At 35.9% G+C, this 72,089-nt stretch overlaps 3 protein-coding genes and 1 pseudogene across 3 annotated transcripts; 2 read left to right on the top strand and 2 right to left on the bottom strand.

Moving 5' to 3' along the window:
* Positions 1-6,976: 6,976 nt before the first annotated feature.
* LOC107786513 (uncharacterized) lies at positions 6,977-12,364 on the top strand. Its single transcript, XM_016608002.2, has 6 exons — positions 6,977-7,330; positions 7,420-7,515; positions 10,327-10,367; positions 10,473-10,590; positions 11,090-11,170; positions 11,961-12,364. The coding sequence occupies exons 1-6, from the start codon at positions 7,124-7,126 to the stop codon at positions 12,015-12,017; spliced, it is 600 nt and encodes a 199-aa protein (XP_016463488.1). The 5' UTR covers positions 6,977-7,123; the 3' UTR covers positions 12,018-12,364.
* Positions 12,365-14,240: 1,876 nt separating this feature from the next.
* LOC107786514 (uncharacterized) lies at positions 14,241-24,915 on the top strand. Its single transcript, XM_016608003.2, has 4 exons — positions 14,241-14,409; positions 22,790-22,961; positions 24,164-24,280; positions 24,386-24,915. The coding sequence occupies exons 1-4, from the start codon at positions 14,300-14,302 to the stop codon at positions 24,554-24,556; spliced, it is 570 nt and encodes a 189-aa protein (XP_016463489.1). The 5' UTR covers positions 14,241-14,299; the 3' UTR covers positions 24,557-24,915.
* A 135-nt stretch (positions 24,916-25,050) lies between these two features.
* Positions 25,051-28,151, bottom strand: LOC107786512 (terpineol synthase, chloroplastic-like). Its single transcript, XM_016608001.2, has 7 exons — positions 27,897-28,151; positions 27,535-27,793; positions 26,582-26,939; positions 26,280-26,498; positions 26,043-26,181; positions 25,691-25,939; positions 25,051-25,493 (listed from the first exon to the last, which is right to left on the bottom strand). Exons 1-7 carry the CDS (start codon positions 28,074-28,076, stop codon positions 25,194-25,196), a joined length of 1,704 nt encoding a protein of 567 aa, XP_016463487.1. The 5' UTR covers positions 28,077-28,151; the 3' UTR covers positions 25,051-25,193.
* A 4,809-nt stretch (positions 28,152-32,960) lies between these two features.
* LOC107786516 (terpineol synthase, chloroplastic-like) lies at positions 32,961-37,491 on the bottom strand (annotated as a pseudogene).
* Between the last annotated feature and the right edge of the window lie 34,598 nt (positions 37,492-72,089).

The following is a 72,089-nucleotide window of genomic DNA, read 5'->3' on the forward strand; positions in this document are numbered from 1 at the left end:
GAGAGGCTCATGCGAGCCTTGAGGTTGAGAGGGTTGGCGGCTGGTTGTGAGTTGTGACTTGTTGTTGCTCATGAGAATTGAGATCCGACTTCTGGGTGTTAGGGTTTCTATAGTTTAATAGAGTAGTTGTTATAGTAATACTATACTGGGCCAGACGTCATTAGTGATTATTAGAAGTGGAAGTGTGGAAGGGATTTTTATTATTTAATATATATATATATATATATATATATATATATATTTATTTATTTATTTATTTTTTACCTTTGTGGATTAACGGATTGTCCGCCCCCAAACCGATAAGCCGTTAATAAAAAAATTTCAATCAGTTCCCCATCCGTTAAACCGATAACCCGATACCAATAAGCCATTAAGTCACTTTTGTTGTTCGGTTTTCGGTTATGATTTGGTTTTGAACACCCCTAATAAGAACCTAAGAGCCCTAAAATGTTAACTTTCCACAAATAAGCCAGAGCACGTACTCATCACCTCGCGTACACTGACTTCACATGACACAATTAGAACCAAAGACTCAATACTTAAGGGTAGTTTTGTCACGACCCGAAATCTCACCCGTCGTGATGGCACCTATCTCAATACTAGGAAAGCCGACAACATCAATAACTCACAATTTCCTTTAAATACGGAAAACATAATAATTAAGTTTAAGAGAAAATCCCATAAATACTAGATATAAATACACTCCCAAAAGCCGGTGTCACTGAGTACATGAGCTTCTATAAATTACAAGTCTGGACAATACAATCTATGATAGTCTGAGACCAAATACAGTAAACAAGGAAATAGGGAAAGAGAGACAAGTTCTGCGAAATACGGCACCTACCTCTGAATCTCCAAAAAATCAACTGTGCGAAATCAACGCCCACTGTGTCCGGGATTACCTGGATCTGCACACGAAGTGCAGGGTGTAGTATGAGTACAACCAACTCAGTAAGTAACAATAATAAATAAGAACTGAGAGTAATGACGAGCTTCACAGGTAAGTCCAAATACAGTAATTTTCAACATAAAAGGGTAGGCATGTTCTCAAGTTCAACATTTAAAATTTCACAGTAATTTCATATCAACTTTGAACTTAAACAAAAGATAAGGTCTTTCAGAAATTTCCAAAACAGTGATATATGACAGCTGAAAATGCAGCAATAATGAAATCAACGCATCCTCTCAAAGTAACAGTCACTCAGTCCTCCCATTCACTCCAACCTCACAATCACTCTTTCCTCACAGTCACTCATTCCTCTCCATCACTCAACACTCGGCACTCCGCACTCACACTCAGTAGGTACCTGCACTCACTGGGGGTGTGTACAGACTCTGGAGGGACTCCTTCAGCCCAAGCGCTATAACAAGCCAATCATGGCATAAATCAATAAAACATGCTGCGGCATGCAGCTCGATCCCATAAATATCCTCATAATTAGGCCCTCGGCCTCACTCAGTCATCAATCTCTCCAGTCTCTCGGGCTCTCAGAAATCATGATAAGCAACCCAACAACAATGATATGATGCATCAATCATAAACAAGAGAGATTGCGATGTAATATGCAACTAAACCCGTGACTGAGTACAAAATAGTAATTCAACAGATAATTCAACATGTACACGACCTCTCTGGGTCCTAACAGTGTCAACACATGATTTAAACATGATTTACAGTTCAATTTCCCTAATACGTGAAAAAATGTACGAGTAACAACAATTTATTCAACTACAAAGATCCATGGAATTGACCAAGTCACAATTCCTATGGTGCATGCCCACACGCCCGTCACCTAGCATGTGTGTCACCTCAAAACCAACCACATAACATATAATCCGGGGTTTCATACCCTTATGACCAGATTTAGAACTGTTACTTACCTTAAAATCGCATAATTTCTTACTCCGCTATGCCCTTGCCTCGTGAATTAGTCTCCAAACGTCCCGAATCTAGCCACAAGCAGTACAGTACAATCAATATAGGCTAAAGGAATCAATTCCACAAGAAAATACAAAATTATAGCCAAAAATCCGAAATCGGCTCAAACCCGCTGCCCCAGGCCCATGTCTCGAAATCCGACAAAAGTCACAAAACCCGAAAGCTCATTCACTCATGAGTCTAACCATACCAAATTTACTCAAATACGACAATAAAATCCCATTCAAAACCTCAAAATTCTAGTCCAAGAACTCTTCCTCACTTCCCCCAAATTTCCATCTCAGAACACTAATTAAACGATGAAAACAATGATATATTCGTGTATATTGACCAAATTTGAGTTAGAATCACTTACCCCGATGTTTTTACTTGAAAATCTCCCAAAACTCGCCTCTCCCCAATCTCCAATTTGTCAAAAATGGAAAATGTACGAAACCCCCATTTTATAACTTAAAGTTTCTGTCCAGGCGCTGCCCTCAATTTCTAGCCTTCAATTTCCAGCCTCGATTTTTTTCTAGCCTCGATTTTCCAGCAGAAATTTCCTACAGAAAAATTGCAGCAGTTGTTTAAGTCCAAATTTTGATCCGTTAACCATCCAAAACTCACTTGAGGCCCTCGGGACCTCAACCAAATACACCAGCAAGTCCTAAAACATCATACAGACTTAGTTGAAACCTCAAATCACATAAAACAACGCTAAAACCACGAATCATACCCCAATTCAAGCTTAAGGAACTTAAGAATTTCCAACTTTTATATTCGATGCCGAAACCTATCAAATCAATTCCATTTGACCTCAAATTTTGCACACAAGTCATAAATGACATAACGGTCTATGAAACTTTTCAGAACTGAATTCTGACTCCGATCCGGTCAAACTTCCAAACTTAAATTCCCCTTTTAGCCATTTCAAGCCTAATTTAACTACGGACTTCCAAATAAAATTTCGGACACGCTCCTAAATCCAAAATTACCATACGGAGCTGTTGGGATCATCAAAGCTCTATTACGGGGTCGTTTACTCAAAAGTCAAACTCCGATCAACTCTTTCCAACTTAAATTTTCAATTATTAGACTAAGTATCTCAATTCACTCTGAAATCCTTCCGGACCCGAACCAACTAACCTGATAAGTCATAAAACGACTGTAAAGCATAAATTGAGCAGTAAATGGGGAAATAGGTTTATAATACTCAAAATGACCGGCCGAGTCATTACAAGTTCGCCCCTCCCCCCCCCAAACAAAGTTAGGCAAGATACTTACCTCAAACCACGCTCAATCAATCAATTAGAAGGCTTTATCCCTCAATTTCCAACTCCGAACGGCTCGAATCTAACCAAAATAATTTCATACTATAAATATAACTATAGGAAACTAATTTAAATAATGAAATAATGATCTTAGCTAAGAATTGAAAAATCGCCCCAAAAAGTCGATCCAGGCCCGAGTCTCTGAACCTGACCAAAATTACAAAAACCGAACACCCATTCGATATCGAGTTCAACCCTACCAAAATTATCAATTTTCGACCTCAATTCGTCCTTCAAATTATCATTTTACATTTTGAAAGATTTTGCAAATTTTTCCCAAATTTCCAACTTAATTCTCTAATTAAATGATGAAAATAGCAATGGATTCATAAAATATAACAAGATTCGGGTAGAGAACACTTACCCCAAGGAGTTGCTTGAACAGCCCACGAAAAATCTCCCAAAACCGAGGTCTACAACTCCAAAAATGAATAAAACCTCAAACCCCTTCGAAATATATGTTCTGCCCAGCGCCTTCCGCTTTTGCGGACAGGATTTGCGCACCTGTGCACTCGCATTTGCGAGCAAATTTCTGCATCTATGGATTCCACTCAATAGCCAACCCCTCACACCTGCGGACTTTCTTCCGCTTCAGCGCAACCGCATGTGCGACACCCCAAGTCGCTTCTGCGCATCAAGTCGCTTATGCGACCAATATATCACTTCTGCGAAGCCGCTGGAGCGTGCCTATATCCCGCACCTGCGAAGCCTCCCAAGCCCAACCTTTTCTCGTTTCTGCGCCTCCATCAACGCACTTGCGACTATCGCACCTACGCCCAGTGGCCCACAGGTGTGACCACACCAGAACTCAGCCCAACCAGCCTCACCCAAAAATGTTAGAATTGATCTGAAGCTCGTTTGAAACTCACCCAAACCCCTCGGGACCCCATCCGAATATACCAACAAGTCCTATAACATAACATGTATCTGCTCAAGGTCTCAAATCACATCAAACAACGTCGAAACTACAAATCGCACCACGAATCTAACTTAGAAATTTTCAAATCTTCTAACTTCTAAAACTCGCGCTGAAACATATTAAATCAACCCGAAATGACGCCAAATTTTGCATGCTAGTTCCAAATGACATAACAGAGCTAATACAACTCTCGGAATCATATTCCGACTCCGATATCATCAAGGTAAACTCTTGGCCAAACCTCTAAACCTTTCAAAACTTCAACTTTTCCAACTCTCGCCAAAATGCATCAAATTACCCTACGGGCCTCCAAATCCAAATCCGGATGCACGCCTATGTCCAAAATCTCCATATGAAGCTATTGGAACTGTCAAAACTACATTCCGGAGTTGTTTATATAAAAGTCAAATTCCGATCAACTCTTACCACTTAAGCTTCTAAAACAAGAATCCTTCTTCCAAATTGACCCCAAATCATCCGAAAACTGAACTCGACCATACACGCAAGTCATAACACATTATACAAAGCTTCTCGAGACCTTATGCCACCGAACGAAACTTTAATTCTCAAAATGATTGGTCGAGTCATTATACAAATATTACCTTTGCCTTTTGAAGGATTATTCTGAGAATCCTTATTGTTCTCTTGTTTATAACGATCACCACCATGTCGATTATTATTTCTCTCTTTGCCACGACCATGTATATTTATACGACCACGATAATTATTTTGTGTTCTTTCAGACTTTGGATCTATCGCTACCATATTCGCTTCTGGAAATGGATCTGATCCAGTGGGGCGGACTTCATGATTTTTCATTAAAAGGACATTATGTTGTTCAGCTACCAAAATGCATGAAATTAATTCAGAATATTCTTAAAGCCCTTTTCACAGTATTGCTGCTGTAAAAACACATTTGAGGTATGAAAGGTGGAAATGGTCTTTTCCAACATGTCCTCATCATTCATAGGTCCCCCACACAATTTTAGTTGGAATATTATTCTATATACATCATAATTATATTCACTTAATATCTTATAATCTTGTAGCCGTAAGTGCATCCACTCACGCCGAGCTCTTGGCAATACCGTGACCTTTAGGTGGTCATATTGTTCCTTCAAACTAGTCCATAATTGAAATGGATCTTTCAAGGTTAAATATTCACTTTTTAACCCTTTATCGAGATGATGACGAAGGAAAATCATGGCTTTCGCCTTATCTTGACTTGATGCTTCATTTTCTTCTTTAATAGTGTCACCAAGACCTTTAGCGTCAAGGTGAATTTCAGCATTAAGTACTCATGGTAAATAGTTATTCCCAGAGATGTCAAGTGTCACAAATTCCAGCTTTGACAAATTCGACATAGTGAAAACTATCATAGAAAATAAGTGAATTAGAATGATAAAAATTATTATCAATAAAAAAAATTCAATGCACAATGTAATAATATTCTCTATATATAATTGTTAGAACAAATAATTATGTATAGTGTAATGATAAATTAGTGCTTAATATTACACACAAGAACTTTAGACATGTAAGTATATTTTCAAAGAATAAATAAGTTGAAGTAATCTCATTAATAGGTAGTAGTATATTTTGTTCTACTTATAAGACGTTTCAATAAGTTAAGTAGACATAAAATTAGATGATATCAATTCTACCAAGTTTCAACATTGAATACGTTTCATCTAATAATTAAATCATTAATTAGTTTGTACACTTAGGTGATAAATTCATTGAAGACACATTTAAACCTTTTGAAAATTTTGCAAGAATTCTTTCTAAATATCTATTATGTCAGACTATTTGGATGTGGGCTTAATTAGTCTAATTATTGTAATTCAATTTAATTCTTATCTATTTATTTGTAGGTTTAAACTTCTTCGTAGTTTATATAATGAAATAACAATTTAACCGAAACTTATTGTTTTCATACCAAGGCAATTATTATAATCATCTATATTATATTAAAAGCATGAAGGCCTTTAGAGAAATGTCATTCGTTTTTTTACCCCTTAAAATAGATTTTACATTGGACAAAATTATAATTTAAATTATTTTCCTAATATTTAGGAATTCGAGATTACCTAAAATTGTGATTATTAAATCTTTCCTTATTTGAGTAAAATAAAAACTCCTAATATTTAGGACCATAAATTCTATTAAAATTTTACCTTATATAATATCTTTCATATTAATTTTCTTCATATATATGCCCAACTTTTCGTTTCTTTTTAAAGAACAAGTAGTGAGTACACAAATCAAAGTATATTCAAAATAAGTTATGAATATGGTAATTTAATTGCAGGTTAAAGAAGATCCTAATAGAAACGTTATAAACATAAGAATGTATACCTGAATTGGAAAAGAAATTAACTACCTCTCTTTGGAAGAAGATAAAATTTGGATGAAGCAGATAACCTAAATAGGTTAGAACCTCGTGCTGATAACGTATTAAAAAATAAGAGCAAAATAGAACAATATAGTAATAGGGACAAGATGTATACGAAGAGAATATATAAGTTATCTTATTCAAGTGTATTCTTCCATGGGCAAAGAATATCCTATTTATAGTAAACAAGATACATCCAAAACTTACTAAATACATTCTAGGAATTAATAGGTACAACTATTGTATAGAATATATGGATGGATTAAATGAACAAAAAGCAATTAAATAAAACAAGTACTAATTCTTTCTCAAAACAAAACAAAATAAAACACAAACAAAAAACATGAACAATTCGCTCAAGGCTAACTCACACTGCAGTTTCCATCTATGCAGGACAGGCACGTGTCAGTCACCAGCGAATATCCTGACGAGGAGGTGAAGAACCTGGAAAGCAGAGGATTCAAAACCCACCTGAAATCATCCGCCTATATTCTTTATATATATACATACACAGCCGTACACTTGCAGTTTGAAGTTGGAGAAATTGAAAAAAGAAAAAAATGGAGAGAGACGGTGAAGGAACAGTGAGTTCACAGACGCAGAGGGTTAACGATGGTCGTTCAATTTCACCTACTAGAGTCCGACCCGGACCAGACCCATTCCTAGTGACTTGTAGATTATTCAGCTTTATTACTGCTTTAGCCGCTATTCTCTGCATTGCTGTTAATGTTTACTCTGCCGTAAGATCCTTTAAGAATGGATATGACGTAAGCCCTTCCTGCCATGTATTTGTGCTAATTTATTTGTTTATTGTGTGAATATTTATGTAATGTGATAATTTTGGAAAATGCACTAGGTATTTGATGGAATTTTTCGCTGTTATGCGGTGCTGATTGCGATTATTGTGGTTGTTGCTGAGACCGAGTGGGGATTTTTCATCAAGTTCTGGAAGGTTTGTGTGATGTCTTAGTTTTTCTTATGATGTTTGCCGACATTATGACCAATCAAACATATGTTTGCGAATCAGACGTTGTAAATTGGAATTGTTCTAACTTTAGTGCCGCTATTAGTATGTGTTTGCATTTGGTTCCTGTTTGTTCACAAAATCAAAGCAGTAATGGTTCAAGAAATGATACTACTTGCTGCAGGAAGCTGTAATTATTTTGTAATGCAGTTTTGCTAACATCAATTATTGCATTTTTTAATAATACAACAACTGAGCGACCAAAAACGTAATGACATAATTGTGAAAGTAAAGGCCAAATATATAGAGAGCCCCTTAAAGTTAGTTCCAACTTTCATTTTGACACCTCAACTTAAACTATTTCCTATTAAACACTTAATCCCAACATAAACTGTGCCTATTAGGCCATCGTCTAACCACCGGTAAACAAAAGTAATAGCGTGAAGTCAAGCGCGATGACGTGGCAAAAAAAAAACAAATCAAATAACAACACCTGTATTTAACCCAAATAATATATTAACAATATACCCAAAAGAAAATATAAACTTTTTTCCTTCTCCACCTTGCCTCTCCCATCGTCTTCTTCTCTAAATGAACCCCTCCCAATCATCACTCTGCCCCTTTCTCTGTCAAATCTCTCTCACCAGTAAACTCTCTCTTTTAATCATTTTCTTCTATTATTTGTCTAAGAGAATGACAGTAGGTGAAGTTCCACACCGGTGCCGTTGACCCCTCTGGTTCCTCCGGCAAAAGCCCATCACTGTCATTTGTTTTAAATCCATGATCATACTCCATTAATGGAGTCTTACTGGCTACTTTTCCGGTGGAACTTCCCAAGAACTTTTTTTGTCCTAAAATAAGACACCAACCCTTGAAGAAATTTATCCTCTATTTCAATTCTTTATCCTCTGTTATTTTTATTTTTCCTTTTCAATTTCATCTGGGTATTATTATGTTGGTGTTTTGATTTCTTCTTTAATGAGAAATTTATAAATTACCAGCTTGAAATTGCGAATTTGGGTGTATCTGGTCGGGAATTGTTTGAAGAACCTGTGGAGTTTTGAAATTATGATGTGAAGTTTTGTTTCTAATGGTGGAGAGATGGTGGAGTTCAAAGTGATTTTCACAGTGATAGTTCGGTGGGAGATGGAGGTGCTTATGCTGTAAAAGTACATGTGGAGGAATTGGCCAAAACGGTGGAGGTGGGAATGAGGTGGTGATGAAGACAGTGGCTATGGAGGTGGCGTGGTGGGGTGATATCTGCAGAGAAGCCAGATAAAGGAGATGGAAGAAAAATTATAGCCTAATCTTCAATTGACTCTCAATATTTTGTATCCACGCTCTCAAAAAGAAGTGTGATATACTCACTTTGCCACATCAGCATTTTTGTCTAATAGGCACAGTTTATGTTAAGATTAAGTGTTTAATAGGAAACAGACTAAGTTAAGGTGTTAAAATGGAATTTGGAACCAATTTTAAGGGTCCGTCTATATATTTGGCCGAAAGTAAATCATCATAGAGTAATAGTAGGGAGTCATGCAATCATGAGGACGGCACAGGCTATAAGCAATGGCACCACTGCTTACGGAAAGAGAAAAGGGGGAAAAAAATCTTATACAATGAACATAAGTACTTTTAGTTTGCTCTTTTCTCTGAAGGTTGAGAGAAATCTGCTATCTATGTTCTATTGTTAGGAAGATTTTGTAAGTAATCAGAGATTAACTGTTTATGAATGAATTTTTTCTTGGTTTAATCTTGAACTGGTCATAAGTTAATGATTTTATTTTCCATAATCTAATTCTTGTTCCAGCTCGTAGTTATCCAGAGGCCCAGTTTCCGTCCTGACACATAGTTAGCCCACTGGTAAACTGCAAATATAAGATCATAAGGCTGTCTCTTCTTTGCCGCATCATTGAGCTTTCTTTCTGGCAATTAACTTTGGGATAAGGAATATACAAATCTGTTCCCTTGATTCAACCTAATCGTGAAGTCAAACGATCAAGAAGACAATATGATTATATGAGATCTCAAAGATTACATTGATAGTATGACCTATAAAAAAAATAAATTGATAATACTTTCTGGGGGTAAGTTGAGTTTATGATTTGACTGGGATTATTAAGCAAGAATGTCATTTGTAGTTTATCTAGCACAAAAAAAGTAGCTAAGAGTTGTAAAGCGACATATTTTTTAGAGATTGGGAAGTTTAAAGATGAATGCAGTTTTGGCCTTTTGGGCTATATAATGTTGGAAATGCAATCCTATCGTTCATTTAGATAGATATATGAACAGTATTAATATTTAGGAGAAACATGGCCTGAAAAATAAGCAGTACTAGGATGTACTAACCATGACCAAAATATCCTTGGTTGACCAGCAATTAGCAGTTACTTTAGATGCAATTGTTTGTCTTGCTGTAGCAAAAGAGGTATTCTTTCCCCCTTTCAATTTCTGTCCTTTTAATGCTCAAACTCACTCTTAGCCTTATTCCATCACAGTTAAGCATTTAGTCACTTGTAATCTTGTATTATGGCATCATTATAGTCTTACAATAAAGTTAATAAATCCAGATGTCACTTGATTATTTTAATCCAGCAGTTTTACTTCTCATAGCACAACTGGAAGGTTCCATATATTCTTAGTTGCAAAATTCTAATAATTATATGCTTTCTATGTGGTATGCAGTGACTTTGTTTTTATAATATGCTCTCCAGTTGCTTGCACATTTTGACCCGATACCTTTCACAATAAATAAAAACACATATAGTACTGATATGAACTTTCAATGACCTCATGTAGGTGTTGGAGTTTTCAGCTGGAAGGGGCATGCTACAGATCTTGTAAGTAAGACTTTTGGCCTGCTGAAATTGTTGAAATCAGACTTAACATAATAGTTGTTTTTTTGGGGGGCATCTCACATTCTCCTCTTTTTGGGTTTGTTCTAGTGTTGCCGTTATGACCAGAGCTTACCCTGAAGATTATGGGCTAAGGAATGATCTCATTCTTCTCCAGAACATAGCTAGCTACTTGCTTCTCACCTGTGGTGCCATTTACATTATATCAGTAAGTTCACAGAATATCAGGCTGCTACATTGCAATGACTTGTCACCTGGTACATACTGTTGTAGCTTGTAGTTGATATGACACAATACCTCAAGAGTATGATGTGTCCAGCCTTTCTTCTTTGATCCCTACTCACCTGTCTTTCAGTCTTTAGATTCAGACAGGAGAATTCCTTACAAGAATGCAAGCAGTGAGCACTTGTTAGGCTATCGGAAGCTATGCTAACTAATATTCTTCAAGTGGTCTTAAGCATTTGTTTGCATGTCAAAGTAAATCTTAAGTGTGTTTATATATTGTGCTGTTAAAGATTACAGCCTATTGTTTGAGCATATGCGTTCTGTAGCATTAATTTTAACTTCAGTTATATCATATTTAAGCATGTGGGCTTGCTTCTGGCTGCGTACCTGCTATTAGAGTCCATCTTGTTGAGTCCTTTTGGGGTTGCATATGATGCATTAGACTTTTACTTATGTTTTTTCTTGACTTATGTTACTTTTAGGGAATTCTGTGCTTTGGCTTTATCAAACGTGCTCGCCAGGCGAAAGAAGTCTCCAGGGAGCAAGCCATAAAGGATCTGCAGGTAATCCATGATGTCATGTATTTAACCCTCTTGTCAGTTTAGGAGCATACCTTGAGCCGAACACCAGAGGGAGAGTCAGATATCTGATCCTTCTCCAGGCCTTGCATGGGTCGTGCTCTCTAAATTTGTTCTTATTTTCGTCTTCTCTGGTTCTCTGTTTTTTTGCTGCTGCCACTCATCTTAATAATCCAACCCTCCAAAATATTCAGCCCTTAAAACCCTAGGATCAATCACTCTGCATCACCTACTTTAGTAAAAACAAATTACAATGCAGATTCTAGTACAACATAACAGTTCTCGTTTAGAGACAACATTAATAGAGAAAAGATGGGGAAGAGAGTCATATTAGTTATGAAGCTTCTTGTTGTAACCATATCTAGATTAAGCTTACAACTGAATGAAAGTGGATTTGGTTCAGAGATTTTCTGTAGCAAAAGATCAAAATGGTATATAATTGCAGCCATATTTTCAAACGTCGCCTAATGCGTGATATCACTAGTAAGTAGTAACTATAACGTTTCTTGAGTAGAGGCGAAGCTAGGATTTGAAGTTTATGGGTTCTAAACATGCCACTGAATCCATAACTTATCTTAGTTACTGGGTTCGCAATTAAATATTAATGCATATCTAATGAATTTCCCAATACAAGTACATGATGTAAGCAAAAGATACTGGCGTCCGAACCTGTACCTAATACAATCTACTCCTATTAGCCTAGTGGTGACATTGGCTCAGCTGTTTATTTCCTTTTCGCCATTCCTGAAATCATATTAATAATCACAATCCCTAGGATTTGGAGCGTCGAAGAGAAGAGCTTGAAGCATTGTTGATACAAGAAAGGGCCTGATAACATGGAGCTGAGATTATGGCAACATCATACCCAGCATTCGAAGTTGAGGAGAAAACTTGGAAAGGAAAGCTGAAATCAAGAAATTTTATGTTGCGTCTGTTTTACATGCTTTGTTACCTATTTGAGTCTTGAGATTGAAAATTTTCACTGATCTATGCATTGCAGATCTGTACAGTTATATAGACCACCTTCCTAATGGCAATTATTGTTATAGACCAGATGGTTGTCTATTCCTTGTTAGTTTTAGAATTTGGACATAATGTTTTAGTGTTAGAGCACGACAAATTAACTATTTATTCAGTAGCCTTTACAAGAGAGTTTTTTTAATGATGTTTGACTTGCTACCTGAATTTCTATTTTCTACTCAGCTGTTCACTTTAGGGAGTCGGACAATTTCATGTCTTTTGTAGTTCTTTTTTAAATATTTTTTACTTCAAAACTTGTGTTTTATATATTTTAAGTTTTATTCAAAGAATTATGAAATCCATGATCAGATAAAGATATGCTAGAGTCTCGTATTGTTCCGCCAGTTAGATTCCTTTTTTCTCAAAATAAAAGTAGATTCGTAAAGTATTACCTACCGTTTGGCCATAAATTTTGGCTTCACTTTTAAATTTTTTTTTGAAAATATTATTTGTTTATAAAATATAATCATGTTTGGGAAAAAAAAACTTTAAAAATTTTCAAGTTCCCCAAAAACTGGTCCACTCACAAAACTTCAATTTTATTTCAAATAAATTGCATGTCCAAACACAACTTCAACTTTTAAAAATTATTTTCCAACACTAACTTTTTTTTCAAGTTTCAGTCAAATCTATATCCAAGCACTAGCTTAATAATCGGTTATCATATATAAGAAACGTATCTCACTGTCACTCACATTTATTCCATTAACTAGAATAATATGTTTTAAATCAACAATTCATGAGTCACGACTAATACTCGTACTTGTTTATAGGGGTGTACAAAGAAAATCGATAAACCGCCACCAAACTGATAATCCGAGTCAAATAGAAAAAAACCGATGTAGTTTGGTTTGATTTGGTTTGGTATTATAAAATAAAGCCCGACCATAATTAATTTGGTTTGGTTTTAACTAAAAAAAGTCAAACCGAAGCCAAACCAACCTGATAGTACATTTATATAATTTTTAAAAATATTTTATATTATTGTAATGTAATTTATAAATATTTCTTAAACGTTTTCACAATTTTATCTTTTAACGTATTATTTCAAGTTTAGACTTAACATTCTTGAATGGTAAATAAATTTTATAGCCCATAATTGTAGTAACTCAATCAAAGTTCAAATCAATACTAATACTAACAAAAGAAATTCAATTCAATACTAGGAATGACGATAGTGTTTGATAATTATTTTAGGTTTAGATTGGTTTATAATGAAAATGCATAACTTAATTTATCTTTTTCTTTAGTGCTTAGTTATGTAATTAATATTAGTACTTATTAGCTATACTTATTTTAGCATGACCTATATAGTATTTTTAGATTATGTTAATTTTTATTATGGCTTATTAATTAGCAATATTTATTTTATGTAATTTTATTATTTTATCTTTGTTATTGAATATTTTAGTATAATGCTATGACTTATCTCATATTATTGTGTTAGTTTCTTGGAAAACACATTATATAGTTGTATTTTACTAGGACTTGAGAAATATTTAGAGCACAAGTTACATATTTTATGCTATGAATACTTTACCGGGGAAAAACTCGAAAACCCCAAAAAAAATCTGAGAAAAACCGAGATTGAAAAGGCCGACTTTGTTGGTTTGGTTTGGTTTGATTTATAAATTTAAAAATCCGACACCATTGGTTTGGTTTAATAATTGAAAAATCCGAACCAACCCGACCTATGTACACCCTACTTGTTTAAAATATTCTTCTTTTTTCATACTTCCCGTTTTCAATTTAGATGAGATAACTTGATTTGGCACGAAGTTAAGGAAAAAAAGAAGATTTTTGAAAAGCTTAAGGGGGTAAATGCTTTGCGGGACCATAATATTTGTATGGTTATAAAATTTTTTCGTGAAATATAAAATGAGTAAAACGAAAAGTAATATTGAATTATTTTCAATTGTAGAAATATGTTATTTTTTTTAAAACGCAATAATAAGAAGACTATGTCGTTTATATTGTACTTTTTCTAAATAATCAAAATACAAAAAATACACTTAATACTTATTGGTAGAGACTTACTCGTAGTGGTAGATAAAAGAGGGTGTTGGCGGCACGGAAAGCGTGGAGGCGGGAGAGATGGGAGACGAAAAGGTGAAGAATGAGGCAATGGAGATAATGGGAATGTTCCAAGTACTCCCTCGTCTCGTCGTCTTTGATCTCGATTATACTCTCTGGCCCTTTTATTGGTACCCACCCAATTTCTATCTTTCTTTAATCCTGTTATCGTTGATTTATTATCTATTCTCTCTTTTTTTATCAGTTTTTTTCTTCTTTTCAATTTGTTGATCTTGCTGGATTTACCGGATGCGTAGTTTTGATAGTTCATTTCATTTTTAGAGATTGATTTGCCCTGCCTGTTGCACTCTTGGAACTACTTTAGCTTCTTTTCTTTTATTTTTTATCCTGTGTTCTCTATATGCTTTTGGGCCTAATTAGAGCTTAATTGGATAAACTTGATTCAAATATAGCCGATCTCAACTAGTTTGGGATTGGGATATAGTTGATTTCTTGTTCTTTGCGTGGTTGCAGTATTGGGAAATAGGCAATTAACTTCAAACGTGAGAAGAGAGAAGAGGGAGAAGGGAGGGGGGTATGGCTTTTATTTGTAAGAACAGAATTTTGGTCGAGATAATAATGAGTAATGGTTATGTCAGTTGGGAAGCGTTTTAGGCTAATAGAAGAGGAAAAATATCTTTAAAGAGAAAATTAATAAATCGCACAAGACAAGACAAGATTTACGTGGTTCGACAATTTTTACCTATTCCACGACTACACAAAGAATAACTCTTTATTAATTGAAAAGAAAGAATAAGTTGAGGGATGGTTTTACAATTGAGGAAAGGAATGCCTATTTATAGGCGAACGTCTGCCGCAAATAATTCCAGCGAATGTGAATACGAAGAGGACGACACCGCAAACTGCGCGCCGAATTCTTCTTTCACATTTGCAGTCCTTTTCTCTCTCATTGTTCCTTTAATTCGTTGTCTGTTTCATATGTTTAGGTAGAGGACTTGAGACTTATATGCTCCACAGAAGATGAGTGTATCATCTGCAAACAGAAGGTGTGACACAGAAATAGGAGAGCTCCTGTTGTTACCCACTGAGAATCCTTCTAACCATTGTAGTTGTTTAGCTTTTTCAAGCATTTTACTGAGTCCCTCCATAGCCAATATAAAAAGGAAGGGTGAAAGAGGGTTCCCCTGTCTAATCCCTCTCTTTGGAGAGAAGAATCCCACTGGGCTTCTATTAACAAGAATGGAGTACTTGACTGTGGTGATGCAGTATCTAATCCACTTGATCCATTTCTCTCCGAATCCCATTTGTCTAAGAATTGAGAATAGATAAGACCAACCCAATTTGTCAAAAGTTTTTTCAACATCCAACTTGAGCAAAAGTCCAGCTTCCCCAATTCTCATTTCCAGTCCAAAACTTCATTTGCTATAAGAGCAACATCAGTTATTTGCCTCCCCTTGATAAAAGCATTTTGATGACCAGAAACAAGCTTCTCTATCACCCCTTTGAGTCTTTCAGCTAGCACTTTAGCTACAATCTTGTAAATGCTGCCTACGAGACTTATAGGTCTATAATCTCTTAGCTCTATAGCTCTTTTTCTTTTAGGGATCAGTGCAATAAATGATGCGTTGAAAGACTTAACCATGTGGCAGTTTTGATGGAAGTCGTTAATGGCGGTAAGTAAATCATGCTTGATGGTATCTCATGATTTCTGATAGAAGGCCATTATGAAGCCATCTGGACCAGGGCTCTTGTCAGGAGCACAAATGTTTATCGCATCTCTCACTTCTTCTGAAAATGCATTTTCCAGACCCACCCTTTCTTCAGGAGTTAGGCGCTCTAGACCCTCAAAATGTGCTATAGGTCTCCAATCCTCATCCTCAGAGTATAGATTCTGGTAGTACTCGAGTATTTCACCTTTGATAAGATCTTTGTCCTCAATAATTTCATCGTCCACCTTTAGCATGCCTATGCAGTTGTATCTTCTATGGGAGTTAGCAGCTCTTTGGAAGAATTTTGTGTTCCTATCCCCTTCTTAAGCCACAAGCACCTGGATTTTTGTCTCCATGAAATCTCCTCTGTCTTTGCGAGCTGCTGTAGTTCAATCTTTAAGTTCAGCATTGTTGTTTTTTCAGCTTAGCACAAGATCCTACCTTCAGTTAGTTGCTCCAGTAGCATTAGTTCCTCCAAAGCTCTGGCTTTCCTTGTTTTTATTTTGTCAAATACTTCTTTGTTCCATATGGATATGTCTTTCTTCAAATGTTTCAGCTTTTGAAAAAGGATAAAGTTAGGGGTGCCATTAACCATGTAACTCTGCCACCATTATACAATTTTTTCCCTGAAACCCTCGTGCTGTAGCCACATATTTTCAAATTTGAAATAGGAAGGATTTGTTGATCAGTCACTTTCCAGCACAACTGGCCTGTGATCTGATATAACCTTTGGGAGAGCTAATTGCTTCACAGAGCCAAAGGTGTCATTCTATTCGTTTGAGATGAAGAATCTATCAATCCTAGATGCTTGAGCAAAGTCTTCTCCCCTAAACCAGGTATATTTGGCTCCCTGGAGTGGGAGATCAATCAATTCCATATCTTGGATGAAGTCAGAAAAATTTCTCATAGTTCTGGATCTTCTTATGCAGTTGAACCTTTCATGTTCAAATCTACATATATTGAAATCTCCGTCTATCACCCAATGTTCACTCCATAAGCCCCTTATGGCAGACAATTCCTCCCAAAAATCTAATCTTTCCCGATTAGAGTGAGGCCCATAGACTCCAGTGAAGCACCACCTAAGATCCATCTGGACCCCTTCAAGCATTGTGGATAAAGAATAGAAACCATGTTGAACATCAGTACAAGTCCATTATCTCCTGTCCCAAAAGATAGTTATTCCCCCACTAGAACCATTTGCCTTGAGTTCTGCCCAGTCTACCCATCTTGAACCCCAGATGCTCCTTGCTATCGCAATTGAACAGTCTTCCAATTTTGTTTCTTGTATACACAAAATGTTTGGCTTCCACTTTTGCACCATAGATTTAATAGTGTTTCTTTTACCACTATCATGTAACCCCCACATATTCCAGCTGATAATTTTAACTCTCATTCTGAAAGAGCTTTTTGTTTCCTACCCCTCATAAGCCTTTCCCCTGAACTGCAGCTCCCTCTTTCATAATTAATCATACTCCTAAGGTTGTTTACCTCAATTTCCCCTTTCTTTTTCGATTTTTTATTTGCCCTTGCCTTGGTTTTATGAAGCTGAAGTTGATCCCTCCCCTTTTGTTCCATCCTCAATATCATGTCAAGGATTTCATGTTCAAAACCCGAGACATTAATACCAAAAGCTTTGCAAGCCTTGGGCATGACAATTTTTGTCCACTGTGTTGTCTCAATTACAAAAGGATCAGCAATAGAGTGGTTGTTCTGAGAGCTACCCTCGTACCAGGGAAGTGGCCAAAACTGACTGCAAGAGGAGAGGTCAGACTCAGAAACACTAACCAGAGTAGATGTCAGCTTCAAACGTGAGAGCGATGATATTGACATGCATTGTGACTGGTCTGCTTCATCGTCTGCCTCGTGAGAAGTTTCCTCGGATGCTCCAGTGATGAGCTCTAGGGTTTGCTCCATCTCTGTCTGGATAGAGGAGGCCTGTGGTGAGCTGGCCATATGACAGGAAAGAGTAGGGCTAAAACATAAAGATTGGGCCGGCCCAGTCTTTCTCCACTCCATTTTCTTTTTCTCCTTGCCCTGTTTTTTAGCCTTTCTCCTTATTGGGCCCTTTTTATAATAAGCCCGATACACAAAATGTGACTTATGAAGTGGTTTAGTGTTAGAGGGACCTGGCTGTGATTTTAAGATGCTTTCCAGGGGCCCCACGTGCTGAGGCACGTGCCTAGTAGTAGATTGGTCAACTACTATTTTTGTGGGACTCAATGCAGGCGTGGGTTTTGGAACAGACACCTGGTCAATAACCTGTACCACTGTTTCTTTTTCGGCGATTGCTGGACTGGTATGGCCGTCATTGATAATGGCGATTTCAAAGATCCCATCTTCAACCTTCAACTCAAACTTCCCAGGTATTGCAAATTCTGAGATCTTTACGCAGATTCGAGCCCAGAAAAAATGAGTTCTTTTCTTGGTATCTTCATCGGCACCAATATACCCCCCACACCTATCACCAATGGATTTGAAGGTGTTTTCTGACCATGCATGTAAGGGAATGCCAAAAACCCTAATCCATTGTTGCTCTGGCTGCTGTATATTGGGTCTAGAATCTACCATTGGTGACCACCATTTAAGAGACAATCTCCTTCTATTCCAAAACCAATCACCTGTTTTGACTCTCTCCGCCTCCTGCCTAGAAGGGAGCTCAAAGAGGAACTGATTGTGGGTGAGTGGTGTAACTTTGAGTCCTACTGTAATTCCCCATCTACGAATGAACCAGGGTTGAATGACTTCACATCTTGGGCTCGAATTGAAGGGGTCATTGAATGTTCCGACCAAACAGCTAGAAAGGAACTGGAGTTTTTCACCTCTGACAGTATTATCTTCCTCTTTCGAACGCTGTGCTGGCTCTGGCCATTTGTTGCTATCAGCTGCAACAGCATAGGATCTATCAATGCTTACAAATCGGTTTAAAACTGGGTTGTGTGGTTTACCCAGAAACCTGAGTATTTTCTCCGCCGCATCTCCCCAACCCCAGTTATAATCTGACTCCGGGATAATCACTGCTGATTTTTTTATCTCCCAACCAAGACTCGATTCGCACAAAGCGACCATAGATGTTGAAGTTCTTGTACACTCTGTACACATACGATTGTATTTTCCTTCCCCATCTCTTGCATCTGTTTCCTTTACTCCTCGTTGCTGATTTGAGGGCTTCACAAACCCATATGAGGTTTTCATCATCTATCTTCAACCTGCTAGTGAAACGAGGTCCTCGCTCGATTAGGATGAACCAGCGAGTTAGACCGTCTCCGATGTCTGCTAATTCGAAGGATTTCTCCCTTGCCAGAAAAAAATTTTCTTTTCCATCAGAAGGTCGGCTTGAAAAAGTAATCGGAAATTTTTTCAAAATTGCACGATTTCCAAGAGAGAATATTTTCAATAAATCTTGGTTAATGAACTTATCAGTGTTAGTCCATAAGATATTAGCTTAAACACATTCTCTTCTCCCTAAACTAACAATCTTAACATCAATTAAAACTTAAGTGTTATTAGACTATTTCAACTTAAACCTTCAAATATGTTTAGACAGAACTTGAGTTACGTTATTTATTTAACTACCCCCACAAAAAAAAAATGAATCGGAAAGATGTTTACGTTGAAACTCAGTTAAAAACAAAATCTAACTTTAAATTAACTTTATTCTTTTTAACTAATGGGACTCTAACCAAATCCATGTAATCTGCACTACGATAATATTATATGAACAAATTTTGAAAAAATAAAAACGATTTAAAGTAAGTAAACTAACTTACACCAAATTTATCACTAAACTCATTTATACAGAATACTAGTTAGCAGAATACTAGTTCGAGGAAAAAGAAAAAAAACATAACTAAAAGAGAGTAAGTTTTAATCCCAAATAAAGAATAAGTACCTAACATATTTGTAAGGATTTGCACCAGAACGTTGATAACCAAAACCAAAAGTAATTAATAAACTCACACATTAAATAGAATTTAACCAAAGAAGTATTTTGTTGACAAAAGCTTTAAACAAATTTTATGAACTATCTATGGTTTAAAATTTCACGTGAATTGTGGCAAAAGAATAGATTAGAACTAAAGATTAAAAGTTAGGAACAGATTTCAGATTAGTAAAAGTTAGAAACACATTTCAGATTAATTTTAAACATACATGTACATATATAAATAACAAGAAGAACCCGACGATATTTAAAATACAAAAGAAAGCAAAAGAATAATTGAATTTAAATAAACTAACATCATACATTAATATTAAACTAACAAATGAGATTGAGTGTTACCTTTTGTAAGATTTCACAACAAAGAAAATATCTACAATCTGCTGAGTTGAACCCGCGAATTTAAAACCACGAAAAATACTTTGATTTTCGACTGTGAACCAAATAAGTCCACCGAATAATTTATCTCCAAGTGATTTTCACTGTAAAAGAACAATGCTATTTTTAGTTACTGATTTTTTTCTCTATCTGATTGCCTCTAATGCTCATCTCTTTTCTCCTGTTCAAAATTTTCTCCTCCTTTTCTTTCGTCCCCTCTCTTTTGTGTCCTTTTATGTATGAAATGGGATTATGCATTCAGATATATGAGGGTGAGATCGTGTGTGTATGTGATGTTATGGGTGTGTGATCATGGGGTAATAGAGGGAAGAGGTTAGAGTGAGATGTGCTAGAGTCATGGATAAGTTAAATCTCTTTTGAAGTTAAATTTTGTTACCAAACTTCTAAAATCACGTGAATACTTGCTTCTTCTTCTTTATTTTTTCTTTTATAAGTAGAATTCAATTAAATATTAAGACAACAATATATTAATTAACTAACTCTAGACTAACAATATATATATATATATATATTTGATTTTCTTTTAGATATAAAATTTATACTCCAAGAATGTGACTATTTTTGTATTTTTTTTATTTTTTTTTTACAATAAAACCTATTAAGATAAAAGTTTAAAATATTAAGATTAGACCTAAAAGAAATATTTACACTAAAGTAGTATAGAATTTGGGGTGTGGTCAAAAATTAGTAATACTCTGTGTAGTAAAAATGTCCCCACCGTATAAGGTAGACAACAATCACTATTGGTGAACCGTAGGGCTGTACAAATAAAACCGACAAGCCGCACCAACCCGATAATCCGAGAAAAAAAATCCGACTATGGTTTGGTTTGATTGTTTGGTGTTGGAAAAAAAAATCCGACGATACTCTGTGTAGGAAAAATGTCCCAACCCGACATTATATGTATAGAAGTTTTAAATATATTTAATACATGAAAATATTTATTGTAGTGTAGTTTATAAATATTTCTTAAGCTTTTTCATAGTTTTATCTTATAACGTATTATTTCAAGCTTGAACTTATAATTTTAGGATGCTCCAATAAGTTTTATAGTCCATAAATGTTAGTAACTCAAATAAATCCTAAACCAAAATCAAATCAATATTAATGATAATAAAAGACATTCAATTCAATTGTACTATGAATGAAAATAGTGTTGGATATCTATTTTTTAGTTTTTCCATGGTTTAGATAAAATGCATAACTTATTTTTCTTTTAGTGTTTAGTCATGTAAATAATAGTACTTGTTAGTCGTACTTATTAGTCGTACTTATTTTAGCAACTTATTAGTAATTTTAAATTATGTTTGTTTTCATTATGGCTTATTAATAATATTTATTTTACGTGATTTTCTCAACTTTATTGTTGAATATTTTAGTACAATGCCATGAATCATCTCACATTTATGTTATTTTATTTAAAAATACCTTTTATAGTTCTGTCTTACTAGGATTAAAGGAATATTTGGAGCACAAATTCTATGTTTTGTGCTATGAAAACTTTATGAAAAAAAACCTGAAACAACTCGAAAACCCGAGATTTAAAAATCCGACTTTTATTGGTTTGGTTTGGTCTTTAGATTTAATAACCCGATATAATTGGTTTAGTTTGGTAATTAGAAAATCCGAACCAACCCGACCCATGTACACCCCTGGTGAATAGTACTATCACTGTTAATGAATAGTATTTCACTATTGTGAATAGTGTTATTATTAATGAGCAATAGTGTCGCACTATTCTTGTGAATAGTACACTGCACCAATACCATACTTTTCTACCAGAATCACACTGTCTGTGCTCTGATACCAGTTGTTGGGAAGCGTGCCAAGCTAATAGAAGGGGAAAAATATATTTAAAGAGAAAATTAATAAATTGCACAAGACAAGACAAGACAATATTTACGTGGTTCAGCAATTTTTGCCTACTCGACGACCACGCAAAGAATAATTCTTTATTAATTGAATAGAAAGAAGAAGTTGAGGGTTGGTTTTACAATTGAGGAAAGTAATGCCTATTTATAGGCAAAAATTTCAGCGAATGTGAAAACGAAGAGGACGGCACCGCAAACTGCGCGCCGAATTCTTCTTTCACATTTGCGGTCCTTTTCTCTCTCACTGTTCCTTTAATTCTGTCTATTTCATGTCTTTTTTCTTCTCTCTTTCTCTGATTGCTTCTTTTCTTTATTTAACTTTTCAACTTTTGTTTTGTCTTCTTTTCTTTCTTTAACATACAACAAGGTTTGATCCCATCAATGTCCTAGTTTTCGCTCTCCACTTTAAGGAACACGCATACTATGTCATAATTTTCTAAAGCCAAGGATGTATGAATTTTATTTCTTGTTCCGAGGCCTTTCATTTAGTTATGGCTACTCCAAGGCCTTTCACTTTGTGCCACTCTTTCTATATCTCATTATCTTTCCAAAAGAAAGAAAGAGCTTGGTATTTTGCTTAAACTTGGTCTTGCAGTACTCGTAATACCATTTTTGTGTCTGCTTTGTATTTCAGTGAATGCCGCTCCAAAAATGAAAAACCATCTATGTATCCTCAGGCCAAAGGTATCTTACATGCCCTCAAGGACAAGGGAGTTAATGTTGCTATTGCCTCAAGATCACCCACTCCAGACATAGCAAACTCTTTCCTTCAAAAATTGGGGATAAAATCAATGTTTGTTGCTCAGGTGAGATGGTGGAAATCTCAGCATCTCTTTTCATCGTTTTTCTATAATGCTATGATAACCTGCAACTTTTATTGACAATATCTATTACTGCTGTCAATTTGGTTCATCTGCCTCCTTGTTTTGTAGTAGACTTCCTCGCAACCCCTCTTTACATGGTCGAGGAGTGGGATAGTAGGTTGGAAGAGAGAAAGACAGAGAAAATAATAGGTCCATAATTATGTTATCCATATTCTATGAGCTATGAAGAGTTTAAATTCTAATAAAAATGAATGATGGTTTAAAAAGCCCCTCGTAACCTTAACAAACTGTTGCAGTTACATTCTGAGGTTTTTGTTAGCTAGTGTATAGATTGGTGTTTTCATTTTTATATATTTCAAAATACAGTTTATTGTTCCAATTTCAGAAAGCTTTCAACGCAGCAACATTTTGTCCCCGATTTTACTTTTTAGATTTTGCCAAAAATGTATATAAAATACTTATTTTGCTGGTTACTACAGTTTAATACTTTCTAAGCCAAACTAGACTCAGAAGGCATCATCAGATTTGGCTGATCTTGGTGGTTTGGTCGGTCTTCTAAGCACCTCCTATGTAGGGTTAGGAATGTATTTGTATCTTATTTGAATTTAGTTATCCTCGCTTTTGGGGCTAGGAGAGCTTAAATATTTAACTTTACCCGAGGTACTCCAAAAATATGGTAGTTAAACTCCTTTTTTGGTTGTTTTTCATTTTCAGTAAAGTATTTTTATTGTAGTTCACTTTTGTAATTTAGTATTTTCTTATGCATCTTCTTCATGAATTAAGCTTAAATTTACAAAACTGCACGAGTCTGTCTACTTCCTAAAAGCTCAGAGAGTTCATTTCTTATCAGTAAAGGTCAGAACCTTCATTTGTTCTCACTTTCTAAACATCAGCTGAAATTTCTTTTTTTGTTACATTAACCATTTGACATTCAGTTGGACATTGAAGTTCCTATTCTTCACTTTACATTGGCTCCCCTTTTTCCTCTGTGGGGTGGTAGTCGTGGGAGTGTCGGCAGAAAGATGATCAGTTAACTGTGTTTTGTGAATGCATAATAATCTAAGATTTGCATCACTCCTCGTAAGTGGACTCTAAAATGCTCATTTTCATGACTAGGCCTATATTCATTTTTTATCTGATGCTGCTTACTGTGAGGTCATCATGTTGATTACTTAATGCTACAGGAGATATTCTCCAGTTGGACACATAAGACAGAGCACTTTCAGAAAATCAACCGAAAGACGGCGGTGCCCTATAATGAGATGCTGTTTTTTGATGATGAAAATCGGAACATACAGGCGGTATAATCACTCTTTGCTAACTGTATCATGCATTTCAGTTGATTCAAATAACAACATCACTTGTTAGTCTAAATCAAAGTAGTACGCTAAAGAAGTCTTTTTCAGGTTTCAAAAATGGGTGTCACAAGCATATTGGTGGGCAAAGGGGTAAATATAGGGGCTTTCAGGCAAGGACTTTCCGAGTTTGTTCAGAATTCTGCTTCAGTGGAAAAGAACAAAGAACGATGGCGCAAATTCTCAAAAGAACCAGGTTCATCTAAAAGCGACACACAATGATGATTTAGCAGTCCCCGCATAAATAGAAAGGTAATTGTTGGAACTTCTGTTGCATTAGCAGTCAAGCATATGGCCCTAAGTCCTGTATCAATTCGTACTTACCAATTCTCATTGGAGAAACAGCTTCCAAATTCAATTTGTTGATATGGACGTTATCGTTGTATGAATATTGGCATTTGAACTCTTTCAACAGAGATATGTTTCGTATGATATACAGCACTCGGGATAGTGGAAAACATCTTCATTTACCATGACTCAAATATTAGAAAAAGTTTTTTGTTGGTGAGCTGTTATTTCGTTTCTGGGCAAAGTCCAATACGACGTTAGGTAATAGATGAGCCAAGTAACTTTTTTCTTCGAGTCGATACTTATAAAGAACCAAGTAAGGCTATCAGATTCCAAAATTTGGCACTGTATTTGACGTATAGCTTAACATGCATATCAACTGCTCAATCATATACAGGTACGATGATGGGAAATTGTTGAAGTAAAAAATGCCATATTACTAGTTATTTGTAATTTTCTTTTTAGCAATGCATCGTGTAACATGCATTTGAACTCACTAAATGTAGATCTCCTGGATTATATCGTAGTTAACCATAGGTGAGTCTCGTTTTTGCTGTCAACGAAAAGGACTTCAAGCTGGAGGAATAGATTCAAAGAGCAATGCCATGATGTGATTTTTTGTCTCAGAATTATGGCCGCCATGTCCATCACCATGTTGATACATGCATTGTGCCATTCTTGCTAGGTTCATAGCACTCCAAATAAACATCTTAGGGAAGGGGTGTGCTGCTACATTATGAGCTTCGTTCAATTTCTTCCACGTCTCACTAATCAAAAGCCTAATATGTTGTCGAGCATCTTCTTCAGAAACTTTTTTTTCGTTCATGTAACATTGTATTGATTTGGGTACATCACCCCTTTTCAACTCTTCCTACATTAAGCAATAGAAAAAGCACTGTTGGTAAATCGTCGCCATCTATATAAAACAGCAGGCAACTGTACTTAATAAGTGAATTGCTAATCTGAAAAATAAGGCAGATAACCTTCTATAACAGATCAAACTTACATTGATAGTGTAAAACTTATTTTATGTTATACATTCAAAAATTAAAGGAGAGTTTTACGTACCGATGATGTTCCTAAATCATTCGCGAGCCGCAAAATCAAGGCTGACCAACGAATTATGTCATGGTAATTCTTTAAGTAATGCAAATCCTCCTTGTTTACAGGGTTAGCAATGAGGAAATAGGCATGTACTAATATTACTGGAGCTGATATCGAAATCCAGGCATTGTCCATGTATTCTTCCATGGTTGGGATATACTGGCTAAAGTACCACTTTGCTTCTCTTAAGTAGGATTTGCACAAATCTCTCCACTGTAAATTAATACCATGGCGTAGTATTCTTAACATTGACTCATAAGGTACTAATACATATCAAGAAAGGGAAACATTTCAGAAAGATAAAAGAACAAATTACCGCATTTCTTAGATAGGGTACAATGAGAATGCGTTGCTCTTCAAAAGCATCACAAGCCACTTCATTAATAAAGTTGTCAAGTGTAAAATAACACAACTTCATATTGTCTGGGAGGTTATCCAACTCGTCGATATTCCATCTAAATTTTTTATTACAAGCTATAAAAATTAGCTAGAAATTAATAATGTTTAAACAAATTTTAACATTAATTAGAAGTACGTACGAGGTATTAATTACCTTTGAATGGCATCAGTGAAGCATTGTAGTTCATCCAAAGTACCAAAAACATCATATACATCGTCTATTGTGGTTACTAAAGCATTTACCTTTGTGGCAATTCTTCTGAAGTATCCATATTTAGGAAGGAAATTTACTCCGATTGTCCAAAAGAAATTCTCCACTAATCTATCCCTAGCAAATGGCAGATTCTCTGCTAAGCCTGTTTCTTTCCACCACCTATTTTTCATATGTAATGAATTAGAATTTAAACATGACAATGAAAAGGCAAAGTCCCGTTTAATTTCCAGTGAAGTTATTACCTTGCCACATATTTTAGGTCTTCAATATGAGCTGCTTGAACAACGTTGAAGTCAAGGATAGCCAGCTCAAGCAATAAAGGAATCATGTCTTGTCTTTTCTTGTAAAAATTGATGAACCACCTTGCCTCTAATCTCAACATCTTCCAATGCAATGGAAGTTCCAAAGCATGGTGCACTAATTCAGCCACATTTTGGTCAATATTTTTATTTTCCAAATATTCTCTTAGTTGTTTTTCACTCCAATTTCTTGCTTGCTCCAATTCACTCTCACCTTCTGTTGCAAGAAAAGAAGCTTCATACAAATATTGCATCCCCTTCGTATCCTCAGTGTGAGTTTCACTAAGACCATCAAATATTTCTGCAACCAAAAACCATATATTGTATAGTATTATATGATTCGATCCTCAAGAATGGAGAAACTCCTATCTCCTTTTAGCATCCATACGTGGCATGAATGAAAATTAGCGACCCATTGGGTCTGAAATATCAGATGCATAAAGCGCCCTTTTTGTTAGCGGTGCCATATTTATATAAGTAAATAAAAAGTAGTATTATTTAATATTATTTTTTCACAAGTTGAAAGCCTTGCCCCAATGGTTTAGTTGAATATTATTGCAAAGGATATGTATGTTTAATTCTCCATAGTCTCAATTTTTTTACAAAATTCTAGCTCAAACATCTTCAAAAAAATAAAGTGTCTAGGTCCAGATTTGAACATACGACCTTTACAAGTACAAATACAAGCTTGACCAGAGGATTAGGAAGTACTTTCAGGAAGCCATGTCATTACTATATATACTTCATTTTTGCAGAATATTAGTAAAATATTTAATATTTTTTTCCGGCAAAACAGTGTCGGATGACACCGCTTCTGCCCATACGTGAATCCGGATTAGACAGATAAGTGAGTTTCGACTACAAAATGCATAAAGGAAAAAAGCGATGTATAGCACCTTGTGAAACGTTAAATCCGTGTTGTCTCAAGAGCCTAAGTGAAAGGGCTTTAGCATACAAATCTCCGTTGCTTTTGCTACTTTTGTCACATACGTAATTCAGAATGCTGTATATTTCATCCTCAAAGTTATAGGATAATCCAAGTCTTTGCAAAAGATCGATAATCTCTAACTGGTCCAATGGCTTCATGTTACGATCACTAAGCATAATCTTGACTTCCATCTTCAGCTCATCGCGTCGTCTGATGAATTTCTCTCCCTACATATTCCATACATTTAAGTAGCATTTCGCATGAGAGGAAAAGAAGAAGAAGATAAAGATATTATATAGAATAATTAATACAGCTTATAATAATACGTACTGAATATTGATTCTTCAATGATTGAATTTGAGTATACTCCCAAATAGAAGGCTGATAATTTCCAGATCGTCTAAGAGGGGCAGCTTGAGCATTAGAAATGCAGGATTTTGGAACCTGTAATGTCCAAATTAAAAATGGTTTGCTAATAATTGATGCAGAGATGATTGTCGCCATTGCCATTTCCAGTTATGTAAAACGGTCGTTTAATTATAAGTGTATGAGCTTAGCACTTAATATAATTAGCTTTAACTTCCTTTTTAGTTACACGTGTCTTTGCAAGATATATATATTGTTGGGAAAAATAACATCCCACCCAGGAATAAATAACAATAATACAAAAAAGTAACAACGATACCAGATCTTCTAACGGGTAAAATATAATACCCGAATAGAACAGTATAATACCTCTATAATATTACAACTTAATAGTATTAAGAGATTACTACAGTTTCAAAAAAAAATAATATTCGTTGCCGTAGCAAACCTCACTCTCACGAACTACAATGTTTCTCTCGTATTGGTGTACTTAAAATAAAGAACATAGACTTCTATTCATAGCAAGCCTCGCCGTCCAAATAATCAATCGAATTTGGTTTTACGAAATCAGATTTGCCCTTTTCAGAATAAGATTTGGCTCTTTCTATTTGCATATGCAAATTGCACGCCTACCATTGCCACTCTTTCTTCCAATCACATTTGTTTTTCTTTTTATTTATTTTATTTTATTATTTAGGTCCCATATATATTTACTACTATTAATAAGAAGGAATCGAGAGGAGCTTCTGGTCAATGTGCATTGACTAGAAAACCAATACATTCCAATATTATCCTTCGTTTGTCCTAATACGTTTTCGTAAATATTACCACTTTTTAGGACTTTAAAAATCCACAAAAGCTGCTGATGTCATGGGTATGCGTGGAAGAACGAAAGCCACACAAAAATTTAACTCCAGTCAACTACCTATATGAGCCTGCGTATTCAGTGCACATGTGCAAGTGAAGGGTCCACCCTGCCATGTTTTGCTACTTCTCCCTCTGCTTCAATTTATGTGAACCTGTTTTATTGAGTTTGAAGTTTAAGAAAAAATAAATTTTTTTAAAATTTGTGGTCCTAAACAAGTTAAAAAGGGCCTCAAAGTATTTGTGTGGTTATAAAAGCTTCTCATTAAGGGTAGAGTTATAAGTTTAAGCAAAATTATTTCTAAATTTAAAAAGATGTCATTCTTTTTAGAACAGACCAAAAAGGAAATAGATTCACATAAATTAAAACGGAGGAGTATTCACTATTAGAAGTTACACTCCCTATAAATAATAACTAATGCTCTTACGATTAATGATAACTGTAGTATCATGTCATGATTTAGTTCAAAACGTTAATACTAATGGTACAATATTAATTATTGCAATATAGCACTATTTTCATGTAATTAAACTGCATTTTGTTACATAATATAATGGATTTTTCAATGTTTTATAACAAATTCAGTTTTTTAAAGCAAACTACGGATTCATCAAAAGAAAAAAGAATAATTTTAAAAAAATGATATGCACAAATTCTAATATCTTATTCAGTTAAATAACATTATGGGTTTTTTTGGAAGGAAAAAAGAAAAATTAGAGGAAATGATTTATACAAATTCAAAAAAATATCATATCTTTTTGGAATAAACCAAAATTACAAAAGGAATTTGTGATTAATTTGTTCACAAAGTTCGCTACACTACATGTCTTGAGGATGTTAATGGACAACGAATTACTGTAAGTTGTAACGGTACAATAATAATAATAATAAAAAGTTTACATCAAATTCATTTTTGTTAATATATCGTTAGTATGGTATTAGCGACATACATAAACTGTTTGGAGTTCATATAGTGATACTTGAAATCAAATGGTTAAGTCCGGCGTAGAGTTAATTCTTATTAAATAAATATGTATGTGAAATTTCAATCTTAAAATATGTTACTTAAATATGTTAATTATGTAAACATAAATGCTCTTTGTAAAATAATTGGAGTAATACACTTAAAAAATATTTTTATAATCACACGTTGGCCCTGTGATTTATATATAAAAGTAAAGAGAAGCATAATATTAACTACTATAACAAAGCAGAATACAAATTATTTACAAAAGGCTAATCCTTAAATATAACTGCGTCATTTCAAACCAAAAAATTGAATTACTTTTATTAATTATTAATTCGGCTATTCTCATTTAGAATTTTTTTTTGCTCCGACTTAATTTTAAATATTAATATAAATTTATATTTTTGTATATATAACAGAAAGAGTAATATGATTAGGAAATAACACGGACTCAAATTAAAACTCGCGATATTATTGTTCAAACTTTAATACTTTATTAACTTCATGATATTTGAATGTCAAGTAAATATTTCAAAGTGCAATTGCTCAAACAAGTGTCTTAATTCAAGCACTTAATGAGAAAAGTCTATATAAAGAAAGAGCAAAATTGGTACTCCTTAATTTAGACATATTTGTTTCTATATTTTTAGGTCCACTTCTAATGTACCACATGTTTTTCCTTAATGCTAAAAGTAGGCATCTCATATTATTTAAAACTATTAACAAATAAAATATCAACGAAGAAAGTGTAAATTCTTTAGTTATTCATAAATTGACGAGGTTTAAATAAATTAGTAACTTTTTTTTCTTAACTTTAACGCACGAAAAAACTATCAAAATGTGATGCCTATGAATTTTTGTGCTACCAACAAGTCTACTTATTATTTTGCTAAAACAAACTTCATTGTAAATTTCATGTTACAATATGAGGAAAAAACAACACACAAACACAAAGAAAAAATAAGTTAATGAAATATTGGAACCTTTTTTTATCTTTTTCCTTTGATGTTTAATTCCCACAAAATAAATTTAAAACGCTTAGCTCGGAAATTCAATAGTTTTTATTGAACAAAGCTGCGTATAAAATTTTCATCTTTAAATGTATTATTTAAATTAACATGAATGATTTACAGAGCTTTTGCATCTATACCCGGTTTTGAGATCACAATTGAACCTATACACACTTTGCAAAAATATTTGTAAGCCTACCCACTTAACGATCAACTTCAGACTTATCGGATCTGAAGTTAAGAAAAAATTAGTGTGAAGTGAAAAAATTTAGTTCATATGCACTTAAGGCCAAATTGGTTTGAAGTGCAATCAATGGTTTCATGCACTTAAGGTCAATAAGTCTGAAGTGAAAAATTGCACGTCAGATGCACTTAAGGCCAAAAGATCTAAAGTGCAATAAATGTTTTGCTACACTTAAGGCCAATAAGATTAAAGTGAAAAATTACACTTCAGATGCACTTACGGCCAAGTAGGTTTGAAATGTTACTAATGGTTACATGCACTTAAGGCCAATAAGTCTGAAATAAAAATTACACTTTAGATGCACTTAAAACCAAAAAGTCTGAAATGCAACAAACATATTCCTACACTTAAGGCCAATAAGTCTGAAGTAAAAAATTACACTTCAGACTCACTTAAGGCCAAAAGGTCTAAAGTGCAACTAATATTTTTATGCACTTAAGGTCAAATAGGACTGAAGTGCAAATTGCCCAGAAACAAAAATTTGTCCTTCGAATTTTAACGACCCAATATACGATTTAATACTTAAATCTACTCCAAATGAGCTCAAATTTGAAACATAACCTTCAAATATCATCAAGAACAAACTCCAATCATCAATTTGTCAAAATAACAATAAATCTAATGAACCCATTTTGTAATTAAGAAGAAGAAGAAGAAGAAGAAGAAGAAGAAGAAACCCTAAGCAATAGTAAAAAATAATGCGCCACAACATCTCACCACTGTAAAATATCATAAATTACCTTAAAATATGTTCACAAACACCATATAAAATCACTGTCACCCGAAGAAGAAGAAGAAGAAGAAAGAGGAGAAAAAAGCCTGAAGTTGTTTAAACAGTGGATACAAGTTAATTTTTTTTTTAAAAAGTGGATACAATTTTTTTTTACATGATTTACAAAATAATTAAAGTAATACAATTAAGGAATTATTTTTGTAATTAAATGTTGGGCGCATGCTCAGCATGGGCCATCTTTCATCTAGTATATATAGAAGTAGTATTGCCTAACTTCTACTTTTCAAGTAACTTGTAGAAGTTTTAGATTTTATCTAGGCATGATGATTTAGTTTGCGTATGATATTAAAGTCTGATTAGATTTGATGTCTTATCTGGAAAGAAAAGAACACAGCAAAATCTCAAGGAAAAAGACCTATTAATATGTTAGCACTAAATCAACTACTCATGTTTCACATGAATATGAATGTATAGTTGAATAGCAAGGGGCGGATGCAGCTACAAGTTATCGGATTCAACTAAATCCAGTATTTTTGAGTTTCGACGCAAGGTATAAACATTTACTAAAATTACAATAAATAGTAGATATAAATCTATAACTTTAAAAATATAATGATTTCAATATTAATAATTTAAAGTTGAATACATAGAACTTAAATCTTTAATCCGCCTAATTCAGATGGACTTCACAAATCTGTCTTGAATTCCATTTATAACTGTATCTCCACAACCACCATCTTGTCACAACTATTTTATATATTTTTCTTGTTAAAAAAAAAGAATTATAATGCCACCGGCAAATTATGCTGCAGAAATTATTTGACGCAGACAGCAGTCTATAAAAATGAGTAAAATTTAACTCTATGGATTTAACTTACATACATGGACACTGTAAAAATTTTCTTGCAAAATCAGTAAAATTTAATATGTTATAGCAAATTATTTGACTTATTTTCAGTTAGTAATTCCACTTATTATGGTAAATATACCTACCGAGAAACCAAGTTTACTCAAGACGCTGCCATCTCACTTCTCAGTCAAGTAAATTGTTATATTGTTGTCATGTTGTTTAGGTGATGAAAGTCGCAAAGAATATCCATTGGAGCAAAAATAATTACTGAAAGAAGTTGTTGGAATGAATAATACACCAATTGAGAACAACAAGAGCTATTGACAAGGCAAAATAATACTATAGAAAAATTGGAAATATGACAAAAGATGAAGTATTCTATCAAGATTATCATAGCTCAACTTCAAAAGTACATGACTTTTAATCCAAAATGAATCTGGCAATCACATCTAAACCACATTTGTCGACGTCTAATTTTCAATGCTTCAAAGTTCAAACAGTCTGTGATTTAAAGTTGCAATTGTTTTTACCTAATTCGTAGTTAAGACACTATAGAATTGTGATAGGCTCAAACAGTAGTTTGGAAATCCGATTTTTGATGTGGGAATTTTGAATTCCATGCCCATCTCCATGCTGGTACATGCAGTGTGATGCTCTAGAAAAATTTAATGCGATTCCAATGAATGTTTCAGAAAATAACAGCTCTTTCCTTTGGTCTTTGTTCATCAGTTCCCACGTCTTCTTTATCAGAATTCTAATTCGTTCTTTTGCCTCTTCTTCGGAAACACCCTTCTCATTCATGTAACATTGAATTGACTTGGAAACATCACTCCTTTTTAACCCTTCCTGAATTAACAAGAACAAAAGAAAAAAAAATGAACCATATTGTGAATTGCTTCACGTATAATCTTCTTGAATCTTACTGTCTCTCCATCCGAATGGACTCTAAATTAAGCTATTTTAAATCATAGTACAAATTTAGGTATAAAAACGTACCGGTGATGTCCCCAAATCATCAAGAAAACGATTAATTACAGCACACCGACGAATTATGTCAGGATATTTGTTTAAGGATTCCAATGCCTCTTTTGTAATTGGATTGGTGACAAAGAAGAATGCATGCACTAGTATCAAAGGAGTTGCAATTGAGATCCATGCATTATCCACGTATTCTTCCAGAGTTGGCTTATACCCTTTGTAGTACCATCTTGCTTCTCGTAAGTAAGCTTTGCATAAATCTGCCCACTAATTAATAAATTGTCTCAAATAATAGTGCAAATAAATGGATTTGGTGTTTAATTTGCGGTTTAGGGGGGAAGGGAGGAGAGGGGGCAGAGGCAAATGTATCATGGGTTCAACAGATTCAACTGAACCCCCAAATATTTTTAGATAGAGCATAAATATATATGTGTGCGCGTGCCAAAAATCACTAACAACAACAACAACATACCCAGTATTATCCCACACTGTGAGGTCTGGGAAGGGTAGTGTGTACTCAGACCTTACCCCTACCTTGTGAGGATAGAGAGGCTGTTTCCAATAGACTCTCGGTTCAGGAAAGTATAAGTACCACATTAATAAAAATATAGACACGAAGGGACAGTACCAAAAAAATATATAAAAGTAGAATAAAAACAACAAGATAGTAAGGTGATCAACAATGAAAGAAAACAACGGTTAGTCATAAAAACCTACTACCAATAAAAGCGAGACTGCGTGCCAATACTAATGTTATGAACACTCTAGACTACCTACTCTACTACCCTAATCCTCGACCTCCATACCTTCCTATCAAGGGTCATGTCCTCGGTCAGCTGAAGCTGCGTCATGTCTTGCCTAATCACCTCTCCCCACCTCTTCTTTGGCCTACCTCTACCTCTCCGTAGGCCCTCCAATGTCAATCTCTCACACCTCCTCACCGGGGTGTCTGTGCTCCTCCTCCTCACATGACCAAACCACCTAAGGCACGCTTCCCGCATCTTGTCCTCAATAGGGGCCACACCCACCTTATCGCGAATAACCTCATTTCTGATCCTATCTAACCTGGTGTGCCCGCACATCCATCTCAACATCCTCATCTCTACTACCTTCATTTTCTGGACATGAGCGATCTTGACTAGCCAACACTCAGCCCCATACAACATCGTTGGTTTGATCATCACTCTGTAGAACTTACCCTTAAGTTTCGGTAGCACCTTCTTGTCACCCAAAACACCAGAAGCGAGTTTTCATTTCATCCATCCCGCCCCAATACGACGTGTGACATCTTCATCAATCTCCCCATCTCCTGAATAATAGACCCAAGGTACTTAAAACTACCTCTCCTAGGGATGACCTGCGAGTCCAGTGTCACCTCCCCTTCCTTTGCTCGAGTCTCGCCACTGAACTTACACTCCTAACAATCATTTACACTCCAACAATCACTAACTTTTTAATAAATACTAGTAAATTTCGTACTCCTAGTTTCAGAAGTGAAATGAAATGCTGCCTCGTCCCGGGGGGGGGGGGATGGGATTTTGGGAAATGAGAACAGGAGATTGAGAAATTTGTAACTCAAAGAATGAGTTAAAGATTCTAAGTATGAAATGAATTTACTTGTCTTGTAAAGTAGGGTAGGACATTGATCCCTTTCTCTTTGAGAATATCATACGCCATTTCATTGGTACTGTTGATGTTGAAGAGTGCAAGGTAACATATTTTCATATAGTTCGGAAGCTGTCCATTGCTTTTATATCCCATCTGAATTTATATTACAAGAAAGCAAAATTTCACATGTCAGACACAAAACAATATAATAGGAACGATTAAGAAAACTAGCAAAGGGGTTACTTTCTTCTAGTCGTAAATTAAAGACCCGTGTCTTGTTATAATTGCACTTAACAAGTGAAAATTGAAATTTAGAGATGCAATTGGTTCCTTAAAGTTACTGACCTTTCAACAGCATCAGTAAAGATCTCCAACTCATCATCAAGAATGCCATAAACATCATAAATATCATCTAGGACTACAATAAAAGCTATAACCTTTGTCAACATTCTTCTGCAGTAGCTGTATTGAGGCTCAAATAGTAACCCCACTGTCCAAAAGAAAGCCTCCACCACTCTGTCCCTTGAAAATGACAACTTCTCTGCTAAACATGTGCTCTTCCACCACCTTTAATTAATTTATATTCATGAAAATAATTGCTGTATGAGAAAGTTACTGATAATTAATCATAACAATTAAGTGGAATTAGCAACCTGGAAAATAATAAGGTACTATGTATTAGCCCTATATATTATAATAGGTCAAAATTACTGCTAGTATAGCTTAAATCCACAATAAATGATTACGACTAACTCAAACTTCATGTATGAGAAAAATAATAAGATAAAACCAAATCATCTTATTTAACTTTAATCCGCTTAATTAAAATATATCTCACCTTGATAGAATTCTCAAATCTTGTTGGTGTGCTGCTTGAACAATGTTGAAGTCCAACTTAGCAAGCTCGAGCAACAAAGGATTAGCATTTGACATAATCTCGTAAATGCTTATATACCACTCTGTCTCTAATCTTGGCATCATCCAATGCCTAGGAAGTTCCATGGCATGTTGTACTAATGCGACCATTAGGTTGTCTTCATTATCACAATGATTGTCAACATAATTCTTTAGATGTGCCTTCGTGAATCTTGTGGCATATTTTAAAGTGGTTTCAGTTTCTGTAGCGAGAAATGAAGCTTCATATAATTGTAACAAACCTTTTGTGTCCTTACAAATACTTTGCTTGAGATTGTCATTTTCGTCCTTGAAGTTGTTGAATATATCTACAACACAAGAAAACATATATCTTAAAGGTTGACATCGATACTCTTTCTTGCATGGTGGCTAGCTCCTCAATTATGTAAAAGAAAATATCTCTTGACGCTTTAATTCATGTGAACTGTTCCTTCTATATAGGTTCAATGTAAATCAGCTCAAAGACAACTCTGGTGTATTCTCAATTTTTTGGGTGTACTTATTCTCATTAACCTACTCTATTTTGATTTTATCTTTAAGTCTAGATCTTGTAAGAAATTGCAGTAATGGACTACCGCAAGTTCTGAGTAAACAAAATATCAGAACATGAAAGAAGTAAGAAATTAGTTTGGCAACGACAGTACCTTGAGAGATATGAAAACCATGTTCTCTCGAGAGTCTAAATTTCAGAGCTGTGGCATATAATGAATCTATTGTGGCTGCATTTAGGTTTATGGTCCTCAAAATTTGCATGATTTCATGCTTGAAGTGGTAACTAACTCCAAGCCTTTGTAAATTATCAATCAGCTCCAACTTCTCTAACTCTTGTGATCCCTCAGCCATTATCATCTTCTTCATTTCCTCCTTCAGTTCGTTAAAACGCTTCATATACTTCTCTCCCTACGCAACACATTTACAATTGATGATCAGCTACGTAATCTTTTGAATGATATTACAACGAATTAATTATGCAGATAATTATATTGAATAACATGAATATGTGCTAAACAAATTATTTTACCGCATAATCATTGTGTATGGACTGAATATACTCAAAATCCCACATAGTAGGTTGGTAATTCCCTGAACGTCTAGTGGGATTTTGATCTGAAGATGAAATAGCAGAGTACTGATTAGGTGATGGTTCAGTTTTGGTAGAGAGGCAGCTGGCTTTTGGCTCTCCTCGGCTGAAAGAGGAAATTAAAAAAGTAGATGACGGAGGTCTTTTGGAGGTGGCCATGTGTAGCATCCATACGTTGGTACATATTGCCACGTCCATTATATTGATTCACTTCAATGTGTGGAGAGAATATATTTTTAGCTTAATGTTATCTAAATATATAGATTCATCTTTATAACAGGGAAAAAACTTACACATGCTTTTTGTGTGTCTCTTTATTTTGACACAGCAAATAGATATATAGAACTAAAAATAATAGTAAGTGGACGAGGGAAGTCTCTGTCTTCATAATTATCATGGTACTATAAAAATAAACCTACCCTCTGAGTTTTCTTTCCACATGGAAATCATTTCCCAATCCAAAATATATGTCAAATCCTCAAATATATCTGACTTGTCTTTATCTTTTGGAAATTTCAGGAACATTTAATTGGAGTGATATTTGGGTTATCTATGATGCTTTTTCTTGGACTGTCAAGGCTGGCCAGGAAAATAAGAACTTCCTAGTTCCCTTACTCCCTCTATTTCAATTTATTGCAATTTGACTCGAAAGATATTTAAAAGAATGAAAAACTATTGAAACTTATAATTTTAAGTACATCATCGTGTTGCTATAAAAAATTCTTTGAGTCCATTACTTAAATGGTCACTCAATTATACGAAATTTTCTAGTAAAGTCATCTTTCTTTTGTTTGTAACAGAAAAGTTACTTAACTATGCTTATAGCTAGGGGTGTACAAATAAAACCGACAAACCGCACCAACCCGATAATCCGAGTCAAACCGAGAAATAAAACCTGACTATGATTTTGTTTGGTGTTGGAAAAAAAAAACCCGACCATATTTGGTTTGATTTGGTTTTAACTAAAAAAAGTCAAGCCGAAACTAAACTAACCCGATATTAATTGTATAGAAGTTTTAAATATATTTAATACATAAAAATATTTATGGTAGTGTAGTTTATAAATATTCTTAAGCTTTTTTTATAGTTTTATCTTTTAACGTATTATTTCAAGATTGGACTTATAATTTTTGGATGTTCTAATAAGTTTTATAGTCCATAAATGTTAGTAACTCAAAAAATCCTAAACCAAAATCAAATCAATACTAATGCTAATAAAAGACATTCAATTCAATTGTACTATGAATGAAAATAGTGTTAGATATCTATTTTTTAGTTTTTCCATGTTTAGATAAAATGTATAACTTATTTTTTTTTTAGTGGTTAGTCATGTAAATAATAGTACTTATTAGTCATAATTTTAAATTATGTTTGTTTTCATTATGACTAATTAATAATATTTATTTTATGCGATTTTATTATCTTTATTGTCGTCACGACCCAAAATCACACCTGTCGTGATGACGCCTATCTCAGTACTAGACAAGCCGACAACATCAATAATCCATATTTTTTTAAAGTTTGAAAACATATTAATTGAATTTAATAAAAGACCTCACAATTACAGATACAAATACACTCCTAAAATCCGGTGTCACTGAGTACATGAGCATCTATACATTACAAGTCTAGAAAACACGGCCTATAATGATCTGAGACAAAATACAATAAACAAGAGGATAGGGAAGGAAAGAAAAGGTCTGCGAAATATGACCACTACCCGTGAATCTCCGAAAAAATCAACTCTGTGAAAGAATCAACACCCCATGTGTCCGAGATCACCTGGATCTGCACACGAAGTGCAGGGTGTAGTATGAGTATAACCAACTCAGGAAGTAACAATAATAAATATGGAACTGAAAGTAGTGACGAGCTTCTCAGCTAAGTCCAAATACAGTACTTTCCAACATAAAAGGGTAGACATGCTTTCAAGTTCAACATTTAAAATTCCATAGTAATTTCATATCAAATTTGACTTTAACAAAAAAAAATATTTTTTCGAAATTTCTAAAATAGTGATATATGACAGCTGAAGTGCAACAATAATGAAATCAATGCATCTTCTCAGGGTAATAGTCACTCAGTTCTCCCATTCACTCCAACCTCACAGTCACTCTTTCCTCACAGTCATTCATTCCTCACAGTCACTCATTCCTCTCAATCACTCAGCACTCGGCACTCGTGTGATGACCCAAAGTGTCATCTTTAAATTTAATAAGTAATTTTGTGTTCTAAGACCTCGAAAAAGCACTATTTATTATTCCTCGACTTGCATGCACATTCTGTATAATTTTTCGGAAAGTTTTTATGTGAAAAATGGATTAAAATGTGAGATAGAGCTTTAAAACTCAACTGAGTTGACTTTGGTCAATATTTTGAGCAAACGGACTTGGATCAGGGTTTGACAATTTCGGTAGGTCCGTATCGTGATTTAGGACTTGGGCGTATTCCCGGAATTAAATTCCGAGGTCCTTAGCCCGAGATATAGAATTTTAATGAAAAATTAAAAGTTTGAAAGCTTAATGATTTTTAAGAATTTACTGATGTCAGATTTATTGACACCGGGTCCATATTTTAGTTCCGGAGCCCGGTATAGGTCCACTATAATATTTATCACTTATCTGCCAAAATTGGTGAGAAACAGATTTGATTTGATGTGATTCAGACGTCCGGTTGTGAAAATATAAGTTTTAAAGTTTTCTTGAAAATTTTATTTGATTTGGTGTCCGATTCGTAGTTCTAGATGTTATTTTGGTGATTTGATCGCGCAAGAAAATTCGTATGATGTTTTAGGACTTGTGTGCATGTTTGGTTTGGAGCTCCAAGGGCCCGGGTGAGTTTCGGATATGCTACAGGTGTTTTGAAACTTTGGAAAAATATGATATTTTCAGTTCTGGTTTCCTTAATCGCGATCGCGTGTCTTCATCCGCGATCGCGAAGGCTTGTTGAGAACGGATAAAAATGTGTGCTATGAGATCGCATAGTATTGTACGCGATCGCACAGTTGGAAAAGTTAAGGCACTACGAACGTGAGGACCAAGCTACGATCGCGTAGAAGGAATGAGGCAGAAGCCTGAAGCACTGAAATTGTGCTACGCGATCGCATAAGCCTGTACGTGATCGCATGGCCATTTACGCGATCGCGTAGAGTTAAACGAACCTGGGCAAAAATTATTCTACGCGATCGCGAATGAATTTTCGCGATCGCGATGAGTAAAATTTCGAGAAACAGAACTTAAGTTCTGAAAAATGGGATTCGACCCATTTTCAACCATTGTCCATTTTTGAGCTCGGATAAGGCGATTCTTGGGCGACTTTTACGGAAAAATATTGGGGTAAGTGTTCCTTATCCTATATTTATTATATTTCATGATTCCATGCTCATTTATATCATGAATCCGTAAAAGTTTGGGAGAAAAATTAGATTTTTATAAAATATTCCAAAAACGAAAATTTAAGATTTGAAGGTCCATTTGAAATCAGAATTTGATAATATTTGTATGGTTGGACTCGTCTCAGAATGGGTGTTCGGATTTCGTAAGTTTTTTTCGAGATTCGAGACGTGGGCCCCACTGTCAATTTTTAAAGTGAATTTCTAATTTTATCCGAAAAATTAGTAAATTCATATGGAATTAATTCCTATGATTCGTAATTTCTGATTTTATATGACAAGGTGGGTTGCTCTGATGGTAAGCACCCTCCACTTCCAACCAAGAGGTTGTGAGTTCGAGTCACCCCAAGAGCAAGGTGGGGAGTTCTTGGAGGGAAGGATGTCGAGGGTCTATTGGAAACAGCCTCTTTACCCCAGGGTAGGGGTAAGGTCTGCGTACACACTACCCTCCCCAGACCCCACTAATGGGATTATACTGGGTTGTTGTTGATTCGTATTGAGTATATCGAATTATTTGTGAATAGATTTGAAGTTTTTGGAGACAAATTTAAAAGGAAAAGCTGTGGTCGAGTAATTGATTGAAATTGCAAAGCGTGGTAAGTGTCGTGGTTAACCTTGACTTGAGGGAATAGAACCCTTAAATTATATGTATGTGAAATGCATGTGAACGAAGTATAGGTGAGGTGACGAGTGTCTATACATTGTCAAATTAATTGTTTGGATAATTATTTAAAAATCCAAAATTTGTTTTAATACACTAATTAATTGTTATGATAATTGTTTCTCCCCTATTCTTTGTCAAATATTAATTCGTGAATTTCTGCAATAATTGCTACATGCTGATTTGATTTGTGTGCATTAATTTCTACTTGAAAATTAGCATATGAAATAGTAAACTGCCTATTTTCACCCCGATTTTCATAATAAATTGCTAATTGTCATTGTTTGTTTCATAATTAAATCATAATTATTGTATGCTTGTTGTCTTAAATTTTTTTACATTAATTGTTGCATTTATTGGCGCAATTTCTTCTAACAGAAGTGATTGAAAAATGAATATATTGGGGGATCGGGTTTCACGCCGTAACAAACTTATTAAAAGTCTATATTAGGGGATCGGGTTGCACGCCGCAATAGACTTATATTAAAAGTCCATATTGGGAGATCGGGTTGCACGCCGCAACAGACTTATTTAAAAGTCTATAGATACACTTGATTAAAATAAATATATTGGAGGGTTGAAAATGAATATATTGTGGGAGCGGGTTGCATGTTGCAACGAAAATTGGTTGATATAATAACTGGTTTTGACAGCTGAGTTGGCTTCAACTATTAAAAATAAGTTATCTGATTTAATTCTATTATTGTGGTCATTACTATTATTGCGTACAGGTTAATATAAGTGACCTGCCTTAACCTCGTCACTACTTCATCGAGGTTAGGCTCGGCACTTACCAGTACATGGGGTCGGTTGTACTGATACTACACTCTGCACTTCTTGTGCAGAATTCGGAGTTGGTCCCAGCGGCGTACCATAGACTTGCTCGGATTTCAGCTACCCAGAGGAGACTTGAGATATAACTGCACGGCGTCCGTAGTTCTGAAGTCCTCGTCTACTTTACTTTAGCTGTGTGTTTGTTTTCAGACAACTTTATTTTATTGAGACCCTTTATTTGTATTATTATAAAAGTTTGTGCACTTGTGACACCAATTTTGGGATGGTATTTGGACATCGTTATTTTTGTGGATTATTCAATACATTTCAGACTTTACTTCCCCATTTATTTCTTTGTTATTCATAAATTTTTAAAAATTATTTTAAAATGAATAATATTATTCTAATATTGGCTTGCCTAGCAAGTGAAATGTTAGGCGCCATCACGGTTCGAAGGTGGGGATTTTGGGTCGTGACAACTCGGCACTCACACTCGCACTTAGTAGGTACCTGCGCTCACTAGGGGTGTGTATAGACTTCGGAGGGGTTCCTTCAGCCCAAGCGCTATAACAAGCCAATCATGGCATAAATCAATGAAACATGTTGCGGCGTGCAACTCGATCCCATAAATATCCTCACAATTAGGCACTCGACCTCACTTAGTCATCAACCTCTCCAGTATCTCGGGCTCTCAGAAATCATAATAAGCAGCCCAACAACAATGATATGCTGCATCAATAATGAACATGAGAGACTGGGATGTAATATGCAAGTAAAACCATGACTGAGTACAAAATAGTAATTTTACAGATAATTCAATATGTACACGACCTTTGTGGGTCCCAACAGTGTCAACACATGGTTTAAACATGATTTATAGTTCGATTTCTCTAATACGTAGAAAAATGTACGGATAACAACAATTTATTCAACTACACATATTCATGGAATTGACCAAGTCACAATTCCTATGGTGCACGCCCACACGCCCGTCACCTAGAATACGCGTCACCTCAAAACCAATCACATAACACATAATCCGGGATTGCATACCCTCAAGACCAAATTTAGAAATTTACTTTTGTTACACCCTGTGCGTCCCAAGGTGACGTATAATGAATATGAGACTTTTTAATCATGATTTAAATGATTTTAAAATCATAATATGACTATATATGATGTTTGGATAAAAAATATAAAGTTTGGAAAAAATCGGATTAAAGTTGCGGAAAAATCAACTAAGGATTTGCCCTGTAATAGAGCTTTTTGAGAAATAAATTTCGTGTGCTATATGAGGTCTTTTTGGGACATATTATATACAAAATTTAAGGTCTTGGAATGTAATTTCCAATTCTCTTAACCGTTCGTTCATACGACATCCGGATAAAAAGATATAAGCGCGGAAGATGGGCGAATGAGAGGGTGCCAAGCTAGCACCTCTTTGACTTTTCAAAAGTTGATATATGTCTTAACTCGCCTCTCTCTCTCTCTCTCTCTCTCTCTCTCTCTCTCTCTCTCTCTCTCTCTCTCTCTCTCTCTCTCTCTCTCTCTCTCTCTTCATTTTTACATAAAATCCGACCAGAGTACACCATAAAACCTGTCCTTGAGCTCTCTAATAGTTCTTCAAAGAATACTAACATCCCGGGTACGAAATCGAGAAGCGATAACATCAGAACGATCCCTACGACGTAAGTATCGCTATATCGCCTCTCTTTTTCTTTGTAGTTTGAGTTTTGGAATGTATTTAATAGTTAATAGAATTACTAATTTCTGTATTTAAGCTTTAAAATATCAAAAAAGGTTGATAAATTCGTTTTCTAATAGTTAGACCTCACGGGACGGTGATCGGAAGCCGTGAGTTCGAGTTATTTGACTTGTAGTAGACTGATTTATGGGCTGTTTCGTGTTGCTTTTGGGCTGTCTATTGTGCTTCTGATTTATGGAGTTTATACGGATAAAAGGGCGTGGATGAATGCCACATGTGGTAGAGTAGTAGGTTGGTTGCTCGTCGTTGTAGTTACATGCTAATTGATAACTTGTTGAATTGGTGTATTATGGTATATTTGGGGGTTTTTGTTGTATTGAAGGTCCCAAATTGTAATTAGGTTGGTTTTGAGTTGCTGATTATATTATGTTTGTATATCGCCTATAGTAGGCTTGAGGGAGCAGTAAAATCAGGGGAAATGCTGCCCGTTTTATTTTAGAATCGAGTTATCGTTTGAGATACTTAATATACTACCGCCATCTAAATTGTACACGTATTTCTTTGTTATAGGGTTGGAACGCTAGTTGTCATAAGCTTGTTGTTGAGTTGCATTGACGACTTGAAGTATGTTAAGGCTATCCCTTCTTTCCTTTTGGTATGATCCATATGATACAAACAAAACGAATAAACGCACAACGTTCATAAATGACTTTATTCATAAAAATACTAGAGATGCTTATGTTCTTGATTCCTCATGTGAATTATTATTATATCTTCTGTTCATGGATCTTAGAAAATACGTAGTTGATAAAATTTATCCGAAGGGCATATTGATGTTATAACATTATGAGAAATCTTATTAACGTATTTCTTATGCATTTCATTCATTTATACATGTACATTGACTCATGACCAGATGGCATTATATATGCGTATGTTATATGTATATGGGATATGAAAAAAGGTAACAGCATTATATACGCACCACCACCTGATCAGCTGGTATATGTTTATGATTTTGCCCACAGTGGCCGAGATGATATGATGAGATGTCCTCAGAGGTTTGATGATGTTATGTACACCTATACCTATGCATTATACGACATTTACACGCAAGTGCATGACATTATAAATGTTTCAGGATTCACAAAGTCATTTAGACTCACATGTGGAACCCTTTACACCATGTTTTATCTATGTCTTTTATGTACTGATTTTCATGCCTTACATACTCAGTACATTATTCGTACTGACGTCCCTTTTTCCTGGGGACGTTGCGTTTCATACCCGTAGGTGCAGGTAGACATGCTGACGGTCCCCCTTCTTAGGATCCTTGATTATCGAGAGTTGGTGTGCTCCATTTTATCCGGAGCTTCTTTGAGTTTTGGTACGATGTGTTTGCATACATATATCGGTACGATAGTACCCAGTCATATTTTGGTACGATGTGTTTGCATACATATATGGCTACGACGGGGCCCAGTCCCGACATATATATATGTCTTTTGGGCATGTTTTCCCACGTAAGTTGTTCATATGAATTAGTAGTTTATTTCCAGATGTTATGCATGACCTACACTTATTTCATGTTTATATCTTAGACGAATGCTTAGGGGTGTTTGATAGGTAGAACTAGGGCACTCGTCACAGCCCATCGGTTTGGGTCGTGACATACTTACCTCAAACCGTAAAATCTTTTACTATGGTATGCCTTTGCCTCGCAAATCGCCTCCGAATGCCTCGAATCTAGTCACAAATAATTCGTTTCAGTCAATACAAATTACAGGAATTAATTCCAGATGAAAATACTAATTTCTAATAAAAATCCAAATTGCACCTAAAGGTCATCCGTGGGGACCACATCTCGAAATCCAACGAAACTCTCAAAATCCGACAACCCATTCAATTACGAGTCCAACCATGCTAGTTTCACTCAAATCCTACTTCGAATCGACATTCAAATCCCAAAAATTCATTTTATGAAGTTTCTACAATTTTTCCCAAATTTCCATATCCAAATACTGATTAAATAATAAAAACAATAATATATTCATGTATGTTAACCAAATCCGAGTTAGAATCACTTACTCCGATGAATTTCTTGAAAATCCCACGAACAATCGCCACAAATCGAGCTCCCATAGTCCAAAAATAAAAAATGAGATGAAACCCTCGTTCATATAGTACAAAATCTGATCCCCATTGTGCTGACCACACATTTATTTGTGCGGCCGCACATCCCAGGTTCTGCGGCCGCAATCAAAATTGTGCGGCCGCACTTCTGCATCTTTGTACTACCAGGCTTCAATAAATTGACCATAACTTTCTCTACAGATGTCCAAATGATAATTGGTTTTCCATTTCTGGAAACTAGATTTAAATGTCTACAACTTTTATTTTTGAATCATCTCTAAATTCTTTGTAAATTAAAAGATATAAACCTCCGAAGTTGGACCAGCCAACCAGCAAAATCACCTTTCTGCGACCGCGAGAAGAATTCTGCGGACCGCACAATTTTAATTGCGGTCCGCACAATTCCTACTGTTACAGCACTGGGGGAGTTTGCGGCCGCACTTCTGTACTCTAAAATGTGTCCTCCGCACTTCAACTGTCCCATAACATCGTCAGAGTACTGAAATGCCCGGACTCACTCAAAACTCATCCCGAAACTCATTCGAGCCACTCGGGATCCCGTTCAAATATACCAACAAGCCCTGTAACATAATACGGACTAACTCGGGGTTTCAAATCACATCAAACAACATCAAAAACACAAATCGCACTCCAATTCAAGCCTAATAAAAACTAAAAATTTTCAACTTTTACATTCAATGCCGAAACCTACCAAATCAAGTCCGATTGACCTCAAATTTTGCACACAAGTCATAAATAACATAACAGACCTATTCCAATTTTCAGAATTGGATTCCGACCCCGATATCAAAAGTCAACTCCCCGGTCAAACTTCCAAGCTTAACTTTCTATTTTAACCATTTCAAGCCAAATTCAACTACGGACTTCCAAATAATTTTTCGGACACGCTCCTAAGTCCAAAATCACCATACATAGCTGTTGGAATCATCAAAATTCTATTCCGGGATCGTTTACACATAAGTCGATATCCGATCACTATTTTAACTTAAGCTTTAAACCTTGGAACTAAGTGTTTCAATTCATTCCAAAACTTCACCGGACCCGAACCAATTACCCCGTCAAGTCACACAACAACTGTAAAGTATAAATTGAGCAGTAAATGGGGGAATGAGACTGAAAATACTCAAAACGACCAGTCATATCGTTACAATTGTTGAATATTTTAGTACAATGCCATGACTCATCTCATATTTAATTTATTTTATTAAAAAATACCTTATATAGTCCTGTCTTATTAGGATTAAATAAATATTTGGAGCACAAATTTTACGTTTTCTGCTATGAAGACTTTTTTAAAAAAGAAAAATCGAAAAATACAAAAATCTAAAAAATCCGAGAAAAATCGAGATTAAAAAACCTAACTTTTATTGGTTTGGTTTGGTATTTAGATTTAATAACCCGATACAATTGGATTGGTTTGATAATTAGAAAATCCAAACCAACCCGACCCATGTACACCCCTACTTATAGCACTCAGAAGGTCACTCAACAAAATGTCTTAAACTTTTCATTGTCAAATACCTATTTTATCCTTTAAATTATTATTATTTTTTAACTTTTTAAATATTATACTTTTTTTCTCTTTTTAATCTACATTATGGACTTACTTATGGAATAAATATTTTATTTGTATAATAAATAATAAAAAAATAATTTTCTAGAATATATAATATCAAAATAATAATATAATTTAGCATAATATTCAAGAATATATAATGTGTTAATATAAAATACCTTTATTTTAAATAGTTAGTTTTATATTATGTGCATGGAATATCTATTTTAAAACTCTTATTTTCTTTCATTCTGAATTGTGTAAATAAATTTTTGAGAATTTGTTATTAATATCAAAATTATTATTACGAACAATTGTTCTAATTAATTCTTTCTACTATGCTCAATATTTTATTATTCCAACATTATATATGCTTAAATACTCTTTTTATTTTTTAAATTTATAAATAAAATTTATGTATTATATAGGTCAGTCCATAATATAAATTAAAAATAGAAAACAATCATAATATTAAAAAGTTAAAAATAAAAATAAAAAGAAGAAAAACATTGATAATTTAGAAAGTAAAATAGGTATTTGGCAATCATAAGTTTGAGAAATCTAATTGAGTAGCATTTTGAGTGTTATACGCATAGTTAAGTGACTTTGCTGTTACAAACGAAAGAAAGATGATTTTAGTACATAATTTTGGATAGTTGAGTGACCATTTGAGTGAAACGGAGGGAGTACGAATAATTCGTGGAGGATATCTATTCGAAAATCTTGTCCAACAATATATATATATATATATATATATATATATATATATATATATATATACGCGCGCATCATTATTTTCAACACAAATTGATGATAAAATAATGCCAAACCAAGAAGTGAAACGGAGGGAGTACGAATAATTCGTGGAGGATATCTATTCGAAAATCTTGTCCAACAACAACTTGATGATAATTATGCTTCATACATATTAAATCGTACTATTTGCAGTCACGTTTTTCATAAGAATATAGAAGCAATTATCATCCTATAGCAGCTGCCCAAAATACTACTGTTGAGGCCGGCCCATCCATAGATATTTCTTGCACAAGATTTTCCAATTTTATTTCCTTGTTCAACTCAAAGGTTTAGACTGATCAGAAAAGTCCAACTTCATTTACCAATTCACCCTCTAAATTGCAAATCTTGATGTCAAGTGTTATTCACACTAGTACTAAATTACTAATCAATCACTAACCATTCTTTACAGTAAATTAAAAAACTACCGAGACGTTTCTGTTGAGGGAAAAAGAGAGACTCGAGCTCGCATTATAATTCCTTTTATATATACCATGGCCTAAAACATAGTTTAATAGTATCTTAATATAGAACAAGTGCGAAGTGATAAATTAAGGGACATACTTCATATATTAGAATTGAAGGATTATTTCTCAATTCATTGTATCTAGGGATGTTCTAACCGAACCGGAAGGCCGCACCAAATTGAAAAATCAAACCAAAATCGATTAAACAATTCGACTAGGTTTGGTTTGATTTGGTTTGGTATTGAGTAAAAAAATCCGAACCAAACCGACATATAAATATATAATTTATATATATATTTTTAAGACTTTATATTGAATTTTCTTTAAAAAAATATTGAAATATTTGGGATCCTCTCATGTGTTAACCTTGAAAACGTACATTAACGAAAATTATTGTTAGAATATTTTAATAGATCATATGATTGCCAATTTTTTCAATATTTACTAAACATATATTCACTAATCAAAACTTTATCTATAACTTTAACAAAGTAAGATTGATTGTAACAAAAAAAACCCGAAAACCGAAAAATCCGACAAAACCGAACCAATCCAACCGATATAGTTGGTTTGGTTCGATTTTGATAAAAATCGAACCAATCCGATCTATGTACACCCGTAATTGTATCTTGTATCAAACTTCTTTTGTTAAAATACCCCGCAAAAGAAAAAGAAAAAAAGAAGGTAGGGTGAAGAAAAAACCTAACACATAGCCCTTTTCTTCCAAGCCAATTAAGTATTACCTATCGACACTAGTTTGTGTTGGCTGCATGCAGCTTAATTTATTTGCTCGGTATAGATGGTCATTTAATTTTGGGTAATTGGACATCAAAGTTATTTATGTTTTTTTTATCATTTAAAAGTTACTTTACTTTATCTAATTATCTTCAATGGTCATCTCTTTTTTGTTTTTGTTTTTTTTGTGTTATGAATATCACTTTACTTTACCTTATTAGCTTTAATGGTCATATTCACGGAATTTTATATTTTCCAGTAATTTAATGACGTGACAAATTTATTTTAAGAAAAAATAGTTAAAACACTAATTAAGAATCTGGACCAAATTAGAATTCAACCTAACCCTAAACTGACCCAATAGGCCAATACCTAACCCCACTTATTCCTTTTCATTATGAAAAATGTTCAAGCACTCATAATGTTGTTCATTGTTGTCCGCACATTTCGTTCATTTTTTTTCTTTCAACGGAACTGGGTATCTGTCACGATCCGAAATTTCCACCTTCGAACTGTGATGACGCCTAACATTTTACTTGCTAGGCAAGCCAACGTTAGAATAATATTATTCATTTTTAAAATAATTTTAAATTTATTAATAACAAAGAAACAAATGCGGAAACAAAGTTTGAAATATAGTGAAATAATCCATCGAATAACGGTGTCTAAATACCATCCCATAATTGATGTCACAAGTGCACGAGCTTCTAGAATAAATACAAATAAAGGTCTGAATAAAGTAAAGTTGTCTGAAAATAAACACACAGCCAAATTAAGATAGACGGGGACTTCAGAACTGCGGACGCCATGCAGTTATACCTCAAGTCTCCTCTGGTCGCTGAAATCCGAGCAAATCTATGGTATGCCGCTGGGACCAACTCTAAAATCTGCACAAGAAGTGCAGAGTGTAGTATCAGTACAACCGACCCCATGTACTGGTAAGTGCTGAGCCTAACCTCGACAAAGTAGTGACGAGGCTAAGGCGGTTCATTTACATTACCTGTACGCAATATTAGAAACAACAACAATAATAGAAATAAATCAAGTAACTCATTTATAATAGTCGAAGCCAACGCAGCAGTCATAACCAATTATCATTTCCATCAATTCAGTTGCAGCGTGCAACCCGCTCTTACAATATATTCACATTCAGCGTGCAGCTCGCTCTCACAATATATTCACATTCAATTCTGTTGCAGCGTGCAACCCGCTCTCACAATATATTCATTTTAATCAAGTCTGTTGCGGCGTGCAACCCGATCCTCCAATATGGACTTTTAATAAGTCTGTTGCGGCATGCAACCCGATCCTCCAATATTGACTTTTAATAAGTCTGTTGCGGCGTGCAACCCGATCCTCCAATATGGACTTTTTTAATAAGTCTGTTGCGGCGTGCAACCCGATCCTCCAATATTGACTTTTAATAAGTCTGTTGCGGCGTGCAACCCGATCCTCCAATATGGACTTTTAATAAGTCTGTTGCGGCGTGCAACCCGATCCTCCAATATATTAATTATAATCAATCCTGTTGCGGCGTGCAACCCGCTCCTCCAACATATTCATTTACCAATTCTTATAGAAGAAATTTTTTCAATAAATATAACAATTAATATAAAATTACAAGAAAACAAGCATACAATAATTATGGTTTAATTATGAAACAACAATGATAAATAGCAAATTATTATACAAATCAAGGAGCAAATAGGCAGTTTAATATTTAATATGCTAAATATCAAATAACAATTAAGGCACATAATTCAAATAACATGTAACAATTAATGCATGAATTCAAGAATTAATAGTTGACAAAGAATAAGAGAGAAATAATTATTATAATATTTAATTTATGATTTTTTAAGTAAGCAAGCAAACAATTAATTAGACGACGTATAGACACTCGTCACCTCGCCTATACGTCGTTCACATGCAATTCACATAACAAATAATTTAAGGGTTCTATTCCCTCAAGTCAAGGTTAACCACGACACTTACTTCGTTTTGTAAATTCCAATCAATTATTCAACCACAACTTTTTCTTTTACATTTGTCTCTGAAAGCTTCAAATCTATTCACAAACAATTCTATATATTCAATACGAATCATAGGAATTAATTCCATATGAATTTACATATTTTCCGGATAAAAATACAAAAATTATTAAAATATTCAGTAGTAGGACCCACATATCAAATCCCGAAAAAACTCACGAAATCCGAACACCCGTTCCGATACGAGTTCACCCATACCAAATTTGTCCAATTCCGATATCAAATGGACCGTCAAATCTTAAATTTTCGTTTTTGGAAGATTTTATAAAAATCTAATTTTTCTTCCATAAATTCACGGATTCATGATATAAATGAGTATAAAATCATGAAATATAATCAATATAGGATAAGGAACACTTACTCCAATATTTTTACGTGAAAATCGCCCAAAAATCGCCTTACCCGAGCTCAAAAATGGGAAAAAAATTAAAAATGGGTCGAAACCCCATTTCCAGAACTTAAGTTCTGTTTCTGGGATTTTTACCCTTTGCGTTCGCGAAGGTACTCTCGCGAACGCGAAGCACAATTTGTGCTGTCCAATTCTTACTCTTCGCGAACGTGAGGGCTACCTCGCGAACGCGATGCTTCGCGAACGCAAAGGCTAATTTTTCCTGGCCAGTCTCTTTCCCTTCGCGAACGCGAGGCTTCTATCGCGAAGGCGAAGCTTTGAACCTCAAGCCTTCGTGACCGCGGTCGCTATGTCGCGAACGCGAAGCACAAAACGTGCCAGCCCCAATTTGCTCTTCGCGTTCGCGAGAGTACCTTCGCGAATGCAAAGAAGAACACACTAGAAGCCTGAAGTCTGCAGAAAATCAGATTTTCCAAGTCCGGAAATATCCCGTAGCCTGTCCGAAACTCACCCAATCCCTCGGGTTTCCAAACCAAATATGCACACGAGTCCTAAAATATCATACGAACTTGCTCGTGATCAAATCGCCAAAATAACATCTAGAACTACGAATCAGACACCACATCAAAGGAAGTTTTCAAGAAAACTTTAAAACTTATATGTTTACAACCGGACGTCCGAATCAGGACAAATCAACTCCGATTCTCACCAAATTTGGCATGCATGTCATAAATATTATAGGGGACCTATACCGAGCTCCGAAACCAAAATACGGATCCGAGGTCAATAAATCCATCATCAGAAATTTCTTAGAAATCATTAAGCTTTCAAGCTTTTAATTTTTCATCAAAATTCCATATCTCGGGCTAGGGACCTCGGAATTCGATTCCGGGAATACGCCCAAGTCCAAAATCACGATACGGACCTACCGAAATTGTCAAAATACTGATCCGGGTCCGTTTGCTCAAAATATTGACCAAAGTCAACTTAGTTGAGTTTTAAAGCTCTATTTCACATTTTAATTATTTTTCACATGAAAACTTTTTGGAAAATTTTACGGACTGCGCACGCAAGTCGAGGAATGATAAAATGATACTTTTCGAGGTCTTAGAATACAGAATTACTTATTAAATTTAAATATGATATTTTAGGTCATCATAGTAGCTTCTATTAATCACACAAATAACATCATCTAGGTAGGGGTGGGCATCGGTCGGTTCGGTTCGGTTTATTCATGTTCGGTTCGGTTTAATCGGTTCGGTTTTCGATTTCAAACCATGGCAAAAATTTTATTTTATTTTTAACGACAATCGTTTATCATCATAGTTGTTTCGATATATTTAAGACGACAAGTTTCAAAAGTTTTAGAGTCACACAAATATTATAGTAATATATTTAAGACTACAAAATTAAAAAATATTTATGTATTTCTTAAATTTCATGATTAATCAAACATAATTATATAAAATAAAACAAACTGAGTACTGCAACAAGAAAACTAGATTTTGAGTGATAAACAGAGCATGCACACTAACATAGGATCTCCTGCTTTACGTGAATCTAAATGTGCTTATCCAAAGCTAATTTAGAACCCAAAAACAAAAATCAAAATTTAATGATGCAAATGAAGAATAAAGTGCAAGCTTTAATGCCAATGATTTCATAGAGCATCATGCAGTATGGAAAACTTCAAAAGGTAGCTAAAGAGAATATTTGTGGGGACAAACCTAGCTAGCTAGGTGTTCATATCATGAGACCTCATTACCTAAGTCATAGCAAACTTAGCTAACTTGTGACTACAAGTATTGTACTTCCTACTTATATACACAAAAATAATATCATCTAGCCACTAGGTGATGTCTAAGGTGCCACACATCTTCACAAACTATATTTACATCCCATGACGTAACCATCCTTCTATTGAGCATATGAACCAGCCTTTGAGAGTCCGATAAAATAGTAATTTTTCTCCATCCACAGTTGATAGAAATCTGCAAAGCTTTCTTAATTGCCAATGCTTCAGCTATCACAGCTTTCCCAACAAACCGAGTGGGACTACCATGGGCATGAAGCACAACACTGTCAGTCTTCAAGGCTACCATCCCAATGCTTGCTTTCCGAGTCTTTCGATCCAACCCTGCATCAACAAAAAGCAGTATATTTTCTGGCGAACGAGTTAGAGCCATTGAGTTTGATTCGCTAGGTGGAGGTGCAAGGATGGATCCAGGATTCAAAGGTTGCGGGTGCCATCATGTTATGCATACAGTATATATGTCAGTAGCTACAAAGACAGATTAGGAATAATGGATCGCTCGGTTAGTTTTTGGTTAATTTGAATAGGCCTTTCCTTCACAAAACAAATAAGTTCGATTTTAGTTCAAATTTTTAACGCTTAATTTAAACACATTCTAAATAAAAATGCAAAAGAAAAGTAACATTTCATGAAAGAGCGCCTCCAATATAAATATTTGCTTAAAGAGCACCTTAACTATACTATATATTCTTTGTTTGACTAGATTAATTTACTTGTATTGTTCTTTGTTTATTTTTCTATCTTAATTGTTGAGTTATATGACAATTATTTTTAAAGAAAAACCTTAACATTCAACCTATGATATTCGACTCAAAACGACTATCAATCAAGCCATTTAATTTTTTTTTCAAAACCCAATAGAAGATATTGATCAAATTATATTCCAATATATAAATTAATATCGTTTCATTAAAAATAAATAAAGTATATGCTAATTAAAATCAACTCAAATTACCTATAGAAAATAATTATTCATAAAGTAAGGTATTGTCACGCCCCGAACCCGAGGGACGAGACCGGCACCCGGTGCCTCACCTAACCTAGCGTAACAACTGGCGACTAAGGGACTCTGAACATATAATGTCATAGTTTGTCCATGGGTCCACATCGCAAGACAATTTGGAAAGAAAAATATAAAACTGAACGAAATATATGTCTACAAGCCAACAAAATATACATACCAGGCCTACAAGCTCAACATACTGCACTAAATGATAGGATATGTCTACAAGCCTCTAATGATGGATGTATTCTGATCGGAACAGGGCCCCGACCTACCCATAACATATATACATACATACAGAAGATGTACACGAAACCCTAGACCCGATAACTCCGAAGAACGTAGAGCTTACCGATCAAACTGAACTCGAAAAACACCTACTGAGAAGGTCTACCCATCTATCTATCTGAACCTGCACGCATGAAATGCAGCGTCCCCAGAAAAGGGACTGTCATGCCCCAAACCTGAAGAGACATGGCCGGTACCCTATGCCATACTCGGCCCGAGCGTACCACTCTGTAACTGTAAACTCTGGAGGGTAACCCTCAACTTAGGCCGATGAGTCCATATTCTGAATCATTTAAAAATAACGTCTACAACCAGCAATAACAAATTAAACATCTACATAGGGCTGGTAAAGCCACAATACTGATATAAAAAATTTACAGGACTCGTCTACAAGCCTCTAGGAATAACTGAATTGTATCATGATCGGGACAGGGCCTCGACCTACTCATCAAACCTGTATATATAAAATGGACTCCAAGGTATCGACCTGGTAACTTCGATGAAGTGGAGCTTACCAACCAAGTTGATGTTTGACTTTGTCTAATAGGAAGGTCTATCCAGTTGTCTATTAGTACCTGCAGGCATGAAATGCAGCGTCCCCAACAAAAGGGATGTCAGTACGAAATAATGTATCGAGTATGTAAAGCAACAAGATAACTAAAATCTAAAGCTGAACTGATAATATAATAACTGAAAGTACCTGGGAGTCAAATATAATTTGAAGATATGCTTACCTGTTGATACTGACTCATCTCTCTCAATATAATAAGTAAAGTAGCTGTCCGGCCCTATAAGGATTGGTATGTGTAACTGTTCTGCCGTAGTAGGCTCGCTCATAGGCGCTCGGCCATACTAGGCTCTGTATCTCGACCATTCTGGGCTTGCTCATAGGCGCTCGACCACAATAGGCTCGGTATATAACTTACCATCTGATCAGAGGTTGCCCAATAGGGGCCTGCCCACCGATTATAGCTCGATGGTGGTGAAAATATTGTAATACTATATATATATATAGACCCTCTTCTCTCTTGACTGGAAGAAGACAATATTCAATTGAATATAAAGTCCCGATAAAGGAGAATACTGCAACTTATGAGACTAGGATAATGTGAATAAATTCATGAATACAAACTTCTCTTTATGTCTCATTGTCAAACATATGTAGTTATGGGATCATGCCAAAATGAAGGAAGGGCTTAGCCTTAACATACCTTAACTCTGTTGAGTCCTTAATACCTTCCAAAAAATTCTTCAAACAACTCAACTCAATCTACCACAACATAAGGAGATTCAAAATCAGTTCTGAGTAAAGGCTAAGTCCGCTACTTAAACTAGTAGCTCATTTACGTAAATTCTGGCCGCATCTCCCCTGTAACTAGGCCCTCCTCCAATACCATATACCAACAAAAATAAGAACACAACAATAACAATATGTAAGCATCATTTTCCAACCTTATCTCTATCACAATATATCACAAAACAGCCCACACATCCTATTCACTTTATACATAAAACGACAACCAAAGTAATGTCAAACAACCTAAAAATAATGTAACGACGAACGATCAGCCCACTATTCCGTAATTATGTGGTGTTTCTTCACACAATTTGTCCTCCAAAACTCCGTTAAACATTAGAAAAATAGACAGCCAAAAGGAAACACGAAATAGCCCACAAAACAGTCCACTACAAGTCAAATAATTCGAATTCACGGCTTCTGATCACCGTCCAGTGAGTTCTAACTATTAGGAAATGAATTTATCAACCTTCCTAAATATTTAAATACCTAAATACAGAAAGTACATGTTTTCTTAACTATGAAGTACCTTCCAAAACTCAAACTACAAAGAAAAAGAGAGGCGATATAGCGATACTTACGTCGCAGGGACCGTTTTAATGTTATCGCTACTTTGTTTCGTGTCCCGGATGGTAATCTCATTGGAAGCCCTTGAGGAGAGATTGAGAGTAAAGTTAGGGGTCTTATTTGGTCGTGTTCTCTGGAAAATTGAATAAGGAGATGAGATAAGGATATAAATATACAATTTATTTGAAAAGTCAAAAATGTGCTACTTGGCACCCTAGCATTGGTCCTTCTTCCAATGCTTATAACTTTTTATCCGGGGGTCGTATGAATGTACGGTTAAGAGAGTTGGAAAATACATCCCAAGACCTTCAAATTGGTATATAATATGTCCCAAAAGACCTCATATAGCACACAAAATGTATTTCTTAAAAAGATCTGTTACAAGGATAATCCTTAGTCGATTTTTCCGCAACTTAAATCCGATTTTCCCCAAACTTTATATTTTTTATCCAAACATAATATATAGTCATATATGACTTTAAGCTCATTTATATCATGATTAACAAGTCTCATATTCATTATACGTCACCTTGGGATGCACATGGTGTAACAATCTTCCCTTCTTATAAATATTCGTCCTCGAATGTTAAACTCCCAGAGATCTATAGAAATATTTGGCAGAGTCTCCTTTATAACGGTATTACTACCAACCTAAAGGCTGTGATATCTCAGTCTGATCCTCCTCCAGAAGCAGAAACAAGTGAGGGTACTTAGACTTCATGTCTTCTTCAGCTTCCCAAGTCATCTCCTCGACATTCTTGTTCGTCCAAAGTACTTTAACTGAATCTACGTCCTTAGTTCTCAATCTCCGAACTTGTCTATCTAGTATAGAAATGGGAGCTTCCTCATATGATATCTGCTCTGTAACCTAAACATCATCAACTGGAATGACTTTAGAGGGATCTCCAAAACACCTACGGAGCATAGACACATGAAAGACTGGATGTACATACTCCAATTTGAAAGGCAAGTCTACTATTCATATAATGCTAAGCTTTCCTTTCTTACCAAATCTCATAACGCCTTTCATCGGTGATACCTTTAGGAATACCCAGTCATCTACCTGAAACTCCAAGTCTCGTTGTCGATTATCTGCATAGGACTTTTGACGACTCTGTGCTACTAATAGCCTTTCCCTTATAAGCTTAATCTTCTCAAATGCCTGTTGTACCAAATCTAGTCCTACTAACTTAGTTTTCCTAATCTCGAACCATCCTATAGGAGACCTACACTTTCATTTGTAAATAGCTTCGTATGGAGCCATATAAATGCTGGAATGATAACTATTATTATATGCAACTCAATAAGTGGAAGATGATCATCCCAGCTACCCCTGAAGTCTATCACACAAGCCCGTAGCATATCCTCCAGTGTCTGAATAGTACGTTCAGCCTGACCGTCTGTCTAGGGATGAAATGCTGTACTAAGACTTACTTGAGTCCCCAATCCTTTTTTGGAAGGACCTCCAGAAATTAGTTGTAAACTAAGCACCTCTATTTGAGATAATAGATATAGGGATACCATGAAGTTGTATTATCTCCTTAATGTAAAGCCTTGCATAATCCTCTGCTGAATATGTAGTCTTGACAGGAATAAAATAGGCTGATTTTGTAAGTCTATCAACAATAACCCATATATAATCGAACTTACGCTGGGTACGAGGTAATCCTATGATAAAATCCATATTAATCACTTCCCATTTCCAAGTCGGAATCTCTATAGCCTGCAATAATCCACCGAGTTTATGATGCTCAATCTTAACCTGCCGACAATAAGGGCACTGGGCAATAAACTCTGCTATATCCTTCTTCATTTCGTCCCACCAATATATTCCCCCGATACCATGATACATCTTCGTCGCTCCTGGATGAATAGAATAACGAGAATAGTGAGCTTCTCCCATAACCCGCCGGCACAATCCTGCCACATTAGGAACACATAATCGACCTCGATATCTGAGGATTCCATCTCCTATAATCTCAAATGGTGTATTCTCCTTTTGAGGGGATGTATCTCTATAATGATCTAGCATAAGATCCTCATAATGGTGTTCCTTCACTTCAGTTACTAAAGAGGATGTTGCCGTGTCCTGAATAGTAACTCCGGTATCGCCTGAGTCCAGTAATCGAACTCCAAGACTAGCTAGCTGATGAATCTCATAGGCTATCCCACACTTCTCTGGCTGTAAATATGATAGGCTACCCATAGATCTATGGCTGAGGGTGTCGGCTACTACATTCGCCTTCCCCGGATGGTATAAAATATCAATGCCCTAGTCTTTCAGTAGCTCCAATCATCTCCTTTGGCATAAATTCAATTCCTTTTGATTGAAGATATATTGAAGGCTCTTATGATCCATATAGATATCAACATGAATTCCATACAAATAGTGCCTCCACATCTTTAGTGCATGAATCACCGTGGCTAACTCTACATCGTAGGTCGGGTAATTCTTCTGGTGCTTTCTTAGTTGTCTTTAAACATAAGAAATTACTTTTCATAGTCGTTCTACCACTTGTTGCATGAATACATGGCTCATCTCATTGCCCACAAATACTGGAATTTCTTGTAACTCATATTATCTCAAATATCAACTTTGATTTTTACTTCTCGTTCATTAGCCACGATGGTGCCACTTTCTTATGGAGTGCATACAATGTTGTTGTAAGACTGTTGTTACAAGATCTTCCTTATGTCACTATGCTTAAGTTGAAGCCTTCTCCCTTATTTCCTCAGCTAGTCTTTCTTTGTAGTACTTAAGAGAGACCCTTTGACTCCTGTAAAGCTACGAGCTTATTACGTCGTATACCCGAAAGAATTTTTGATGTTCTTACTCACCTATAATTATCCTTAATTAATTACATCCGCGCCCTTGTGCTCGTAAGCTTGATTCTGAACTGAATATTTTGACTGTCTTCTCAGTGGCACAGTTTTATTTTTCGTAACACTTATACGGTACCTTTAACAACCCCAACTGCTATCTGAAATTTTTTCAACAATTGCAATCTCGTATCTGCGAGACTAGATTCCCTATGTTGGGGTTCACTATGTTTATCTTGCACGATCTGTTGATTTATTTGTATCCTCTTATCTAGCCATAACTAGACTCTTCCTGAATCCACTACAGACTACGCGTTGGTCCATTCTCATAGCTATATTATATGTAACCCTTTTTGGGTTATGTCCTTTATCTTAACTTACCTCTCGTACTGGCTCCTTATGTATCGAGTGTTCATTCCCACTTATTTATCAGTATCATCTGGTGCAGAACCCTTATCGCATCTCCCCATCATCATGCTTACATAATGTTCTGGAGTCGTATCATATCCGTAGGATCTGAATAAATGCAATCTCATTCCTTTCGCCTTTCTACCACATTCTTTATTTACTATTCCATAGTTACCTATAAATGTTTCACTTCTTCATATTTGGCGTCATTTCACATCTTCACGGACTCTTACTTGCCTTGCGGTAACCCTTCTGTACCAAGGATAATTGAATTTCTTACGCACGAAGGTGACACCTAGTATAACTGGCACACTTAGTCCCTTAAGCTTAACTTTGCTCACAGTGCTCGCTTTAGGGAAGCGTCTTCTTAAATGACCTTTAAAGGTTATTCTTCTATTGTCCATTCTATTATCTTCGGAACGTGATCTCTAAAATTCTCATGATGCCGGCTATTGTCAAATTATTCGGTCCCTAATTCATATTCATTTTATCTTGTTCACCAGCTCATACTAATTTATGTTACTCCGGGGTCTAACGTTTCCTTCTGGTAATCATGTTGGAGCCACCAACTTATTTCTCGAAAGAAGGATATGACTTTATGGCTTATACTCTTTTATTGTTTCAAGGCCTGTAACTTCTTGTCTTTTCCTTTACTTGACTATAGAATCTGTAGTCCTGTCATATTTTGATTTACCGTTATCATTCATTTCTCACATCTTACTCATAGTGCTTCATTTACTTTCTTCTTATTCTCCTACTAATATTTCTGTCTATCACCTTATATTGAAAAATTCTTCAAAACATTCTTTCACTTTTAGCCCCCTTGATTAACCTCACTGGCTCTTCGGGTCACCTAACACTCTCTCTTTACTAGGGACGGGAGCCATACAAAGGTAAATATTTGTCCCTTCTAGGATTCCAATGCCAATCTTCTGAAATTTCTGAACGTTCTAGTATTCATATCTGGTTATACTATTCTAGAGTGCATCATCTGGGTGTCTCACAAGGAGAACTATTACCACGTTTGCAATATCCTTCATAAATGTGAGCTAATGATAACAATCCATCAAAAATTTTGGGTTACTCTAATCCCAGCTAGATGCTGATATCCATCCTTCTCTTTAAGTATATATGTTAGCTCCCACAGGGCATAACTGAAACGGGCGTTGTCAAATGAATATATCTTTGTTATTATTGAAAGTAACTCAGAATGCTCATATTTCGCTGCCTGAGTTGTAAATACAGATAATCTTCACTAACTGGGTACCTCGTATCCTTCTTCACCTAGTTTCTTTTACTTGTTGAAACTTGTATCTACCTTCTGATTCTCTCGTTGCTTTTTACCATAGGGGTAGATAGATATTCATGCCTTAGGGCTCCTTATCAAGAGGCTCACACGTCGTAGTACACACATATCTACTAAAGGCCTTGCATTTACTCATCATATGCATGACGCAAAATCGAGTTTCTCTGACTCAACTCTTCTGCAGCCACATTCAATCTCTTACCAACTGTCTTTCTGGATGTAGGTATTGTTGTATTACGAATAAAATAAAATTTAGGAGTTTGAATTCTTACGACTGGGCTCTACCACACGATCTAGAGTAAGAAGAAAGAGTGAAAGTCCTAAATGCCTTGTAGCCTCATGCTTATAAGTGTGGTGCACAATACACCGATAAAAAGGACTCTACTAGACACGGCTTGTAGACTGCCTAGGACAGAACTGCTCTGATACTAAGTTTGTCACGCCCCAAACCTGAAAAGGTGTGGTCGGTACCCGGTGCCATACTCGGTCCGAGCGTACCACTCTGTAACTGTGAACTCTGGAGGGTAACCCTCAACTTAGGCCGATGAGGCCATATTTTGAATTATTTAAAAATAACGTATACAACCAGCAATAACAAATTAAACATCTACATAGGGCTGGTAAAGCCAAAATACTGATATAAAACAATTACAAGAATCGTCTACAAGCCTCTAGAAATAACTGAATTGTATCATGGTCGGGACAGGTTCTCGATCTACTCATCAAACATGTATATATATAATGGACTCCAAAGTATTGACCTGGTAACTCCGAGGAAGTGGATCTTACCAACCAAGTTGATGTTTGACTTTGTCTACTAGGAAGGTCTATCTAGTTGTCTATTAGTACCTGCAGGCATGCAATGCAATGTCCCCAACAAAAGGGACGTCAATATGAAATAATGTACCGAGTATGTAAGGCGAAGAGATAACTAAAATCTGAAGCTGAACTGATAATATAATAACTGAAAGTACCTGGGAGTCAATTATAATTTGAAGATATGCTTACTTGTTGATACTGACTCATCTCTATCTATATAATAAGTAAAGTAGTTGTCCGGCCCTTTAAGGCTCAGTATGTGTAACTGCTTTGCCGTAGTAGGCTCGCTCATAGGGCCTGCCCACCGATTATAGCTCGATGGTGGTAAAAATACTGTAATATTATATATATATATATATATATATATATATATATATATATATATATATATATATATATATATATAGACCCTCTGCTCTCTTTACTGAAAGAAGACAATACTCAATTGAATATAAAGACCCGATAAGGGAGAATACTGTAACTTATGAGACTAGGATAATGTGAATAAATTCATGAATAGGAACTTCTCTTTATGTCTATTGTCAAACATATGTAGTTACGGGATCATGCCAAATTGAAGAAAAGGCGTAGCCTTAACATACCTTAACTACGTTGAGTCCTTAATACCTTCCAAAAAATTCTTCAAACAACTCAACTCAATCTACCACAACATAAAGAGATTCAAAATCAGTGCTGAGTAAAGGCTAAGTGCGCTACTTAAACTAGTAGCTGGTTTACGTAAATTTGGGCCGCATCTCCCCTGTAACTAGGCCCTCCTCCAATACCATATACCAACAACAACAAGAACACAACAATAACAACATGTAAGCATCATTTTCCAACCTTATCTCCATCACAATATACCACAAAACAGCCCACACACCCTAATCACTTTATACATAAAACGACAACCAAAGTAATGTCAAACAACCTAAAACATATGTAACGACGAACGACTAGCCCACCATTCCGTAATTATGTGGTGTTTCTTCACACAATTTATTCTCCAAAACTCCATTAAACAGTAGAAAAATAGACAGCCAAAAGGCAACACGAAATAGCCCACAAAACAGTCCACTACAAGTCAAATAATTCGAACTCACGGCTTCCGATCACCGTCCCGTGAGTTCTAACTATTAGGAAACTAATTTATCAACATTCATTGATATTTAAATACTTAAATACAGAAAGTACACGTTTTCTTAACTATGAAGTACCTTCCAAAACTCAAACTACAAAGAAAAAGAGAGGCGATATAGCGATACTTACGTCGTAAGGATCGTTTTAATGTTATCACTACTTGGTTTCGTGTCCCGGATGATAATCTCATTGGAAACCCTTGAGGAGAGCTTGAGAGTAAAGTTTGGGGTCTTATTTGGTCGTGTTCTCTGGAAAATTGAAGAAGGAGACGAGATAAGGATATAAATATCCAAATTTTTTGAAAAGTCAAAAGGTGCTACTTGGTACCCTAGCATTGGTCCTTTTTCCAACGCTTATAACTTTTTATCCGGGGGTCATATGAATGTACGATTAAGAGAGTTGGAAAATAAATTACAAGACCTTCAAATTGGTATATAATATGTCCCAAAAAGACCTCATATAGCATACGAAATGTATTTCTCAAAAAGATCTGTTACAAGGCAAATCCTTAGTCAGTTTTTTCGCAACTTAAATCCAATTTTTTCCAAACTTTATATTTTCAATCCAAACATCATATATAGTCATATATGACTTTAAACTCATTTAAATCATGATTAACAAGTCTCATATTCATTATACGTCACCTTGGGACGCACATGGTGTAACAATCTTTCCCCCTTAGAAACATTCGTCCTCGAATGTTAAACTCTCAGATATTTATAGAAATTTTTAATATAATAATTGAAAGTAATTGGTAAGTGAAAGATAATATGAAGATATGTTTACCTGCTGATACTGACTCAGCTCTCTCCATATAATAAGTAAAATAGTTGTTCGGCCTTATAAGTCTCGGTACATATATATAACTGCTCTGCCGTAGTAGGCTCGCTCATAGGTGCTCGGCCATACTAGGCTCTATATATCGGCCAACTGGGCTCACTCATAGGCGCTCGAAAACAGTAGTAGGCTCGGTATATAACTTACCATCTGATCATAGGTTGCCCAATAGGAGCCTGCCCACCGATTATAGCTCGATGGTGGTGAAAATACTGTAATACTGCCCAATAGGGGCCTGCCCACCGATTATAGCTAGATGGTGGTATAGACCCTCTGCTCTCTTGACTAGAAGAAGACAATACTTAATTGAATATAAGGTCCCGATAAGGCAGAATACTGTAACTTATGAGACTAGGATAATGTGAATAAATTCATGAATAGGAACTTCTCTTTATGTCTCGTTGTCAAACATATGTAGTTACGGGATCATGCCAAAATGAAGGAAGGGCTTAGCCTTAACATACCTTATCACAATCTTTCCAATCACCAAGTTGAACTTGCCTCTTCGCACCTTAATCTACAACAACGATAATAATACTATCATTAAGTTATGAAAGGTACAACTATCGCACAACGAACGACAAGCTTATTTAGTATTAAAACGGGCAACATCACCCCTATAATCCTTACTTCCTCCAAATTCAAGATAACACCAACAATAAAAGAATTCAACAATAACAACATATATACATTTTTTTCCAACCTTATATACACCCCAATCTCTTCATACACAAATCGACCACCGTAGTAGTGTCAAACAACCCAAAAATGTTACGACGAATGACCAGCCCACCACCCTGCATTTATCTGGTGTTTCTACACACCCTTCCTCCTCCAAAACTCCACAAAATAGTAGTAAAATATTCATCCCAACAAAAACACAAAATAGTCCACAAAACAGTCCGCTACAAGTGAATAACTCGAACTCACGACTTCCGATCACCGTCCCGTGAGTTCTTACAAATATAGAATGACCTACCATGATTTTACAGCAGAACAAAATGGATGAAAGATAGTATTAAACTTACCTTATTTGTTGGATATCTCAGCTCCTATCTTGGTTCTTCAAACTGTAGGTTTTACCTCCAATTAGAACTTGAAAGGGAGAGAAAATCAATTAAGGGTTTGTGGGCAATTTTTGGGAGGATTTTTGCAGAGCTTATGTCTGGTTATTATGATTTATTATCATACTAATATATGAAGGAGATAGGACTTTAAAAAGGCCTCTTTGGACGACCCGAACTGGCCCATTTTTGGACGACCCGAACTGGCCCATTTTTGGATTCTCATTTAAGCATGTAGGTGACAGTCTGCGCAGTCTCGTAAAAATGCTCATATCTCTCTACTCCGATATTGTATTGACCAACGGTTTAATGCGTTAGAAAACAGACTTATAGATATTCCATTTTATGGGTGGAACACCCCATAACTCTAAGTATATTAGGTGACATTGCAGTTACATTTGACCCAAAGTTTCAGTAAAACTTATGAACGTAACTTGTGATGACTTTTATCGACTTTTGTTCCACAACTCGCATGACTTCAAAACAAAACATATGAATATCATACGACTAACATAACTCATAACATAACCTACTTATCATGTTAAGCACCCTAGTATCACCCCAATAGTACTTGTTATAACATTTCCAACTTGTCGACTTTTGACGAAACATTATTTTCTTCAATTACTTTAGCTTTTGAACCTTTCAACACTCTTTGTACTTGTTGTTCATGATCTCCAATAGTGGTAACCTCCGAGGTAACATGATTAACTTACTTTATATATTTTCAAATATGATCTCATTTTTGGTCCTACATTAGTTTGCTCACGACACACGTTTACGTATGAAAATATAGGGTGTAACATCGTTCCTCTCTTGGGAACATTCGTCCTCGAATGTTTACTCTTAGAGACTTTGGAATTTTTTTGCCAGAGTCTCCTCCGTACACTAGACTAAAACCAACCCGCACGCAGCCAGAAAATATACTATGCATGCCACACATGGACAATGTCTATAAATAGCAACACTTTACCTCACACAGCCGTAAATCATAAATACTGAAAGTCAAGAAATAAGAGCTTACCTGATGACCTACTAGCCTGAATAGAGCTGTGCTGTAGCATCCCATCTCGAGACATATCTTCAGTTTGAAATAGGTGGGGATATTTAGACTTCATTTCTTCCTCCGCTTCCCACGTCATCTCTTCCATATTCTTGCTTCTCCATAAAACCTTCACGGAGGCTACCTCCTTATTTCGTAGCTTGCAGATTTATCGGTCTAGGATGGCAACTAGAATTTCCTCGTATGACAAGTCCTCCGTAATCTGTACATCATCCATGGGCACCACTCTGGTAGGATCGCCAATGCACTTCCATAGCATAGATACGTGAAAAATCGGATGGACTGACTCCAATTCTGAGGGCAATTCTAACTTATAAGCTACTTGGCCCACTCTCCGAATGATCCTATAAAGGCCCAATATACCGTGGGCTAAGCTTTCCTTTCTTGCCAAACCTCATCACGCCCTTCATAGGTGATACCTTTAAGAATAACAATCATTAACCCCGAACTCTAAGTCTCGTCGCCGCACGTCAGAATATGACTTCTGACGACTCTGAGCTATCAATAGTCGCTCTCAGATAAGCTTTACTTTCTCAACGGTCCGTTGAACCAGGTCTGACCCACGCAACCCAGATTCTCCAACATCAAACCACCCTATAGGAGATCTGCACTTACGCCCACACAAAGCCTCGTATGGAGCCATCTAGATACTGGAGTAGTAACTGTTATTATATGCAAACTCGACAAGAGGTAGATGTTCATTCCCAACTTCTTTTAAAATCCAACACACATGCTTGTAACATATCCTCAAGCCTCTGAATTGTGCGCTCGGCTTGTCCATCCGTCTGTGGATAAAAAGCTGTACTGAGATTCACCTGAGTCCCTAGACCTCTCTGAAATGACCTCCAACAATGTGCTGTAAACTGGGCCCCACGGTCAGATATAATAGATACCGGTACTCCGTGTAGCCACACTATCTCCTTAATATATAACTTTGCATAATCTTCTACTGTATATATAGATCTGACCGGTAGGAAATGAGCTGATTTCGTGAGCCTATCAACTATCACCCATATAGAATAGAACTTACGATGAGAACAAGGTAAGCTCGTGACAAAGTCCATGTTTATCGCCTCACATTTCCACGTCGGGATATCTATAGTCTGCATTAGCCCTCCGGGCTTCTGATGCTTTACCTTCACCTGCTGGCAACTAGGACACTGGGCGACAAACTCAGCAATGTTCTTCTTCATACCGTTCCACCAGTACACATCCTTAATGTCATGATACATCTTCGTCGACCCAGGATGAATAGAGTACCACGAATAATGTGCCTCTGACATAATCCTGTCTCGTAGCCTTGCTACATCTGGAACACATAGATGACCCCTGTATTGGAGAATCCCATCTCCTTTGAGCTATAACAATGACTTCTTCTGCTGCGGAACTCGTTCTCTCAACTCGACTAACTCTGGGTCTTTGTACTGCCTTTCCTTGACTTTAGCTATGAGAGATGATTTTGCAGTGTTTTGGAGTACAACTCCACCATTGTTAGATTCTACTAACCGAACCCCCAAATAAGCCAATTGATGAATCTCTCTAGTTAATTGTCTTTTATCGGCCTCTACATGTGCTAAGCTACCCATAGATCGATGACTTAAGGCATCTGCTACAACATTAGCTTTCCCTGGATGGTAGAGAATGTTAACATCGTAATCTTTCAATAACTCAAGCCATCGCCTCTATCGTAAATTCAACTCTTTTTGCTTGAAGATATATTGTAGGCTTTTATGATCAGTAAATACATCAACATGAACACCATATAAATAATGCCGCCATATCTTAAGTGCATGGACAACCGCATCTAACTCGAGGTCGTGGGTTGGATAATTCCTCTCGTGCTTCTTTAACTGCCTTGAAGCATACACAATTACCTTCCCATGTTGCATCAGGACACGTCCTAACATGACACGTGAGGTATCACAATACACGGCATAACCATCTGGACCCTCTGGAAGTGTTAGAACTGGCACTGAGGTCAACCGGTTCTTAAGCTCTTGGAAACTCCGCTCGCAAGCCTCCGTCAACTGAAACTTAGTTTCTTTCTACGTCAACTTCGTCAATGGTGCCAAAAGGGAAGAAAAACCCTCTACGAACCTCCAGTAGTATCCTGCTAAGCCTAGAAATATACAAACCTCTGTCGGAGTGGTTGGTCTAGGCAAAGATTTCATGGCCTCAATCTCCTGAGTGTCTACCTTTATACCTTCATCGGATACAATATGCCCCAAGAATGCTACAGACTTGAACCAGAACTCACATTTAGAATACTTAATATACAACTTAAGATCACAGAGGGTTTAGAGTACCACTAACAGGTGGTACGCATGCTTATCCTCTGAACTTGAATAAACCAGAATATCATCAATAAATGCTATCACGAACAGATCTAAAAATGGTCGGAATAGGCTATTCATCAAGTTCATAAATACGACAGGTGCATTCGTCAACCCTAAAGACATAATAAGGAACTCGAAGTGGCCATATCGAGTCCTGAAGGCTATCTTCAGAATAGATGATAAAGTAGATCCTGGGTCTATCAAGGCATAAGCATCGCGAGAGCAAATGGTCAATATACCTATCACAATATCTGGTGAAGACTATTGGTCTTGTCAACCCGCTAAAGCATAGATACGGTTCTGATTACCACCTGAACTAGAACCTCTACCTCTGTCTCGACCTCTACCAGCTGAAGACTGAGACTCACACCCTGAAGAATGCACAAACATAGATGATCCTGTTTCTAAACTCGTTGGTTGTGCCAAACCTCCAAAATCTCTATTTGGGAAATCTCACATCATATGATCCGGACGCCCACATGTATAACAAGCATCGGAACCTGCTCGGCATTGGCCCAAGTGTCCTCTACCACATATGTCACACCGCAGTGAAAATGACCATGTCTGTATTGAACCTCGTTGTTACTGCCAACCCGACGCCCGTGAGCTCTCACTTGGACCTGACTGAGTATAGCGGTCATACCTGTAACCTTGTAATTGAGGTGGCGGAGGCCTAGGTGGCCGTCCGAAGTACTGGGGCCTATAACTACCCTGATACTGCTCCTGAGACCTGGTAAATCTCATCCTCTTATGCTACCCTTGCTCAGTCCTCTCTGTACCCTGCTGCTGATGCCTACCCCTTTCTATATTCTGAGCGAATGCCTAAATCCGGGAGATATCTATACTATCCTGCAATGCAGTGGTGGCACATGTTTCGGTCAACTCTAGAGCTAACCCTGCTATAAACCTGTGGATCCTGTCCCGCATAGTAGCAACTATGGATGGTGCATATCTGGCCAATGAGTCAAAACAGAGACTATACTCTCGAACACTCATATTTCTCTGCTTGAGGAATAGAAATTGATCGACCCGAGCATGTCGGATCTCTTCTACGGAAAGTACTGGTCAAGGAAGGCATCTAAAAAATTCTCCCAAATAGCTGGAGGTGCATCACGTCCCCTGGACCTCTCCCATCCCTCATACCAAAGGATGGCTATACCTCGGAGTCGAAAAGCTGCTAGCTCATCTGCCTCTTTCCCTGTGTCATGCATAACCCATGATCTCTGGGGGACTCAAAGCAATAAACTCTCGGACCCTTGAACTCCCATACCCCTCAGAAGATCCTGCAGTAGCTGGTGCCCTAGCTTGTTGCTAGGTAGCTACCAACTGTGTCAACAAATGCACCGCACTTCTCAAGTCCTGATCTGATGGAAGTGGAGGGGGAACTAGATGTGCGGTTTCCCTAGGAATCTCCGTAGTTGGTGGAGGAGCCGGTAATGGCTGAGTAGGGGTCTCACCTTGAGCCTCAGACTGGGCCCGCGTCGTGAGCAAACTAATGTAGGACCAAAAATGAGATCATCTTTGAAAATATATAAAGTAAGTTAATCATGTTACCTCGGAGGTTACAACTATTGGAGATCATGAACAACAAGTACAAATAGGGTTGGAAGGTTCATAAGCTAAAGGAATTGAAGAAAATAATATTTCATCGAAAGTCGACAAGTTTGGAATGTTATACCATGTACTTTTGGGGTGAGACTAGGGTACTTAATATGATAAGGATGTTATGTTATGAGTTATGTTAGTCGTATTATAGTCGCGTGTTATGTTTTGAAGTCAAGCATATTGTGGAACAAAAGTCGATGAAAGTCATCACAAGATACGTTCATAAGTTGTACTGAAACTTTAGGTCAAATGTAACTGCTATTTTCTCCTAATATACTTAGAGTTATGGGGTGTTCCACCCATCAGATTGAATATATATGAGTCTATTTTGCTAACGCATTAAACCTTTTGTCAATACAATATCGGAGTAGAGAGATATAGGCATTTTTCCGAGACTGCGCAGACTGTCACCTACTTGCTTAATGAGAATCCAAAAATGGGCCAGTTCGGATTGTTCAAAGAGGCCTTTTTAAAGGACTATATCCTTCATATATTATACTGATAATAAGTCATAATAACCAGACATAAGCTCTGCAAAAATCCTCCCAACAAATTGCCCACAAACCCTAATTGATTTTCTCTCCCTTTCAAGTTCTAGTTGGAGGTAAAATCTAGAGTTTGAAGAACCAAGATCGGATCTGAATTATCCAACAAATAAGGTAAGTTTACTGCTCTTTTTCATCTATTTTTTTCTGCTTGAAAAGCATGGTAAGTCGTTCTATATTTGTAAGAACTCACGGGACGGTGATCGGAAGCCGTGAGTTCGAGTTATTCACTTGTAGCGGACTGTTTTGTGGGCTGTTTTGTGTTGCTATTGGGCTGGGTGTTTTACTACTATTTTGTGGAGTTTTGGAGGAGGAAGGGTGTGGAGAAACACCACATAAATTCAGGGTGGTGGGATGGTCGTTCGTCGTAATATTTTTGGGTTGTTTGACACTACTACGGTGGTTGTTTTGTGTATGAAGAGATTGGGGTGTGTTGGGCTATTTTGTAGTATTTTGTGGTGTATATAAGGTTGGAAAATAATGTATATATATTGTTATTGTTGAGTTCTTGTATTTTTGGTGTTATCTTGAATTTGGAGGAAGTAAGGATTATGGGGAGATGCTACCCGTTTTAATACAAAATAAGCTTGTCATTCGTTGTCCGATAGTTGTACCTTTCGTAACTTAATGATAGTATTATTATCGTTGTTGTAGATTAAATTGCGAAGAGGCGAGTTCAACTTGGTGATTGGAAATATTATGATAAGGTATGTTAAGTCTAAGCCCTTCCTTCATTTTGGCATGATCTATTAACTACATGTGTTTGATAACGAGGCATAAAGAGAAGTTCATACTCTCGAATTTATATACATTATCCTAGTCTCATAAGTTACAGTATTCTACCTTATTGGGACTTTATATTCAATTGAGTATTGTCTTCTTCCAGTCAAGAGAGAGGGTCAATATATATATATATATATATACAATATTACAGTATTTTCACCACCATCGAGCTATAATCGGTGGGCAGGCTCCTATTGGGCAACCTCTGATCAGATGGTAAGTTATATAACAAGCCTACTGTGGCCGAGCGCCTATGAGCGAGCTCAGGATGCCGAGATACAGAGCTTAGTATGGACGAGCGCCTATCAACGAGCCTACTACGGCCGAGCAGTTACACATACCGTGCCTTATAGGGCCGTACATTTATTTTACTTACTATATTGAAAGAGTTGAGTCAGTATCATCAGGTAAGTATATCTTCAAATCATCTTTGACTCCCAGTTACTTTCAGTTATTATATTATCAGTTTAGGTTTTAGTTATTCTATTGCCTTACATACTCGGTACAATATTTCGTACCGACATCCCTTTTCTATGGACGCTGTATTTCATGCATGCAGGTTTAGATAGACAGAC

Source organism: Nicotiana tabacum, unplaced genomic scaffold (genome assembly GCF_000715075.1).
Source record: "Nicotiana tabacum cultivar K326 unplaced genomic scaffold, ASM71507v2 Un00001, whole genome shotgun sequence".
Classification (NCBI taxonomy): domain Eukaryota; kingdom Viridiplantae; phylum Streptophyta; class Magnoliopsida; order Solanales; family Solanaceae; genus Nicotiana; species Nicotiana tabacum.

Bases quoted from the DNA above. Each gene is read 5' to 3' on its own strand.
- LOC107786513 (XM_016608002.2), top strand. From the start codon at position 7,124: ATGGAGAGAGACGGTGAAGGAACAGTGAGTTCACAGACGCAGAGGGTT. The intron at 7,331-7,419 runs GTAAGCCCTTCC...AAAATGCACTAG, and splicing joins CCTTTAAGAATGGATATGAC to GTATTTGATGGAATTTTTCG. The intron at 10,591-11,089 runs GTAAGTTCACAG...TGTTACTTTTAG, and splicing joins GTGCCATTTACATTATATCA to GGAATTCTGTGCTTTGGCTT.
- LOC107786514 (XM_016608003.2), top strand. From the start codon at position 14,300: ATGGGAGACGAAAAGGTGAAGAATGAGGCAATGGAGATAATGGGAATG. The intron at 14,410-22,789 runs GTACCCACCCAA...TTTGTATTTCAG, and splicing joins ACTCTCTGGCCCTTTTATTG to TGAATGCCGCTCCAAAAATG. The intron at 24,281-24,385 runs GTATAATCACTC...AGTCTTTTTCAG, and splicing joins AAAATCGGAACATACAGGCG to GTTTCAAAAATGGGTGTCAC.
- LOC107786512 (XM_016608001.2), bottom strand. From the start codon at position 28,076: ATGGCAATGGCGACAATCATCTCTGCATCAATTATTAGCAAACCATTT. The intron at 27,794-27,896 runs GTACGTATTATT...TGGAATATGTAG, and splicing joins CATTGAAGAATCAATATTCA to GGAGAGAAATTCATCAGACG. The intron at 25,940-26,042 runs GTAATTTGTTCT...ATTAATTTACAG, and splicing joins TACCCTATCTAAGAAATGCG to TGGAGAGATTTGTGCAAATC.